We start from the raw sequence: 72,089 nt of genomic DNA, 5'->3' as shown, positions 1-72,089 counted from the left end.
AGGAGAACTCCAGTAATCTCTGTGGTGTGTCATATAACAGCATCATGCTGTAGTGTGATATAGAACTCTGGTAGTGGTTCTATCCCCGCACATGGCACTGGTGGATGTTTTGTGTGTGTTTCTATGTTTGTGTAGGGAGCAATGCATTTTAGGCTAGTCACACTCACTAAAATTCAAATGCCCTACTTAGGCAATCATGCTGATGTCATTCACTGTGAAATACACATTTTGGGAAGGACAGCCCAAGTAATCTCCGTGGCATGTCCTATAATGTCGTAGTGCTATAGTGTAATATACTAGTTAGATAGGAGTTCTAATCCCAGACATGATAGGTGTGTGTGTGTGTGTGTGTGTGTGTGTGTGTGTGTGTGTGTGTGTGTGTGTGTGTGTGTGTGTGTGTGTGTGTGTGTCTGTGTTTGTCATTCGTATCCTGTGTGGTGGTGGTTGTGAGTGTGTAACAACTGGATTCAATGTGGAGGGGTTTTTTCAAACTTCTTATATGGTGGGCCAAGTACATATCACAATGTCCACCATACAGGGATAACATATGTGAATTAGCCAAGAGGCTGGGGTGCAAATCCATATCCCTAAATGTGACATCAGTGCCAGCTGAACAATGTTAGCAAGCCTTGTATTACCCAGGGTACATTTTCAACCCATGTCTCTCACACACACACACACACACACACACACACACACACACACACACACACACACACACACACACACACACACACACACACACACACTTGCCTAGGCAACAGCAGCTATGTTGGTAATACCCTGCATATTGCCTTCTGATAGTAACCATGGTATGATTGCAGTGGGCTACAGAGGGCATGGCACCCTGCCCATCAGTCCAATAGGCATGTACATGCCAGCAGTGCCCCTCCCTCATGTTCCCCACTGGACACCTGCAACACCTGTGGTGCCATCAAATGTGACCCACAAAGGACATAACATGCCTGAAACACAAGCCCTGTATGGACAGATGCCACTGACACCAGAGAATACTGATATCATGCTATCAATGTAGGTGCAGGGCCAACCCATTGTCCATGAACAGTTCCTGCCACATGAAGCCAGGACTGGCACATCTGATGATAACGATCAGTGTACACATCATTGGCCAATCACCCTAGGTACAGTTCCACATCTCACTGTACATGCATGTGGAAGGTGTGCCCATCCAGACACAGTCCATATCATGGACTAATGAACACATACATGGCAAGCAATGCACAGCATTGGTCACATGCAATAATCACCCAGATGACTGGATGGTGTATACAATACCCACCTGTGTGGGCAACTCCAGACACTACAGCGCTGAGCCACAATGCAGACCATTGTCATGTGGCCTGATGCCAAGGTATACCCATCACCTAGTCTTTTATAGCCATCTGGCACCATCACCACAACACACCTGTGAAGCAGTGCACACATGCATGTCAGTACTGGCACCCATATCTGTGTGGGTGGTGTATGATGCGTATGATCACATTCACAGTCACTACAACCCCCATTGGCATACTGAAGCATGCTGTCTGATGTCAGACACCTCTACATACCCTTTGCACATATAACCTCCGTATGACCCCCGTGGTGCATGTGATACCTGCACAGTACTGTGTTGTGGCAATCCCACTAGTGATGAGTTGTATTCCTGGCCCTGCCAAGTGTGGCAATGTGTCTGCGTACTTGTCAGAGTGTGGCTGTGTTGATGTTGACACCTGTTAATGCAGGTAGGCACGGGTACTACATCTACCACATAGCTACCATATCCCTGTTGCAGATGTCACTCACCATCACATATACGTTCTGAAGGCTCCCCAACATGTTACCTATGTGGTGCATCCAATAACTGCATGGACATGTGATAGCATTGCATAGTCATCGGGGGTTTGATACCCTGTACTGATAGGTATGTGACACAAACATGTGTAAGTTTTACTGTCCCACCCCTCCCTGGCTTTTCTGTGCCTCTGTCTGCCTCTCTTACTCCCTCTCTGGTGGATGTGGAGACATACACCTGCTTTGCTTAGGCAGCAGCATGTGTATTTTAAGTGATGGTCAGGATCAGCTGATGGTCTCTGCATGAATTGCAGCCCTCCTCTAGCTGATTGCATGTGACATTCCCATAGCCAATTGCATGGAAACACAATCAAAATCAATATCTAGGAACATCATGTTGCTGTTGGGCCTTTCATTCACTGTGAGCAGGAACTTGATCTGTTGTTTGGCAAACAGCATCTCAGATGGATTGGGGTGTACCTCTAATAACATACACTGTGGAGACAGGCTAAACCACAGGAGGGGGATGTGCCTGACCTGACTACAGACTGTAAGTGCTGCTATACTGCATTTTGGAGTAATGTTGGTTTAATAGGGTGTGTTTGGATATGGCTGTCCTACATGTTTACATACCTGCCATGTCAGTGCTATGTTAATGAGGGAATACCCATCTGCAGGGCCATCTGCAGACTGGCCAGTGTATGTGGTGCCTTGTGTTTCAGGTGTTACCCACTGAGCACCTATCTGTGAACTACAGAAGATAGTGTGAGGATTGCAGTCTGTATATGGTGACAGCCGTGAGAGTTACTGACTTCAAATCCCTCATAGGGCATATGGTGCAACAAACCCTGTTACAACATTAAATGTATGAGGTTATCACAGCAACATGTCAATATTGGCCCTGTGTATGTGCCTCCAGCCACAACCCTGACAACCTTTGTACATATGTCATGCAGTAAGGGCTGCATATGTACTTGTTCTTCTTTCGGCTTTTCCCGGTTAGGGGTCACCACAGCAGAACTCTAGTCCGCTAATGATTGGCAGTAGATTTTTACAGTGCCAAGGTGCCAGCACGATGCCCAACCTTCAACGAAGGCACGCCCATTCTACGCATGTCTTTTGAATGCCACTCGACCACGGGGAGGACATGCAGACACCACACAGAAGGCGCTCCAGCCGAGAATCGAACGGGAGAACCTCTTGCTGTGAGGCGACAATGCTACCTCTGCACCACCGCGGCTTTTGTACTGTACACCATAATTAGTGACATCATATCTGGTAACAACCCAGTGAGATATCAGACTGCTGCACATGTAATGTATAGTAGGGGTTACATTTGATGACATAACCTGGAAAGTCTGTGGTTGTGTGTACAGTACTGAGGTCTGTGTACTTTATGGTGATTGTTGGCAGTGTGTGTATTGTTAATATGTACCTTGGCCTGTGTACAGACTGTGGTAGATGTTATTGTTCTTGGTCCTGTTCTATCTGATGTTACATGCTGCTCCATGTATGTTACCCTATTGGCTTACATGTTTGTAGGGCCATACACGCACATGTCCCATACCACAGACAGGCAGCAAACCACACTGTGTAGCAGCCCAGTATATGTAGGGTTAGTGTGTGGGTGGCACATATGAGGTTGGTGTTGAGCAGATAGTCCATATACTGTAAAAATATGCTAACATGCCATATGTAGCTGTGGCTGTGTTTACATTGGTTGTGGTGATACAATTACACACAGGTGTATGTTACTCTGTGCTGTGGCATGCCTGTAGAGCCTGCTATGCCATACAGACTGTTCTGTTTGTCAGTGTGCTTGTGATGGTGTCAGGTGTGCCTTGTTATGCAACAGTTACATCCCAGTGTGTCAGCTGAGTACTTTACCCCCTAGGGAATTGTCTACAGAGTGTAGTTTGAGGCTGCTGATATATACACCTGCATTACTTGCCATTGATTGTTTGATATCCTTTGGCCTAGTCTGTCTTTACCATTGTACTACTTGATGGTCTTGGCCTGGACAGCAACATTTGTTAACATTTCCGGACTACTGTATTACTATACCTATTTCACAGTTGCATTACTCAGTTTATATGGATGTCCATGTCTAAACAGCTATATGACATGGCATATTCAACTGTAATCATACACAAATAAAGCTTTCTCATTTATGCACACCTGTGTGTGGTGTTATAACCTTTGATATCTCTGTGGGTATGTTGCAGGCAATGAATGTCATTTGTATGGGTGACTCATACAGTCTCCAGTTGGTAAGGTGGTAACTGTAGGAATAGTGGCTGTTCCATATTGTGTGCACATACTGCATATGTAACTTAATGTACATAGCAATGTAAGTAGTTACATATATATCCATATATATGTATACATATATATGTATATCTGTATCTGCATATATATGTGTCTGTGTATATGTATCCTAGGGATGCCCATGCCGTGCCTGGTCCTCGTTATGGGATCTGCAACACTTGGTAGTGTATTGCAGGGGGGACGTATACCTATTTGTACAAGACGTATATTGTTTGGGCCCTTTCAACCCCATTAACGTTGCATGTGGACATATATGTTTTTGTTATTTCCCCATTGTTATCTACGGATGTATGTCTGTATATACCTATAAATATATATATATATATATATATATATATATATATATATATATATATATATATAGATGCTGACATATATATATAACCTGCCATATACATTTAGACATATAGATGTAGACATACATATCTATAATGTAGGCATTTGCATGTATATATGTTCATATGTATTTATATATATATATATATATATATATATATATATTTATATATATATATATATATATATATATATATATATATATATATCTACATATATAGATATGTTGTATCTGTTTAGATATTAATATATTTACACACACATACATCTAAATGTTGGAATACATTCTCTGTACTGTGGAATGACTGGGCTGGATGAAATGTATTTGAAAACATGAGGGTGATGTATATCTGACATGGCTTAGTGGTAAATCACTTTGGCTATGGTGTGCAGGGTCCTGGTTTCAAGCCTTGCCGAGGCTGTTTATTTTGTTGCTGAGCAGAACACGGGCCATTGGATACAGAGTGATTAAGGCACTTTAAAGCAGTTGTAAGCGGTTTTGCGCAGGTTTGCATTGAGGTAAGCACTGATAACTTCCAGTTACAGTTTCTTATACTCTGTTAGCTTCTGAATTGCTTAACCTGTTTAGGCATTGCTTACCCCCACACAAACAGGCTTAAACCTGCTTACTGCTGCTTAAAAGTGCTTATTCCCGCTTATCTCTGTGCTAATTTCTTTAAAAGAAAAGAAAAAGATGTTGATAGGAAAGTGGTGAAATAAGGGACACAAAGAGGGAAAGACAGTAGGGAAAATAGCCAGGGATGTGCAGGAAGGGTGTAGGGAAGGTCCATAGCTGCCCATTTCTTCTACAGCAACAACTGTGCATATACACTGAATTTGGAGGTAGACTTGGAAACTCAAACCCCTGGGAGTGGGTGAGGACAACAATAATACATTGTGATGCCAATTAGACTGGATTACATGTGTCCAGTGGACACGTGTGCAAAATGGACAGCTATGTATGGGGCGAGATTTTTTTGTGGGAACAGATTTTCTTTTTTTCTTTTTTCAGGTGAGAGTGGGATGTTGGGGAGGGATAGTATGTATTTTTTTGGGGGTAGGTTGGGTAGGTTAACAGACAAGACACAAAATGCATACAGGGGCAGTATTGACACATGTCAGGGGGTAAACACCTTGATGGGGAAGGGTGTTGGGATATTGGAAGCCCACAAGCACCCTAATGGTAACAGTGGGACTGAGGTCCCCACCCATGGGCAGTCACCACTGCACCTTCACAGCCCTGAAGGTGGCTGTGCTGTGGACTGAGTCACAGAGCAAGGCTGACTCTCTAATCATGACACGCGGCCCTAGAGCTGGCAGAGACAATCACCAAACTGCTGGTTGATCTCTCTATGCACCACAGCCCCGACCTGGTGATGGGTGACAGGTGCCTGTCCGCACCCACTCCCAGGAGGGACGAGCTCCATCCCCTGAGATGGTTCCACCCGAAGGTGGTGCAGGACCAACAGACAGGGAGGTCCCAGGTTGGGCCCAGACATGCTGGTGCCCGGTGCCACGGCCAGCTGAAGTGGAACAGGTGGGTCACTGGGACCGGCCTTCCCAAGCATGCTATAGTGTTTAGATTTCATCATCATATGTGGGTTAGTAATAGTCAACACATTCCAGGGTTAGGTATAACAGCATGCATAGATATTCCCATTAACCCAGACACCAAATATGGAGCAGTTGCATGGCAAACAGAACACATGCATATATGGGACCATGGTGGTAATAAGAACAACATGTAGGTACATTGATGGCACTATGCCACCAATGTTGGAATAATTCAATATAGCACATGCATGGGAACCATTAACATATTTATCAAACAATTGGATGTTATCAGAGTCATTACATACCATTTGGGGTGGATATGTTGATTATTGTTGGAGATATTGTGGAGGGGAGAGAAAGATGTCAATTAACAACTAGTATATTCCTGTAGTCTACATTACTTTCCTAGTCAGTGCTGTTATCTGTACCTTACAAGTCTTTCTACACTACCCTATAGCCTTAGTTTGGACAGTGCTATGGCTGTCGTCATCATTACACATTAACCGGTTTTACCTGCAGTATACACCTCTTACCTGGTATACCTGTGAAGGGACTGTTTATTAACACTAACTGTTTCTACACATACTCCTGAATTCCGGGTTGAAGTTTTGCACATAGCTATCCAACTCTTTCTGCACAGACTCTGGCCATGTGTTGACCACATGCTGGTGTGCCGGGATATATCTAGAATATTGCCCTCTTCCACCTTTATTGACCTGACACACACATATACATGCTTTCCTTCTTCTTCTTCTTCTTTTGGCTTTTTCCCGGTTAGGGGTCGCCACAGCGGATCACCTTGTCCGCACATTGAATGGCAGTGGAGTTTTACGGTGTCGAGTTGCCAGCCCGGCGCCCAACCTTCCACAGAAGGCACACTCACACGCACACCTAGGGCCAATTTAGAGTGTCCAATCCACCTGCAGCATGTCTTTGGGATGTGGGAGGAAACCGGAGCACCTGGAGGAAACCCACGCGACCACAGGGAGGACATGCAGACTCCGCACAGAAGGCACCCCAGCCGAGGATCGAACCGGAGAACCTCTTGCTGTGAGGCGGCAATGCTAACCACTGCACCACCGTGGCCGCCCTCACATATACATGCTTTCCTACACAGTTATATTATGTAGCACAGTGTGGGTGACCGTGACCAGTGATACTTTATTATTCAGAGAAACTGCAACACTCAAAATTCCCTACAATACCAGAGTGAACAGTACCAGTACAGGTTATAATGGTCTGTATTCCTCAGCACAGTGTTCATATCCAGCGTACCTGTGGGAGCAATGTTTGTTAGCACTACCTGACTGTTGCCAAGCAAAGTTACGGATTGCACATTAGTATTATGCACATACATCCCACTCTGTTTATGTACACACTCTGGTCACAGCTTGACAACATGGGAGTGTAGATAAGACATACTTGAATTATTACTCTCCTGACAGTTTCGGGGGTTGCTACAGTGACAGGTGTGTTCTCATAGATGTTTCACAATCACTTGTATTCCCTGTTTGCTGGCTAAATATCTGGGATCATCCCACAGACTTACTAGGGGGACAGGGGGACAGGCAGCAAATATGGGCACATATACTGGATATTCTGGCCTCATATGTACAGTTGTGGGGTATGATTCTGTATGCAGCTTAAGTCCACTCCCAGAATTCAGACCATGGCTGTGTCTGCTACAACTTAAACACTGTCCATCACAGTTGTTTGCTATATAGATATTGCTATATATCGCCTAACTGCTTTCTGTCTTATTAATCCCCTGTGCTTTTGCATTCTGACCTTGTATTACAACACTCTTATACAGATTTCCTAAACAGCTGTATGTTGTAGGACTGTGTGGGTGACAGTGATGTGTAATACCTCATTATACAGAGCAACTGCATATAATTCTTGTAATTCTGGGCACAGTGTTGGTATCTGACAGACCTGTGGGTGGAATGTTTATTAGCACTACCTGAATGTTCCCACACACAGTACCAGATTCCACATTACTATTATGCACATACATCTCACTGCGTTACTGTACACACTCTGACCACAGCTTGACAAGTTGGGGTGTAAATGGGACATATGTGGCTTCTTACTCACATAAGGTATTGGGGAGTTGCTAGTGTGCCAGCTTTGTTCTCACAGATGTGTGTCAATCAGTTGTATTTCCTGTTTGCTGCCTATACATCTGGGATCATCCCACTGATTTCCCAGGGGGACAGGTTGATAGGCAACAGATATGGGCCACTTTACTAGACATTCTGGACATATCTGTACAATTGTGGGGTATGATTCTGTATGCAGACTACCACCACTGGCAGGATTCGAACCGTGGCTGTGTGTGCTAAAAAAACAACAGTTCACATCTCAGTTGCATGTGCTATTCAGTTTTGTTGTCTGCATTTCCCCTGTTTACTATCTTTATGTCTCTCAGTTGTACTAAATGGCCTATGGGGATTACACCTGTCATATACAGGCATTCCTACACATTCAATTTGTGGTGCATGGTATGGGTATCAGAGTGCTTACTACGACTGTACTATTACATGATTACAAATCTACATTACCATATGATACCAGAATATACACATGCAGTCCAGCAGTTAGACCTGTTTTATCAGGCTATTACAATTGTATTGACATACAAACAATATGAGACTCTTCCTGCCATATTCTCTAGTGTATGCAGTACTTGCCTTGAACAATACAGGTTTTATATAGGCAATTAATTTACTACTACTTTTAGTTTTATTTCCTATGACAGTAAATGTGTGAGTATTACTGACCTGCCTCACGTTGCAACCTCGCCAGGTGACTGATGTGGGCCTCCTGGGTCACAGCCTGCTCCATTGCAGCTGTGGGGGACATAAGATGAATATTTAGCCATACATATCCATGATATACCTGAGCTGGCAATTATTACACACATACTGGGGTGATACTTAAACATGACTGGAACATCCCTTGCTGTTCTAGCCTCTTGGAGCCACTCCTCCAAGATGTCCCCCTTATGCCGCTTCAGGGTGGCATAGCGGTGCCTGACCTGCTCACTGCTTTGGGGTATGCCAGTGGCACTGGTGAGTTCACCGGTGAGATGGTCCCAGGCCTCTGCCTTATATTGGAAGCCCTGGTACTGGCCCTGCAGCAGTCTCTGATCATGGCCTTTGACAAGGAGTCCTGCCATGACCTTGGACTCCTGGATGCACCAGCGCTGCACCCAAAAGCTTCTCCCCTTATTGCCATAGTGCCTGCAAGGGGAAGCTAAAACCAGTTATGAGATGTATTCCTGCCTCTTGGGTTTAAGTAGGGCTGATTTCCCACACTTTTCCATGATTTGCCAGTTTTGAAAAGGCTAAGCTATGGGCAAACCTGCTTACCTACGGTTGGCATTGTTTAAAGGGGTATACCACTGGGCACAATGAGTTAGCTGCCCTACACATTGCTTACACCTCCTAAACTGCCCTGTGCAATGCTTAGCATTGCTTACATTAGACTTTGCATTATAATTCATTTTTGGCATTGAGTTATTATTTATTTCACCTTATATGTATGCCTGCTATCCATGATTAATGTGTACATACACTCAGTGGGGTCCTTGTATTTTACTGGAGATTTCAACACTCTGTTATAGTTATACCTCACTTCTGGGCTTACTGCTGTACTCCAGTTAACATATTTATGTTATGTAGTGGGTTATGGAACATATGACTGTATACTGATTCCTTTCACAGGTTCAGTTTGGTTTTAATATGGTGAGGACTTGTTTGCTGATACCTCATTCTGCTGTACTTCTGTGATGGCTTGATGGTTAACTACTGTGACTATGGTGTATAGGGTCCTGGGTTTGAGACCTGATTGGCTGTTTATTTTGCTGATGGGCAGAGCAAGGGCCATTGGATACAGAGTGATTAAGGGACTTTTGAGCATTTGTAAGCGGGCTTGCATGGCGGTAAGCACTGCTAACCTGCCGTTAAATCTGCTTACAGAGAATTAGCTTTACAATTGCTTAACCAGTGTAGGCATTGCTTACCGCTGCGCGAACGAGCTTAAGCCCGCTTACTAGTGCTTAAATATGCTTACTACTGCTTATTTGTGCTTAAACCTTCCTACTAGTGCCTTATTCATTATGACACGGACATATCACATGCGCATTTACTGCAGTACTCCATTTCATGAAAATATGTTATTTAGTGGGTTATGCAACATAAATAATACTCATAACGTGCTTTGACATGGGAAATGGAATGTGCTGCAGTGGGACTCAAACTGGGAATGCCTGCTCGTAAAGTGATTGCTATGCTGTTTTGCTTGCATATATCTTCCTTGTTATCCTCTTCAGCCATTTAAGCTGCATTAACCATAGCTAAGCGATGGGCACACCCACGCACCTATGGTTAGCTTTAATCGGATATTTAAAAAAAAAAAATAAAGGGTTTCTTCATTTTATTGATATATACCGTTGCTGTTGTATACAAGGGGGACTGTGGATGGGGATATGCAGTCACCTATGAGCGGTCTCGCTCATTTCATAACTCTTTCTGCTGTTCTTCATTGCAAGATCGTGTATATTCTGAGAGCTCTGCTCTCAGATATGCCCCCTGCACTCTTACATGCTCCGTGTAAGCCTAGGAGCCTCATTACTATGCATGGCACGCTGCCATCCTGCTCCTAAATGGCTGCCTCCGGGCAGGACTAAGCTAGTCCTGCACAGAGGAATAGTACATCCGGGGGCATATTTAAACCACCAGTATCCAAATTAATTAAAGGCACAGAATATCACATTCTATTTCCTAAAAATATATCACATTTTTAAGCAATTTAATTCACAATTTTACCATATTAAACTTTTACATATTTTAACCTTACAACATCTTTCTATTATTCCACTAAAGTTCATTTTAGTGTTTTTTAAAGTGTCAAAGTACTTTCAATATTCATGCCCCTTGGTTGAAGTGCTCTGAAATTAATTATTATTTTACCTTCTAGTTTATTAAGTTCAGTCTTAAAATTTCCTTCATTGTCCATGTAGGGACATGCCAGTACACTGAAAAATAAATCTTTACTACATCCCCCATGTACTGCCATAATATACTCTGCTACTGGACTCGGAGTATTTCTTTTCCTGATGTCTCTCATTTCTTTTATTGCTGTTGTTGTTTAATTGTGAATTAAATTGCTTGAAAATGTGATATATCTTTAGTAAATAGAATGTGATATTCTGTGCCTTTAATTAATTTGGATACTGGTGGTTTAAATATGATCTTAATAATGGTGTTAATAACACTAATTAAGTTTTGGATGATTGTATAAAATGGGGGTCTGTTTATGCACTTGTATTCCTTGAAGGCAAAAGGCCGAGGTACTAGGAATAAACCATTTGAGAATTTTTTCACCCTGGTGTGTCTGTCTTGAAGCTGCTTAATTCATGTTTTTGCTGTTTTTGTAAGTGATACTCACTCAAGCAACTGGTCAGAAACATTTTCAAATATGTCCACCTTTTTCAACTTTTTAACTTTCTCTTCTACTTCTTACTTCTTCTTACTGTGGTGATTTTTTTTTTTTTTATGTTGGCCTAAAGGTATCACAATGGTCTATACAGACCTGAAATTTCTTTAACTTCCTAAAGTCTACAGATAAGTTACTACATCTGATGCACATGTTGTTAAGTCTTTTTCAGTTGTTATTGTTGCTGCAGGGTATATATTACCTTAGGACAGCTTGGGATTTCACTCACAGCCTTCAAGTACATTAAAAGTGTCATTTGGCATTTTCTGTTACACTTTTTTCTACCTCAAGCCGCCATTCCTTGTGAGAGATATTTATGAGATAGTTCTGTAGTGGGATGTAGTCTTAGTCTGGTGTAAATGGCACTTAATATATTTACAGGTGCTTAGTTCATCAGCATTTATATCTCCTGGCTCACTGTCTTTAGTATTATCTCTTGCCTTGCATGATTGTCATCCTTACTGAAAGTGTATAGAAAAAAACATACTTTTTCATATTGTCCCTGCTTTCTGGGTCATTTTGTCTTTGTGTGACAATTACTGTACTCATAACCTTCAGTTCTACCTATTTCCATCTCTTTGTTTGTCATATTTCTTTTCTCTGTACTGGGCATTGTCGTTTCTATAGTTACTTTTGCATACCCCGACAAAGTGATTTTGCTTGTGTACTTTGTGCATACTTTTCACTGCTGGGAAGGACAATCTCTCTGGGTATTATCCTACGTACTACCTACATGCTATTTTATTGCTTTTTCTATTATCTGCAACATTTTCACACCGGCACACAGACAAGTTTTTTGTTTTACCCTGTTACTCTTTTCATTGTAAGTCAATTTAGAACTAGCATACCATCCACTAACACTGTACTCTTATAGCATTCATCAGTTCCTGCTTCAGTTTCCATCAGAGAACATTAACCACCCTTCTTGACTTACTGTCACACTCCTACTGCCTTAAACTTATTTATATTCAAAATGTACTCATTCTCTTATCTCCTCATTCCTTCTTATCTCCTTGTAAATATGCTTAACACTGTTATAATCTACTATGTTACATTTTATTACTGTCAATACATTCCTACCATATTAGCCTATCATTAAATATAAATGTTTCTTGTTACTCCTGTTTTTTGTGAATGTTATCAATGTCATTTGTATTTGTATTTTATATACTTGTCTAATATGCTAGCTCACTATCAAGAGTTTCTCACTGTCAGGAGGGAGCCTCTGACAGCCACAAGCTTGGCCAAATCTGCTGACCAGAAGAAGTCACTGTAAGTTACTCTGGAGAGTATTTAAGGAGTTATTTGGCGATTCAGGTAGGAATCAAGTGATGAAGAATATTAGGAAATTAAACACTGGTAATGCTTCACACTCCTATTGCCTTAGAGTTACTTACATTTCAGCTGTATGATGATTGGTCTCATCTCACTTCTAAGCATCATATTTTAAAGAATGATGCCCTTATACCTCATTACTTAAGTGTCGCAGCTTCTACTGTATCCTTTTGACATCAGTGACATGATTGCTATGCTTAGGTTTTGCATTACAAAATTTTTGTAAGATTAGTAAGAAACCGTTGAATACATTCAAACCTAAATGCAATCTCCATCAGAAGTGTAGCACTCACCTTTTCTGAGGTCTATAATGGAAACAGCACCTTTAGCACACAGATATATAATCAGTCACTTGTTAAAACATCTGCCCACCTGCACTCAAACCCACAGCTAGTTATCCTCATTGTAAAATCACATTTCCAAAACCTGTTCAAGATTACAGACCTACAATGAACCTGTGGCAAGTAGCTTAACTGCTAGAAAAGATTGTATGAAAAAAGTAATTGATTATGCAGATAAAAAAATGTGACCCTGTTCCAGAAAAGAACATTTTTTTAAAGTAGGGTTCAGTAAATTATAGATGTCTGATGTGTCAATGACTAACTATACAAATATAGAAAAAGGTTCACTAATAGAACATATTTCCACGGCCCTGTGTATGTTTTTTTAATCAGTCAGCCATGGGAAGCTTTCAGGGAAGCTTTTGATGCTGGGTTTTGGGAAGGGGTCAGCTATAAGGTTTTGCTGTTTCCCCTTAAGTTGGATTTCAAGCTTTAGCATCTTAGATGTTGGCATGTCTAATGCTGAAGTTTTCTAAGGCTTCAAACTAGGATTATTTTACTCTGCTTTTTAAGGACTTAGTCCTGGCCTACCAGATTTGAATAAAATCAGGAAACCAGGTGACCTGATCATAGGATCATAGGAGGTTACTAGGTTAATGGCCCTGGGGCCCTTCCAAGCCTAGCCAAGAGTTTATCCCCAAAAAGAAACTTCAGTCATAGATTGATCAATGTCAACAAAATCAATTACATATTGCAAACATATACACACTCACACAGAAAAAAAATACTACAGTATGATAGTTAAATGTTGGCACTTTTTTACAGTAAGATAATGGTTCATGCTAAAAAGTGACTTCCGTTATCTTTGTTCCTTCCAGAGATTGAATGATATTGATGTACATAGCATATTTTTTTCTACAGACCACTCTAATAATCATGGTTATACAATATAAACGTCTGGGGGACTAGATTGATTCCCAAACTGTTTTTAAGTACCGTGTTGAATCCTGTGTGGAAGGAATACTGAAACAGCTGTACTGAATTACATTCTCTAGTCAGCTGACTCATATTGCAATAAAATTGCCTTTAAATTATTTTTAATAAAATGTGTAGATTTTTCTTTTGATCTTAACCTGATGAGCACCATTGTCTATCCTTACAGAAATCTAAGTGGCTCCATCAGAGCTGGAAAAAGTGTGATTAGAAGATGCAGAGAGAAAAAGATATTTCTATCACTGAGGGAGGACAGGGTAAAAGACAGGAGGGACTTCCCCAAAGATATACAGATGGCAGGTTGAGGTCTCGACAGCCTATTTCATCATGCTATTCAATAGATCCCTAAATGAGAGCGGGAAGTGGCAAACTAGTGGAGGTGTGTCATAATGATACACCTACACAAAAACAAACCCAGAAGCATCCTTAGAACTATACAGTGATTAGTCCCATCTTGTGGATGGAAAAGTCACAAAAATGATCTTCATAACAGAAACAAATATGCATTCACAGCAAAAAAGTTATAACTTTATCCAATTCTATAACTATGAACAGAGAGATAGATAAAGAATATCTGGAGAAGGGAGCCTGCACGACTTTCAGTAAAGTTTCTGACATTATTCTTTACAGGAGCTACCGGGGAAGTTAACAGGCTTAGGAAGTGACAGAAAAGTCAGCTGCATAGATGGAGAGATGGCTGAACGACAGCACATAGAGATTAACAGTAAGAGAGTGACATTTTAAGAAAGGGAGATAAAAAGCGGTGTATAAAAAAACTGATTCGAAGATACTGCATTATTCAGTGTGTTTGTGCCAAATGTCATTTTTGAAATTGGAGAACTTAATAAACCTGTTTTGCATGACCCTCAGATAGAGGGAACAGTGGATTATATAGCAGCCAAAATGAAAAGAGACATGGAATCTAGCAACTTGGGCAGACAATAGTTAAGGTTTAATTTATTTATTTAACATTTGTTGACTGGGATAGTCTGACTAGGACAGAGCCTATTTTTAGCAGACGCCCAGGGAGAAATACTCCAGATATATGTCTTTGGAAACCAGATTACCGGGAGGAAACCCATGCAAATGCAAGGAGGACATGCAGACCCCTCACAGGAAGCACACTAGCCAAGAATCAAACCAGGAAACCACTTGCTGTGAGGTGACAACATTAACCTCTGCACCACTGCTGAAAATGTGTAAGATACTTTACTTTACAAGTAATAGAGTATGAAATTGTTGGTGGAGGGTGGTCAAGCTCAAGGCAACAATTCTTTAAAAAGTTAAGGGTAACTGCCACACTGGCAGTGAATTTCCACAAATATGATGAGAAAGCTGTAGCACAAAGGAAAATAACTTTAGGTTGCATTGCAAAGAACTTCACCTCAGAATTAAAGAGCGGAATCTCTCACTCTGCACAGTACTAGGGAGACTGCAGCTGAAGTGCTGTGTTCAGCTCTGGGAACCTTAATGCATTTGAGAAAAGTAATTTAGAGGGTTCAGTAGAAACTTTCACAAAGAGTTAGAAGTCTAGACAGAGCATTATATAAGAATAAATGCAATAGGTTGGAATTTAGAAACTTGAAAGCAAAGAGGGGATGTAATATGCAATCATATGATCATTATGAGGAGCTGTGGAAGATTAGAAATGAGGAAGAACAGAGCAGGGCACATGGTACAGTTAGAAGGATTAAAGTTTAGTCAGTATGGCTCTAAGATCATAGGATCATAGGATCATAGGAGGGTACTAGGCTAACAGCACCAGGGCTCTTATAGGCCTAACCAAGTTCAACCCATGTTCCCAAGGGTGTCTGGTTCAAGCAGTCACTAAAATCAGCACCTTTTTCCCCTGTCCAAGAGTGACACAGTGAACCCCTGAGGTGAATTTCCAGTTACAATCTTCCAAATTGCCCTTAAATAGGGCCAGTGAAAGGATTTGTTTAACATGAACAGGAAGCTTATTCCAAAGGTAGGGCAACTGTGAGAGAAATCTGTCTATCCAGCAAGGACTGTTCATGTCACATACCAGGTTAAGGTCCTCTGAGTGAGTGACCCATGTGCCACTTGACTTGTGAATGTGCAGCATTTCCATTAAAGCTGGGTTAGAGATTGCTCTATATGCAAGGCACAGGTCACCTCTGACCAGTCTGTATGACACAGAGTAAAGTGACAATGATTTCAGTCTGCCCCATAAGACAGATCTTGAAGACCCTGAATTTTATTTGTAATGAACTTTTGTGGTCTCCCCAATTGCTGCAGCTGTTTGGAAAGGAACATACTAAAGGGAGCATTGTACTCTATTACTGACCTGATGAGCTAAGAGTACAGGGAGGTTATAGCCTCTTTTTTCTGGAGGAAATGCCCTTACTTATAAGATGAGCAATATAAAATGCTCTTCTTATCACTGTGGAGACATGGTGATTGAAGTTAAGATTGCTGTCAACCTGTGTGCCCAGATCTCTTACCACTGACTGTGTGCTTAGGGTATTGCTATTGATGTGGTAATTTGCAGGAATTCACACTTGCTGAAGAGGATGATAATGCATTTTTTTGCATTAAGTTTAAGACCATGACTTTGGCAGGATGTTGACATTGCTAAGGGTTTCAGTGATCGCTCTCAGTTTGCAGTCATCGGGAAATGTTGTCAGCCACAGTCCTTTAACTTTAGCCTGTACTTTGGAAAAGTAGATTCTGAACAGTAGGGGTCTCAGAACCGATCCCTGTCGAACACCACTGGCTACGGGTCAGCTGGAGGAGGTGGAGTCCCCTATTTTTACTGTATGAGTTCTGTCAGTGAGCTAGTGACAGTATGTGGGTTGATACCCAGCTGGGTGAGTTTATCAATGATGCCTGAGTGGGGAATTGTGTCAGAGTCCTTGGCTAAGTCTAGGTAGGCCGCATGCACAGATTTGTCCGCATCTAGGGTGTTGGTGACTGTCTCAAAGAAGTTCACCAAGTTTAACAGGCATGATCTCCCCTTGACAAAGCCAAACTGGGTGGGGTCGAGCATTTGGAGATTTCCTATATCTTTGTTAATAAGGTCCATGAAGATTTGTTCCATGGCCTTGCAGATAAGGCTGGTCAGGCTAATGGGTCTATAGTTCCCAGGGTCCATGGATACACTCCCTTTGTGCAAAGGGATGACGGTAGCTATATTCTATTCCACTGGGATGAAGCCAGTGCTTAAGCTGTGATTGAAAAGAGTGCCCAATGGTGATGCTAATTCCTGTTTTAACCCATATAGAACACAGCTTGGGATGTTGTCTGGTTCCATAGAGGCTGTGTTTTTGGCCTTGGAGAGGGCGTTTAAGACCTGCTCCTCAGAAATACCAGGTGGGGGACAGGTGTTAGGGATGCTTTTGGGTATATGTGGCAGGAACAGGGGAGTGAAGTTTTCACTGAACCTGTCAGCCAGCAGGTTTGCTATATCCATAGGTTCTGCATATGTAGTATTTTTAACTATGAGTTCAATGCAAATCTGGTCCTTACTTTTGAGATTACGGATGCAACTAAAGAACACCTTGTAGTTATCCTTAGTAGAGAAGCTAATTTGGATTTGTAGTTAGCTTTGGAGGACTTCACTGGGAGTCTTATTTGCTTGTTTAAGTTGAGAAGGGAGTGCTTCCGGTTTTCAGACCACTTCTTCCTACTCTTAGACAGCAATTTTTTTCTCCTATTGTATAGCCTATTAATGGCAGCTGTCCACCAGGCAGGTTTGTTTTTCCTTGAAGATCTTGCTTTGGTTCTATCAGGTACAGCAGACTTAATACAACTGTATAGGTGCTCATATAAATCACTGGTGTATAACTCAGAATAGGTGTTTGTTCCATCAGTGGGGGGAGGGGCTATGAAGCTATTTATGCTGTCACATAAGAGGTTGCAGTTGGCCTTAGTGAAGTTTGGCCTTGGAGAAGAATTGTATTACTTTACTAAAAGAGTTGTGGGCAGAAGAAGTGTGTTACTGGAATGGGCAGTTTAGATCAAAACAATTCAAGACAGCTTGGGATGGAAGGAGGACAGCAATGAAGTGCTATTAACAGCAACTAGGCAGAGAAGACAGACAACAAATCTCTTATGTTAGAAAAATGAATGCATGATGTTGGAAATTGAGGAAGGAACATCTATGCATTACTGATGGTACTCAAGGAAGGAAGGAAAATTAAGACACTCTTGGTATAGCCAATAGGATAGTAATCACTGTTTGATTCAGATATTTTGAATTCTTCTAAGTCAGAACTGACCATACTGGAAGTTTGATGTGTGTTGAACAGAGGCAGCCAAGGGCAATGTTTATGGGCAGGAATTTAGTCAGCTATGAATATAGACATCTCTAGAAGACAGAACTGAGATTTATACTGCTCTTCTATTATGAGCGTACAAAAATGAAAAAAATGCCAGCACCAGAAGGGACTGATACTAATAGCTTTATTAAGCTGAATACTAGACCGGTTTCAGCACATGGCTTTCATCAATAGATTAATACACTTTGAAGAAAAAGCCCCACATTAAATAGCTCAGCAATTATGACATCATTTCCTGTCATAAGAAAAATATAAGGTTAATACAAAAATACACATATATATATATATATATGAAAAAGAAATAAATATTTTTTGGAATGATTAAATAAATAAAACAAATCAGGCATAAACATATAACCTGAGAAAAACAATATTTATAGTTTATCATTGAGTCCAGGGGAAAACAAACCTCCTAGTTTCACTATCCATTTTCTTTCTTTATTGTTAAGAATTTTGTGCCATCCAGTTTTGAAAGCACGATTACCTGTAATGTTGTCTGTGATAGTAAAAGTAAATTTGGCAGTGGGATGATTCAATGAGTGTCTATATAGGGCATTGGTGATCCTGGCATTCCTAATATCCCCCAAGTGTTCAGATATTCTAATTCTGAATTGTCTAGATGTCTGCCCAACATAGAAAGCTTGACAGGTGCATGTTGCAAGATAGACAATCCAATCTGAGCTACAATTACCAAAACAGCCAATATTATATAGATGTCCCGTATTCTTACTAGTAAATGTTTTGGTTTTGAATATGTAGCTGCAAAAACTGCAGTGTCCACAGGGGTAAGTTCCAACCAGTTTTTCACCCGTTAGTGTCCTCTGGAATAGAGTGTCATCCCTAAAAGTTGTTTTCTTGTAATGGGAGAAATGCGATGCTAATGTTTTCCCCTTTCTATAAGAGAATAAACATCTGTCCCCCAAATAATCCTCTAAAACAGAGTGAGGCTTTAGTGCATTCCAATGTTTGTCTATGATGTCCAGAAGGTGCTTTGTATTTCTGCCATAGGTTGTGACAAATCTACAGGTATCATAGTTAGTCTGTCTATGATGTTCTTTGTATTCCAATAGTGTATCCCTGGTATGGTTTTTACTCCATTGCATGGCAGAATGAATAGTATGTCCGGAATAGCCTCTAATAAGAAACCTGTTGGCTAGATCCTCATGATGTTGTTTCAGATCCTGTTCAGAGGAACATATCCTTTTTATCCGCACAAACTGGGATTTGGGGATGTTATTAATAGTATGCTTGGGATGTAGACTGTTGGCATGGAGCAAGGTATTGTATTCTGGAAATTTGCGAAATACAGAAGTTTTGAGGGTGTTATCAGGTAGGCGCTGTAAAAAAACATCCAAAAAGTGTATTTCATTGAAATGGTAATCAACCGTAAATTCCACACCCCATATATTTCCGTTAAGATGTTCCACAAATTCCTGCAAATAATCTGTACCACCTTTCCAAACCAGCCAACAGTCATCCAAGTATCTTCTCCAAATATCAATTTCAGGTATATATATGTTGTGTAACTCATCATAGATGATATGTTCCTCTACATATCCCATGTATAGGTCAGCATAAATAGGTGCAAATGAAGCACCCATAGCCGTGCCCTGTATTTGCCAATAACAATCTTGTTTGAAATAGAAAACATTCTTGGTGAGGACATGTTCTGCCATACAAATCAATAATGCATTGAATCCGGGGGAATAAATGTTTGCTTTGTTTAACCAAAAATCCAATGCTGCTAATCCAGCCCAGTGTGGAATACTGGTATAAAGAGACTTAACGTCAAGAGTACACATTAGCCAATGTGGCTCTAATTGTGAATCAGAAACAATTTGCAAAAATTCTGTGGTGTCTTGGAGTCTAGCTCTGACAAGAGCCAAAAGGGGTTTGAGTTTTTCAGTTAGAAAAGCAGAAAGGGGTTCAGTAAGTGAACCAATCCCAGATACAATGGGTCTACCTGGCGGATGATGGAGAGATATATGGATTTTGGGTAGCAAATATAGATACTGTTTTGCAGGGTCTTTAACCATCAGGTGTAATTTAATCTTGTCAGAAATGATGCCAGCCTCCACAGCCTCCTGTAAAAAGTCATCTATTTCCCTTTTGAAATTGGGTGTGGTGTCGGTAGTCATGTTCATGTAGTGATGAGGGTTAGACAACTGTCTATTTCCCTCCTCCCAATAATAATCGGAATCCATGACTACAACCGCACCACCCTTATCAGCAGAAAGAATGACTATATTAGTGTTATTTCTAAGGTGTGTTAAGGCTAGTTGTTCGGCTCTCGATAAGTTATGTTTGATGGTGTTCTCTGATCCCAAATGAAAATGTAAGTCTTTGATGACTGCCTGTTGAAAAATGGCTACATGTTTGTCCATAGGTGGATTAAAAGTTGACCGATGAAATCGGAATTCAGAAGATCTTTGAGAAGGATCTGATTGATCCTGTTGTCTGAAAAACAAGTTAAGATTAATTTTTCTACAAAATGCCATAATATCTGATACTAAAGAACTCTCATCAACAAAGAAGCCAGGGATGAATCCAAGACCTTTATTAAGCAATGCATATTCATCTGGTGTTAAAACATATTTGGAAATGTTGAGAACATTATTACTGTGTAAATCTATTTCACTACTGACAAGAATAGATCTTCTAAACTTTTGACACTTGTGTTTTCTGCCTCCCCTGTGTTTTCTATCCCTAAATGGTCATCTGATGTACGTCCCCTCTTGGAGTTTGGTGAATCCCCAGTACCAATGGATTCCGTGTCTGTAATAGAGGACTCCTCACCTGAAGTTGTGTTAATGAAAACAGCCTTTTTTAATATAGACCTAGGTCTCTTTTTACGAACATATGTAGGATTCTTGGTACCCTGGGAAAACCTTACCCCCTTATGCGACTCAAACTGTCTTCCTCTATCATAGTCCTCCCTGTCTCTTGAGAATTTGTGAATTTTTTTAGCTTGCCGTGCACCAGCCGTACTTGCTAGCTTTTCTCTCTGCTTACTCTCTTCTATTATGAGAAAATAAAATTCCTGTCAAAAACTAGTCTGCTGAGGAAGAACCTATGGGAATTCATGGAATAAAGATTATGTTAGTCATTCAAACACATTACAGTTTTTTAGCTAAATAACATCAGAAGTAAATAGAGGGAGGCCATCAGATGTTAGATTCTTCAGTTTAGTCAAGTCTTTAAGGCAATTCCATATAGAAAACTAATAGCAGAATTCAGAAGAACAAGAGGAAACCTACAAGCTGTAAGGTGGATCAAAACAGGTTATCATGGAGGAAAATAGATTGCTGATTGGGGGATGAAATCAGATGAGCATGAGATGACTGCTGAGGTACCTCTAGTGCAGTTCTGGTGTTGGACCAATTTAATATTGCAGCAGCTATCATCAGTGGTCTTCTTAAAATGATTAATATATCTACCGCTGACAAAAAAAAATTGTGGAGGATAGGGGAAACAGCTTGAAGAAGGATCAGATAAGGCTGATGGGGTGATGACAGAGAGAGAGAGAATTATACTAATCTTAAAGAATGTGACTTATAGATATTGGGTGGTATTAGCAATCACAAAGGATGAAAAGTCCTAAACATTATTGCAGCAGCTAAAGTTAATTACAAAAACAAAAAAGAGAAAATGATGGAAAGAAGAAATGCTAAGGTTCTCAATAAGCATATCCAAAAGTCCCACAGTGGGACACTGAGGTTTTTTAAGCATTTTCTGCTTGCTATAAATGTCTGCATGGCTTTATGTTCATTTGCTTTGAGCTGTTACATGCTGAACAGAAAGTTCCTGGTTTTAACCTAATCTTCTGGATTTTTGACAAGCTCTGCAAGACCTGGGATAAGTGACTTTTCTCTTTTACTGATTATACTGCGATAGCCATACATTTTTATGCTTTTAAGTAATTTTGCAGAGAAATTATTTATTGGCTTCACTGCAGTGAGATGAAAAGGAACCAGGGCATTTCTAGGCTTTTGACTGCTTAAGGATCTTTAAGAGTGATGTAGTTATTGACCAGTGTGCTCTTTTGAGCTTTTTCAGACATTTTCTGTCTTGCTATAAATTACCCATGTTTGTGCAGCACTGTGCCATGCACAGCATGACTGTAAAATATATTGTATTGATGCAAGTGATTTGGATTGTTTTGTTTCCAGTATATTTGGTTACTGACAGAAACAACCTCAACATACTGCATGTGATACTTTAGAAATCATTGGTGTGTGCCTCATTCTTTTAGTACAAATGTGTTTTAGAGTTCTTTTTTATTTCTTTCTTTTTCTTTTTTTTTCTACAGTTATTTCTTTGTCTGCCTCTTCATAACATCCTATATTCTTCTGCTACCACTTTTCTTTCCCATGTTATCTTCCCTATTCCACTGATTATTGATTTCTTCCATGTCCATGCAATTATTCCCATTACCCTCATTCTGTTAATACCATACTTACTTATTCTGTCTCTCTTTTTAGGCCCTGGCCTTTACTAGTGGCCTCCCTTTGCCTTCCTCTGCTATCTCCTTCTTTACTGTTGACCACATCTCACTTTTACTATCTTTTTCTGTCTTTGGTGAATAGCCTTCTCCTTTCTTCAACCCCTTCCATCTTAGTTTAAAATGCAAAAAATTACTAAATAACTCTTCTAGCCCTACTTTAGTAATGCAATTTCCTTGGCACAAATATGGAGGCCATTCCCATTGAAAAGCCCTTCATCACAATAACCCAGTATCCTTATATCCTGCTTCTCAATGTCTTTGCCAGCTTAGCTTAGCAGCTGAAATGTCTAATCCTCTCCTTCTTCAAACTGATTGCCCCCCTGTCAATTGCAACCACCTACTTGGTCCTCTCCAGTCCCTTTTCTATAGTCTCTTTCAACAGTTCACTGTTTCACACATCATTCAGCTTGGTCACTTTAACACCCATCAGAATTTTGGTTAGGCTTAGGACCAAGTCCACTCTTAGAAAGTGTATCCTTCTACTTGCTTCCCAACTTAATGACCACATAGATGGAGCTAGCAACCATCAGAGCCCAAGGTGATCTTGCTTGTGTGGGCCAAATGCTGATGTCTGCCTATGTGTATCTACCTGTCCCTTCATCATCTATGCTATTCCTACTACTTACCGGTTCCATCAGACTCTTTTTGCCAGCTGTACCTCCTTCCCCTGCTGATAATTTTCTCCTTACTTTCAGTGCTGCCTCCTGCCTGTACATGTCTACTCTGCCTTTCTTCCATCTTTTGCCACCTCTGGCAGTCCCTGTCTTTCTTTCCTGGCTTCTGGTTCTTCAGCAGTTTTGACTTGGCCCCTCTTCTGCATTTCCTGCCTCCTTGCTTTTCTTCCTTGCACCATCTTCCTGTTTGCAACTTCCTTTGTCCCATCTATTCTGACTACTTCTGCACATGGCCTAGTGTTCTTTATCTTCTGTTTTCCTATACATTCCCACTGAGTCCCTTCCTTCTGTCCTTCAAGTTATGTGTATATTGATATCATGTCATCCTAGATGACTCTATCCTCCCTCCACCCTTCATCCTTTTCTAGCCTCTAGCCTCTCCTCTTTCTCCCCAGTTAGACCCTTCATCCTGCCTTGCTCTATCTCAACTAACTGCCTTTTTTTCTGGCTGTCTCATCTTTACATTTTAGAATTTAAGAGTATGTTAAATTTTATTTATGCTTACATGACTGTACTAAAAAAAAAAAAAAAATATATATATATATATATATATATATATATATATATATATATATATATATATATATATATATATATATATATATATATATATATACATTCTGTAAATATGTTCATTACTCTACTGTAAGCAGTCTTATGATTTTTGTACCTTTGTTCTATTGCATATATTCCATGTGTTAATTTCTAATAGTCAATTGTCATATTGTAATGTCTGGAGCTTTTCTCCTCGGGTCTCTGCTGAAAAAGGGTATCTACCCAGTCAGACTAACCCAGTTAACAAATGTCAAATAAATAAAATAAAATAAAAAAATAAATAAATAAATGTCTCTTTTCAGCATATGATCTCTAAAGCAGTCCCTGTTCATCTTCGTTCCAGTCTATAAACTATTTTTTTCTGTCTTCCACTCAATTACTTGGATCAGATGTGTTTGTAATTCAGTTGTTCAAGCCTGACCACCTGATTGTTTTGTTGGGCATGCTTATATTGCTTGAGACCCATGTATGCATTAAGATTTTGTCCATGTGAGTTTGCTGGTGTGGTCTCACAGATTCACAGAGAGAGTGAGGCAGGCTTTAAATTTTATGTTAAATTTTCACCCCTTTTTTGAGATGAAATTGTCTTGGAGAAATAATAATTAAGTCTGGAAGTAGAAGGTTTGCCCCTAACATAGGGAATACAGAGAACATTTGCCACATAAAAATGTATTTGTAAATGCAGCATTTGAAATATGAGCTTGGGTACTTGTTAAACAAGTATCTAAGTACTTAAGGGAATGTAATACATACAAGTGTACTAGGGTAATTGTAATATAAATTGGGATTACATAAGGAACTTGAGCGGGAATTGCCTTTTCCATTATAAAGAGCTGCACACCAAACTAACTATTAGCCCACTATTTCTTTATCCAGTGAAATTATGAAAACAATTTCTTATATTAATGCCATGCAATCCCGTGTCCTATTTGCTTTGCCTGTTTTTCTGCCCTCCCTAGAGCGTATCACAGAAAAACATGTGACCATTTTCATACATACATACATAGTACATGTTAATTCCTCAGCTCTGAATTAAAAAATTTACTTTTTTACACCATATGCATTAGCTTGCACTTTACACTGAATTTCAGCTGCCAATGCATCAGGCTATGTCTGTCTTTTACCTTATACCTTCTATTTTTTCAGCTGTATTACGGAATGTAGTGCTATAAGCAAATGGGTGTATTTTGCATCAAGCTGAATATACAAGGGTCAATGGTGATGACTTTGATATCCCTCCTTTGAGCCACTAATTTATGAGCCTCAGTCCTCACTACTGACACCAGTTGGGAACTTTCACTTGAAACAAAGAAAGATGCATACCGTATTTTCAGATGCAGCTCTCTGCACCAAGCACAATTTCCTTCAAGATCATATAGGGAGCGCACTCCAGACCTGAGGCTGGGTCTTCCTCTCCAGGTCCCAAATAAGACTCCACCTTTCTCTCTCATGCTCTGTGTCTCTGTAGCTGACACACACACTTTTTAAGATTTGATTTTCACACACACACACACACACACACACACACACACACACACACACACACACACACACACACACACACACACAAAACTGGCATAGATTTACCAGCTCTGTTACCCCCACCCAGATTATAAGGTAGATTCACTGCCATGATCCAGCCACTTTAAGGCTCTTACCAGAGTACCCAATTACTTTTAGTAAAATTAATGCTTATACAAATGGTAATGTTTGACCAAGCAGTAAGACTTTCAGGAGCATGAAGCCTACAGTGCCACCAAATAAATGCAATTACTCCCAAGGATTAAAATATTTTCTAAAAGACCAGCCACAATGAAATGTATACATATATTTAATAATAAATAAAGTAGAAAAATATGAAAATACTGAATATCTATTTACAATAAACATCAGAGATTCAATTCACAGGAAATATAAAAAACAACACAGCTGGAAAGATTCAGGCAGATACAGAAAAACAATATTTAACTAATCTCACTGTATTTTCTAACTTAACTGAAGAATTACTGTTCCCTAGTTGAGTTACTTACAAAAGCAAGGCAAGATGAAGTGGATGAGTGTCTTTGTTGTCAGGTTCAAGACAGAGTACTGAGTGTCACTATCTCATCTCTCACTAATATCTAAACACAATTTCAGAGCTGGCTAGATTCAGACAGATACAGAAAAACAATATTTAACTAAGCTCACTGTATTTTCTAACTAACTGAAAAAGTACTGTTGCCTAGTTTATTTACTTACAAAAGCAAGGCAAGATGAAGTGGATGAGTGTCTTTGTTGTCAGGTCCAAGACAGAGTGCTGAGTGTCACTATCACATCTCTCACTAATATCTAAATACAATTTCACTGCTGGCTATAGAATGACACCATATCTCGTCACCTGTCACTGTGGTTCCCACACTACTCCCCTGACTAGAAGCTGAACCAGGATCTAGCACAGATGTGTCACAATACATACCTAGGACTTTGCTCAGGCATCTGGAGACTGTAAAATGATTTGAATACTTTCATCCTTCTGCAGAGACTAAACAGACATTCTCTGGCACCCCAGAGTAACAATTAGACTCCACTAAGGACAATAAGAACCCTGGCCTTTCCCAGACATTGCGTCTCTGGCTGCATTCAGGCCTGTATGATAAAATCTTTATGGCCTGAAGAAAGTCATTTAATTTCTGGCTATTTTTCTAAAGGCAAGCTGAGCTAAGCTGAGCTTAACCACTTCCTGTCCAGCATCCTCTGTTAACATATATACATTTCCTCAGTTACAAAAGTACAGTGTGATGCAAATGTATATTTCTTTTCTGTCCAGCAGGACTCACTGTTGATACATTTTTAACACAAACAGCTTTACAAATACATTTTAAGATAAGAATCTGTACAAATCAGTTTGATATATAAATGACATAAAATTCTTTACAAAACTCCAGCTAGCTATACTGGCATATGTTACACATGTACTGCCCTACTCTCTCTGGCATAGCTGGTACTACTCATTATCACATCTCTGCTGATTTTGAAGACTCAAGCTAGTTTCTCAAATGACTCTGGAGAACTGTTGCTTGAGAGAAATGAACCTGTCTGGGAACACATTAACTCATACCCTGTCTTGACAGCCTATCTGCAATGGCATTGCTGACTCCCTTCTACTGAGGTGTCAGTCAGAGCCTCACTAAAAAGATCAGTCACCAAATCCTGCTCAGACTCTTTCTGCCACCCCCTGCAAATACTTAGCACAAGGGGCTTCCTATCATGTTAAGACTTCATTGTGTTAAGATGGTACAGTTTGTGCCCTGCCTTTTGCCTAGCAGTTCCACCATGTAGTTGATATCACTGACCTTCCTTAGCTCTTTAAAGGGTCCTCCCCAGGCTGCCTGCAGCTTATTGTGTCTGACAGAAATGAGCACTATAACCTGCAGTCCCACAGCATACTCTCAGGCTTGAGCATTCATGTTATATCAGACCTTTTTCCTGCTGTTGGGCTCCTGGCTGGTTCTCCTGGGACAACCCCATGAGCTCCATAAGCCTTGTCCTGAGGTTTAGGACATACACCACAACAGATTCCTTGTGGGATTCACACTCACCCTCCCACTCATCACAAATCAAATCCAAGGGCTCCCTCACCCTATGCCCATACAGCAAGTCAAATGGTGAAAAGCCTGTGGATTCCTGGGGTGCCTCTGTATGCAAACAGCAGAAGGGACAAATAGTTGTCCCACTCTCACTTAAACTGGTCTTCAAATGCCCTTAGCATGGTCTTTGGTGTACAGTCTAACCTCTCCACAAGACCATTAGTCTGGGGTGGTAGGAGGTGGTCTTTAGGTGCTTCACCCCACAGTGCTCCCACAGACAAGCCAGAAGGTCTGACAAGAAATTGGCACCTCTGTAAGTCAGTATTTCTCTCACGAAACCTACCCTGCTGAAAATATCCAACAGTGCATTTGCCACATTCTCTGCCTTGATGGAGGACATAACCACCTCCTCAGGGCATCTAGTAGCATAATCTACTACCACTAGGATGTATTTCTTCCCTGTGGAACTTGGGGTATTCAGAGGCCCCACAATATCCATAGCTACCCTATGAAATACCTCTTCAGTCTCAGGCAAAGGCATCAAAGCAGCTTTGATCTTTTCTCTTGCCTTGTCTACTTTTGGCACTGCTCACAGGTCCTGCAGTACCCTGTTACATCCCTTGCAATCTAAGGCCAATAAAACTTCTGCATAGTGCATCTCTTGGTATGCTTTATGTTGCTATAACCTGCAAAGGAATGTCACGTGCTATGGCTAGAAGTGCCAGATGATAGGCTGTAGACACTACCAACTGCTGTAGTACTTCACCCTCTAGCCCTTCCTCAGGGGTCCACTGTCTATACAGTAACCCTTTGCTCCAGTATACAGACTCCTGTTTTTATTCAGAATCAGGCGCCTCCCTATCTACCTTTCTCAATCCTCATAATATAGGGTCCAAGAGCTGAGCCTGTCTCAACTCTGCCTTTGTGACCCTTCCCAACTTCCCTTCAACAAGAAGCGTGTTATCTTCTGACAGTGGTGCCTCACTGTCAGTCTGGGTACTGCCACTCACCTCTGCCCTTGCAGTCACTCTGTCCAAGGGAACATCAGTACCTATCAGCAGCTGTGGCTCATCTTCAGGCTCACTGCTAGAGCATGGCTCCCTCATTGAAATAGCCACAACATCAGCCCTGGCTTCAGCTGTGGGGTCTGTCTGGGTCTCTCCCAGGCTACCAGACCCACATGCCTGTCTACAAGCCTGACTGCATGTAACTGCATGCACACAAGGTACTGCATTATCAAAATCATTCCCTACCAAGACATCTGCATGGATATTCTCAAAACCACCTACTTACTTGCTTCCTTTTCCACCCTCCCAGTCAAGGTGAACCCTTAACAAAGATCTTTGAAATTTAGTTCCTCCTAAAGCTTTGGCTGGAGTGGACTGCCCAAGCAAGTACTATTCATCTTTAACCACTGCAGACTTCACAAAGGTTATGTCAGAGGCTGTGCCTCTCTTAGCAGTGGCCTGTTTTCCATTTGCTAAGATAGGATACAAACTCTAGTGATAGTTTGGTACCCCTGTTGTCTCCAGACAACTGACCACTGGAATACTGTTATTCCCACTTGCTGACTACCCTATCTTTTGTTCCCCACCTTGCTTCACTGGACATTTGTATGCTACATGGCACCTCTGGTTACATTTAAAACATCTAAACCTTGGTCCTGATTGTGTATCTCAACTAGTGGCTTCCATTGCTACTGGTGAACTCTGTTGAGGTGGTTTAGGCTGACCACCATGGGTTCCCTTGTATCCGTGTGCAGCACTGGGTATCTCTTTTTGTGCAGTGGTGCCCTGCTTGCTAAATAGAGATCCCCCTTTCTCCTCAGCTCATCTGCAGAGTTACACTCCTGGTCTGCCAACCAGATTCTCATGTCCTCATGCAAAGTGCTAAGGGTTTGTTCCCTCACCAAAAGGTCTGCCACTCTTTCAAAAGTGGTGACCTGACACCCACTCACCCACCTATGAAAATAAATGCTTAGCTCAGCAATATAATCATACACACTTTAATCTGCCTTACACCCATGCTCACAAAACTTTTTTTCTGTAAGCTTCGGGTGTTAACTTAAAACATTCCAATAAACATTGTTTAACCTTGTCATAATTAAAATAATCAGTATCAGACAATTTAGAAACAGCAGTTACAGCTTTACCATGGAGTAAGGGGGCCAGGAACCATACCCAGAGGTCTTGGTCAGCATCATATTTTCTACATACTCTTTTAAATATATGAATAAAACTATCAAAAAAATCACATTTTTGTACTGTGGAAGAAAGTTACTGACCTTTGCTGCTTCTGGGATTTGGTTATTCCCTTCTCCATTACCTCCATGTTCCTGTTGAGGAGTCAGCATGCCCCTCTCATGTTCACTCTGCTTCTCATTTGCTTCAGCCTTCAAATGCACAGCCTCTCATTTTCTTCAACCTCCAAATCCCGCAGTCTTTCTGCCAATTCTAATTCTATGCATTTTACCTCCAATTCAAGTCTCTTTAACTCCAAACAGGATTTTAAATCCTCTGAGGAAAAGGTGAACTGTCCTGTTTCTGAGGGCTATACCATCACCAGACTGGTTTTCTTCCTGGTTGCTGGTCTGTGGTCCATTTATGATTAAGGTGAAACTCATTTCCTCTTTAGTCAGGCTGGCATGCACCAGTCCTTTGGATTTGCACACCTTAGCCAATTGGTTCACTGCCAGCTTGCCATAATTCTCTGCTGACATCTTTGCCTGCTTTTCTTGACTAAACTAAACTAACAAAAAGAAATAAAACTGTTGTGAAAAATAAAATTCTGTATGTTTACCTTGTGGCTGCTGAGAGTACACACACCTTTAGTGACAACTGCTTACAGGCTATAGAAGTTCAAATGGTATCCACCCCACTGCTCACCAATATGTGATGTCCCTCCTCTGGGTCAGTAATCAAGGAGCTTCAATCCTCATCACTGACATCAGTGGAGAACATTCACTTGGAACAAAGATAGACACACACTGGATTTTCAGATGCAGTTTTCTGCACCAAGCACAATTTCCCTTAACAGTACACAGAAAGCACACTCCAGACCAGGGGCTGGGTCTTCCTCTCCAGGCACGAAATAAAACAATACATTTTTCTCTGCATAAACCAATGCTCTGTGTCCCTGTTCCAATTAGCTGACACACACACTTTTTGAGATTTGATTTTCACACACACACACACACACACACACACACACACACACACACACACACACACACAAAAGGTAGCACAGATTTACCAACTCTATCACCTCAACTCAAACTATAACATAGATTAACTGCCACCAGCCAGCTTCTTTAAGACTCTACCCAGGATACCTAATTATTCTTAGTAAAATTAATACTTATACAAATGGTAATGTATGGCCAAGTGGCAAGACTTTCAGGAGCATGAAGCCACAATGTTACCAAATAAATGCAATTACTCTTAAGGGTTAAAATATTTTTTAAAGACCAGCCACAATGAAAGGAATAGATATATTTAATAATAAATAAAATAGAAAACATGAAAATACCAAATATCTATTTACAATAAACACCAGAGTTTCAATTCACAGGAAATATAAAAACAACACAGCTGGAAAGATTCAGATGGATACAGAAAAACAATATTTAACTAATCTCACTGTATTTTCTCACTAACTGAAGAATTACTGTTCCCTAGTTAAGTTACTTACAAAGACAAGGCAAGATGAAGTAGATGAGTGTCTTTGTTGTCAGGTCCAAGACATAGTGCTGTGTGTCACTATCACATCTCTCACTAATATCTAAATACAATTTCAGTGCTGGCTATAGAATAATATTGCATCTGGTCACCTGACTCTCTGGTTCCCATGCTAAATCCCTGACTAGAAGTTGAACCAGGATCTAGCATAGATGTGTCATAATACACATCTAGGACTTTGTTAAGGCATCTGGAGACTGTAAAACAGTTCTAACATTTCATTGTTCTGCAGAGACTAATCAGCCATTCTCTGGCACCCCAGGGTAACAGTTAGCTCACCACTAAGGGCAAAAAGAGCCAATGCCTTTCCCAGACATTGCGTCTCTGGCTGCACTCAGGTCTGTACAATAAAATCTTTATGACCTAAACCAGTTCATTTAATTTCTGCCTATTTTTCTTAAGGTAAGCTGAGCTGAGCTTAACCCCTTTCCTTCAAGCATCCTCTGTTAACATAAATACATTTCCTCAGTTTCAACAATACAGTCTGATATAAATGTTTATTTCTTTTCTGTCCAGCAGGACCCACTGTTGATACATTTTAACACAAGCAGCTTTACAAATACATTTTAACACAAGCATCTGTACAAATCAGTTTGATATAGAAATGACATACAATTCTTTACAAAATCCAGCTAGCTATGCTGGCATATGTTACACATACACTGCCCTCTCTGGCATAGCTGGCTCTACGTTACATCATCACATCAGCTATCAATAAAAACAATAAGCCATTTCAAAAGCATAAAAGTAGGAGGAGCCAGTTGGTGGTCAGAAGATTGTTAGGCTCTGATTTTGAAAAAGTGGTGCCATACATTTTCTGAACTAAATCATTTTTGGCAGTTGACAACTCAGGAAACAGCTGCAGTCAGCTGTGAATGATGCTGCCTTCATACTGTGCAAAAAGAGGAACAGTATAGAACAGCAAAGCACAAGGATGACTATTGCACTCTGCTATCATGCAGTGCAAAGAAGGGATGATCAGCTGACTTTAACCACTCTGAATTGTCTCTGTGGCAGCTCAAAATATCACAAGCCTAATGGTTTAATGGAAAGAGAAACAACATTTGATGGAAGGAATCTTGATTATTAGAAATTCTGTCTGTCTTTGGATCTCATTCTACTGCTCTTATACTTTTTTCAGCCTATCTTCTCTCCATCCTTCCCTTTTACTTTTTTTCTTGTCCTCTTTTTAAAATTCTTTTATGGCTACATATGACTCCAGTGTTTATCACTTTTCCCAGTTATTCTGGCACCAGTGTTCTTAGTTCTTCTATTTGGTTTCTGTCTTACTAATTCCTTTTTGTCTTATTTACTTCACTGTTTTTTCTCAGATGATTTCATATCTCTCAACTTCATAATATAAGAAATCTGGAAAAAAGCGTTAAATGATGGTGGGACAAAGACTGAAAAGTTAGCACAGATTTTAAATATTGCACTTATAAACAGAATGTTGTTAGAATAACAGGTTTTGTGTTAGCTTGCATTTTCTGAAGGATGTGAAGTCTGAAACTCTAATGTAAGTCAACATTAAGTGACTTCAATCATTTGTAGTTTGCCAGAAAAACACAGCTTTTAAGGGGAGCAGACCAAAAATATGAGACAAAACCTGGAATTCTGTGGTAATCTGTACAGTTGAGAGATGGATGGCTTCATCTTCTTTAATTTACTTTCTTATCTTCATAATACTAAGCCTCTTAAAGATCTCTACATTTTCAGATGCAGTCACTTTGGACAGTATAGCATAGCTTATTTCCTTTGTTCACAAAACATTTGCCTTGTTCCTTTCATAAAAAACAGTATGTTAGTTTTTTAATTATATTTCATTAAAATACAGTCTATCACACTATTTTCTTTTGATGGGGCAGTGTACTGATGCAGCCGTTACCATTGTTGCTTTATAATTCCTTGTTTTTCAGTTTGGTTTCTTGTTGTTGTGCCTTCTGTACAAAATCAGAATATCCTCCCTGCATCTACTTGAGTTTTCTCCAGGTGATTCGGTTTCTGACTACATCATGAAGACATGCCAGTAGGTGAGCTTAGACCTGTATCAACAGTGGGATGGAGGGAGGTGGCTTCCTTGGGCACCAACCAAATTTTAGGAGATGCAAGTCACCAGGTGAATCCATCATTTATGAAATACTTGCAGTGGAAAACACATTCTTCTTTTCCAAGAGTGGAAGAAGCCATTATGTTCTATGTGGAAACAATGGGGAGTGACAAAAAATCAGTGGTAATAAACAAACTCTGGAGGCAAGGAAGAAGAAGGGGTGCACCAAAAGAAATGGGAAGGAGAGAAAGCAAAGGTAAGTAGTAGTACATGGTGCCTCAGTAGCAAATGACATTACAGAATCTGCAGTTGGAGCAAGCTAAGAAACTTTCATTGGAAAGAGGAGCTGACAATACAAAAACTTAGAATCGGAAGTGGGGGAAGATAGTGCTGACTCAGCATATTATACACTGATAGAAATAAGAAAAGTGTCAAATAACACCCCTACTAGAGAGGAGAAAAGGATGGAGTAGAGAAAGGAATGCAGCAACAGGCTACCCATAAAGACCTCTGTAAGAAAAAGGAGAACATTTTATGGACTAATTGGTGTTACTTAAGGGAGGAAGTGATGATGGAAGAATGAATGGAATGGAACAGAGGAGGAAGGAGACTGAGATGCACCCTGCATTCCAGAGGGGCAAAGAAGTCCAGACAGAGATCCAGATCCAGGCAGATGGCAGAGTCAGTATTAATGACCAACTGACTAGAAAAAGGTACACCCAGGTTAAAATCCTACAAGGTGAGCTTGGCCTGGAAGTGGAGCCCAGTAAGTGTGGGACCTATGCAATGGGAGTGGGCTTAGGAACATGGTGTTTCATTATGTGCATGTATATACTGTAGTAGTGAATGTTGCACAATGACAGAGAGAGTGATTTGGAAAAGGATATGGTTAGATGGAATGCTTGGAGGTTAATGACAGGAGAGGGAGAAGAAATATTTTTTAGAAAAATACAGAAAGCAACAGAAACAAGAATAATGAAGTTTATGAAAGGGGGACTGAGAGAGCCAAAAGAGACTAGACTGAGAAGTTCATTAAGTAAGACAGCAGCAGGTATTTATTCAAAAGTTCATTGAGAGAATGAGATGAAAAAAAGGGCGGTGATACATAGAATAGATGTAAAAACAAGGGGAAGAGACACAATCTGTGTTCTTTGAGCAGGTGTCAAGGACTAAGGGGCTCAGAGCAGAAGATTAGTTAGTATGAACGGAAGTCATCAGAAAGGGAAAAAAGGAGGTACTAGTAGAACAGGGAGTGACTGGGGAGTATAAAAAAGTGACAATTTGCCAGCTATATAAATGTGTAGCACATACCTTACAAGCCCAGGGCTTCACTCGACATACTATTCTTCTTTGCACATTTGCCTTACATTCTGAGTCCTCTTTCTTTACCTAAATTCTATAATTTCAAATCTACCATAAAATAACACCTTGCTGAAAATACTAATTACAAAAGCATCTTACAAAGAGCATCAAACCTAATTGTCTACATATTGTTATTTTGAGCCTTTGCCCCTTGTTTATTTTATGCTTATCCAGATATGATGAGGTAGGAGTTTGAGAGGTATGCAGACCTCTTAACTGCTGCTGCTGCCAGGGATCGTTCTCACTCTTCACGTTCTCTCTCACACACACACACACACACACACACACACACACACACACACACACACACACACACACACACACTTTTATTTTAAGTTTCTTTTCTTTTTTACTTTACACTCACTAAACAGCTGCTTAGCAAGTGCAAAATAATGGCTTGATCAGTCTCACTGTTCACTCTCTCATAAAAACATACACAGTCTTTTCTGCTTTCATGCACGCATTCACTCACACATGCAGACAGAAACATAAACACACCCATACACATGCACACATGCACACACATACACTTTTTTTCTGTTTCTTTATTTTATTTTACACTCACTAAACAGCAAACGCGCTACTTAGCGAGTGTAAAATAATGGTTCGATCAATCTCCCTTTCACTCACATGTACGCATGGATCCCCTTCTGCTTGAATTCCCATATGATCGAAAATAATTTTTGAGAGACGAAAATCACGAAACCTTGAATACCCGAATGGTGATTTTTCACAGGGTAAGTAAACAGTTGCCCAACATGCCTTTTTCTCCACTGTAGTGTGATCCTAGAGTTGGTATATATATATATATATATATATATATATATATATATATATATATATATATATATATATATATATATATACCAACTCTATATATATATATATAATGTGTATAGTTGGGGGGTGGGGTGCATACTCCCCCACCTTGGTTGGTTTTATTTACTATGGTATGTGTTTTGTTTAAGTTTGGGCAAGTGTTTACTTACCCTGGGAAAAATTTGCCGTTTGGGTTTTCAAGGTTTCACGATTTTCTTCTCATGAAACTGAGTTTAGATTATATGGCATCTCGAGGTTTAGAAGTAGATCTGCACGCATATGCTTACATACACACAGATATAAGCACACGCACATTTTTTTTTTTTATGTTTTACACTTGCTAAACAGCAGAAGTGCTGCTTAGTGAGTGTAAAATGATGACGGTCATTAGGCTTTTCCAGTCCGATCTGCATGGCATCTTGATATGCTTCTGTTAATCTGCGGACTCATTTTTCAGCATTACTTCTATATTAATACCCTGCTGGAGAACATTTGTTCTCAAATCAGGGTACTGATGTAAAGTTTACCCATTCTCTAAACACAACTAATTGTCAATGACATATTCAGACTTCAGTCTGTGGAAAGGTACAACAAAAGATCTCTGCCTGAACAGTACTTTGCCTAACTGAAGGGCAAAATAAAATCTCAAACATGGAAGATACAAAATAAGAATTATTAGTAAGTGGGAAGCAGCATTCCTGGAAATTGCAACAAGACATGTTTATGCATTAAGTCTTGACAGCTTGTGTATGTTATTTTGTAATAATAATCATCACAGTGTGGGTTAAAGCATAAGACAAAAGTGAGTATCTTCCTCTTCCAGAAATGATAATATTATTTAGTAAAACACAAACCAGATTACTGCATTGGGTATTACAGAATCATTCATTTTTATTAGTAATTCTTATAAGCAGAAATGTGGTGATGTTACTGTGAAATATCATTATCATGTCTGTGGCTCATTATCTTGGCTTTCTACACCCATTTTATAGTTAAGCACAGTGGTATGTTTTCTCGGGTCTACTTCTCAGTATTCAAATTAGACTGCTTGACACTTCATCTTCAGACCATACATCCAACTAATCCTATCTGACTTCCGCCATCTACAGTTATAAAAATAATGAGTTTTAAAAGAGTTTTGTAGTGGGACACTGCCCACCTTCCACTGAACTCTGTATATAATACCTCCAAGGTTGCACCAGGTTATAGACTCATAGGTAAATACTAGGCTACCTGCCCTTCTGGGACATTTTAAGCCTTACCAGTTTTCCTCAAAGATGAGAATTAAATCCTGTGCCTTGTGTCTGTGAGGTAAACACTGTAACCATTATGCCAACTCTCCCCTTTATATTAGGCTAACTGCCCTGAAGGGCCATTTTAAGCCTAGCCAGTAACCTGAGGTTACAATCAAACCTAGAATCTTGTGTCTATGTGATGAAGACATTAACCATTATGCCATATGTTTAAAAGAAAGCAAAATAAATTAATTCCCTTTTCTCTAAAGTATTGCAGCCTTCAAGATACCATGTTAAAGACTATGTGTGTGTGTGTGTGTGTGTGTGTGTGTGTGTGTGTGTGTGTGTGCATTTGTGCATACAGACCCTACACTGGGAATACAAGGTAGACAGATAATCCACAAAAGAACATATACTACAATATTGCATTTTATTTCATATTTCATTATTGTGCAGTGGAGAACTATAACCTCATCTGGATATATCAGCATCACACATGTTGAACTGGGAACATCAAGACCTGTTTTCTTTTAGCATATTACCATGCTTTGAAATGCATTGTGAGGAATGCGGTGACGCTGAGTGCCTTTTACACCTGACTTGTGATGACACCTTATCATAAAACACAACCCTGCATACTGTTCTACATCTTATGCACTGGACTCAGTGAAAAAAAACAAAACAGAAGGCATATTTTTAGTTATGGTAAAATCAGGAAATATTAGTTAAATTAATTGATGTAAATTGGCCAACAACTTTTGATGTTCTTGATCTTTGGTGTTTAATAAACTTTTTTTTGTTAACCAGAAACAGAAACTCCCATTTTGTTGTTAGTTTTCTTTTTCTTTCTGTTTAAACTATACTGCAAAAGATTACAACCTCTCTAATCCTTAAAATGCAAAACTCAAGTGATCTGATGACTTCTTTACACACAGATGCACATACTTCCCAAATACATACTTTGCTCCAGCCCCTCTCTCTTTATATTATTGGATATTAATGCAAATCACTAATGTTCTTTTGAACTTTCTTCATCAGAAAGCTTGTAGTCTTTTGGAATTCAGTCCAGCTTAAAGTTTACTTTTTTCGTGTAATGGTTGCTTGTGTACATGAGTATTTGGACAATTTGGAAACTAAATTCATTTTCAGGTATTTTTCCCTCATGTTCACAAAAATTGTAGGTGCCTTGTTGAATCTGTTTTGCCAGAGGAATAACACAGATGACAATTCAAGGCAGCCATGTATATTACTTTAAAGTTAAACGACACGGGGTAATACAAAAATACAAATCAGAGCAGAAGAGAACGACAGTGAATGATCAGTGACTGAAACATAGGATATCAGTATTTGCCATCATGTTAGGAGGCAAAACAAAAATTATTTGACTAGAAATGGCAATGAAATGGTCTTTCAGAGCTTCAGAAACACCACTGAATATTTACTTAAATTGTCAATACATATGATTTTGGCAGTCAATAGCTCCTTTTTGAGAAACATCATGATACTCTTTAAACTAGTATTTTTACTGTTTTTTCACTAAATTCTGCTGTTTTTGTTTCACATTTTTCTACATTCATTTGTCAAAGATATGAATGCAGAAGGCATGTGCAGTTCCATACAACTTCATCAGGATGTAGAAAAAATTGTTAATTTTTCTCTGCAAGTTATAAACTGATTTTCTGAAATATACTGTATATATGTACAACATTCTTTCATGTTATCTTCTGGCATTTATAGAATAGTGCAGGTGCAACTTTCTGAGCTTCAGATCTTCAGATACTATGCGCTTGTTTTGGAAAAAAAAACATCGCTAAGCTTTGGAACATTTAGTTTCTACACCAACGTCTTTCTATTAAGTGTTCTTTTTTCATTGCATTTTATCAATACCTAGGTATCATCACATCTTGAAAAAGGGACATAGACTTGTAGTTTTATTGCCACTAATATTGCTATTAAGAGACCTTGCCCAATAAAGTGAAATAACAAAGGTCATTTCTGAGCTTATTGTTTATCGTCCTTTAAGGGATTGGCACTACATTGACATGAAAAGCAGTAGAAGTTGAGTATTTATTACATGAGTCTTCAAGTGTGTCTGTTTGATTTTGTTATAATTAGATTACCTTGTAGTTGACCTCAAATCATTATGTTTTATAATTCCAATTGTGTAGCAGCTCTGTTCAGTGGCAGTGTTATTGCTTTTTTTTTGTTTGTCAAGTCAGACATTGTGAAAAGGAAACTAATGCAACTTTGTCCCCCTGAAAGTATATCTGTTATAACAAAAAATGATCTTTAATATATTTGAAATGTGGAAGTAATCTGAATGCAATATGCCATCAAAGATGCAATGCTGACCTGACATGCCCTAAATAAAAGAAAAGTTATTATTTTGTGAGAGTTATAGTGTCAGGATATTTTAGAATTTTGATTGAAGAGTTCAAAAGGGCATTTGTAAACATTAATGGAGATAGCGTGGGACAACTATTTGGAAATAGTCTGCTTTGTCACAACTTGTCCTTTTTTTCTTATCTTCATAAGAAATCATTTATTTATTTTATTTAACATTTGTTGACCAGGAAAGTCCAACTAGGACAGAGGCTATTTTCAGAGGAGGCCCTGGGAGAAATGCTCCAGACACATGTGTTTGGAAAGTGGGAGGAAACCAGAGTATCCGGAGGTGACCTACTCGGACACAGGGTGGACATGCAGACTCTGCACAGAAGGCACCCCAGTTGAGAATTGAACTGGAGAACCTCTTGCTGTGAGGTGACAAAGCAGAGTTTCTGAAGGCTCTAGTTCTGTCAAGATGATATGTGAACTGTCTCTGGACATCAAGCATATGAAGAATCCATTCTTCCTTATTTTTAGGTTTTGGAAAGAATATGGGAAGGTGAATAGCTTGGCTGAGAGTAAACTTGGATAGCACTTTAGGCATAAATGAAGAATTAGTTCTCAAGGAAACCCTGTCTTTGTGGAAATGAGATAAGGCTTACCCACCATGAGAGCTTGCAACTCAAGACACTCTGCATGCTTAAGTCAGAGCACTCTACAAAACTGATTTCTATGCTGTGAACCTCAAATCAGCTGGTTCAAATGGAGCAAGAGTTAACTTTTCCAAAACAAAGTCAAGATCCCAAGAAAGAGGCATCTGTTTTCTAGGTGGATAGGTATGCAGAACTCCTATCAAAAACATTTTAACATAGCAATTCCTTGAAAGGAAAGATTTATGGGAATCATGTCAATAAATTGAGACCACTTTCTCTGAAAACAAAAACTCAGAAAATGTTTTACTGTAAGCACTTTCAGTAAAACTCAGAGAAAATCTTTTAATTTACATATACTTACTCTAAGGACACACAACAGTGGAAAAAATGGAGTTCTCCACTATAGGCTCAAGTGCTTTTGGTGAAACATTTTCACTGAAATGGCAGTCATATAAACTGACATCAAGTGATTGAACCACTCCTGATCCATGAGCAGACATGCTGGAATGGCCAACAAATGAACCTTGAGAGACATGTAAAGAAGGGCAGATGATAATAAATCACACAAACATTGCAGAACCAGTGAAGTACTAGCCTTAAAACGTCCTGATTCTTATCATGGCACCACACAGAAAATCTTTTCCATCCAGTAATATATGATTTCCTAGTTGCATGTTTCTTTTCCTCCATTAATACCTACTGCAAATCCTCAGAAGACAGATGCCAAAAAGGAATTAAAACTCAATCATCTGGGCAGTTAGTTGAAGTTATTTCAAGTTGGGGTATAGTTATTTCAAGCTGGGGTATATCAAACAATCTTTGTCTTGTGTGAGTAGGTCCAGTCTGCGAGGAAGCTTGTGGTAAGTGCTCTTGACTATTTTTCAAAGAAGAGAGAACCACTGTTGCCTGGACTAGAATGGAGTCACTACAGTGATCTTTGGAAAGTCCTTCTGAATCTTCAGAATGACCCTGGATATCACTGGAAATGGCGTAAAGGCATACAGGCACATTCACTTCCAGGGGAATGAAAATGCAATTGTTTCACAGGCTTGCTTACAAGGAATCCTGGAGCAGAATTTTAACAGTTGATTGTTTTAAAAGGAGGTGAAAAGATCTTTCTGTGGTGTTCTTTGCAGCTGGATCAAATCATGGAAGACCCCCCTGCTTCAATTTCCATTCATAAAGGTCTGTCCTGGTTACGCTCAGTTTGTCTGCCACAATGTTTTTTTTCACTGATGAGATATAAGATGCCTGTAGAGTAAGATTGTGCTGATTTGCTATATCCAAGGCACAGAGGGTATGATCTGGAGCCCACCTATTTTTTTATGTCCTGCATCAATATGATATTGTCTGTAATCACTTGTAACAGTCCTGGGGTCCAAAGAATGGTAATGTCTCTTTTATGTTTATGCGTTTTGGTCTGTCTTTTTTGTTCCAAAGACCCTGCACTTTTATTCCCAGGAACACTGCTCTCAAGCAAAACCTGAGGTAGCCATAGTTACAGACTGTGATGGAGCTGGAAGGGAAAATGGGAGACCTGGAGTCAGATGACAATGGTCTCTCCACCAAAGCAGTTCCCTTTTTACAAATCCAAAACTAGAATCTGTAACTTCAGAGAATGTTGATGTTGGTAACATACTGATTTTAGGTACTCTTGAATCCTTCTCATGTGGTGTCTGGCTAAAGAAACAAGAATTATGGATACCATAAATCCTGGTATTCCCTTGCTAAAGTCTTAGACTGAGTGCAAAACCCAGATATAGACTGAAATATAGATCCGCTTCTCCTCTGGAAGAAAAGATCTTTGAACTGAGGTATCTTAGGAGACACCTCAGGAAAAGAATCCTGCGAGAAGAAGTCCAACAAGATTTTTGAATGTCCTCCTGAAAACAAAGTGTATAAAAGAGATCTCTTACCCAAGTGAGAGATTTCTGACACTTTAAAAGACTCTGCCAAGATGAGCAAATTGTCCAAATGAATAAAAATGTGAATATCTTGCAGACTGCAGTAGGCTATCACTGGTGCTAGACACTTAATGAACACGCATGGAGCAGTAGATAACCCAAGGGGTAATGTTAGCAACTGAAAGTGCAAGCCAGATACAGAAAATCCTAAGGTTGAAATCTAATGCTTTATAATATGATTATAAGCATCCTTTAAATCAAGAGTTACCAAAAATCCAAAAGGAAAAATTAGAGTAACAGGTTGTGAAGGGAAAGCATTTTGAATTTTGGGACTCTCATAAATGGATTGAGAAAGGAAATATCTAGGATTGTTTTCCATGAGAAAAAGTAAAAGGAAAGTAAAACAGATTCAGTTACCCTATGAGTCAGCAGATGCTGAATGGGAAAAACAGAAGTCTGATCTGGTGGGTGAAGGAGAATCCCGTGGAAGGGAGGAGGAGACTCCGATTGCCATCTCTAACCTGATGGATCACTTTCAGAAGCCATTTGTCTGATATTATCTGTTACCAAAGAGAGAAACTGAAAAACAGATGTTGGGGGATGTAAGGGTTTGCCTCAGTGGGAAGCGGGGGGGGGGGGGTTACCATTTGCAGACAGTCATTAAGACTTGTTGGACTTTCCTGGAATGTTCTGGTTTCTGAGAGTCTCTCCTTCTTTTTGTGTCTCATCGCCATTGTTTTTTGAATGCATACTTGCCAGATGTTTAGTAAGTCTGTTTATTTTCCTTCTTATTAAACAGTGCAGAGAAAGTTGAGAAACCTTTAACAACGCTGGAAAAGGAAGGCTGAAAGATCTAAGTTATCCCTTGAATCAGCTTTCCTCTCTCATCAAACTATTTCAGGACCTCAGCAGTAGGTCCAAAAACAACTTTCCTATCCAAAGAGAATTCAACATTTCATCTTTAGCATCCTCAGGTAAAACTGAGAACATAACCATGCAAATCTTCTATTCTAATATGAGCTCCAGTAGCAGCTGTTCTGGAAGAAGCATCAGGTGAATCATAACCATACTTTAAAGAAGTAATACGTGTATTCATAGAAGATTTTTGTCAGATGAGGGAAAGTGATTATAACGTTCCTCATATTCCCAAATGATTCACGCAAAAACTTTAATATGTGAGCTTGACAATTAAGAATTGTAAAAATAAGTGTGGCAGAAGTATTCACCCCCCTCAAAAAAAAATATTAAGGGCTTTCCAATTCTTACCAGAAGGGATGGATTAGCATTTCACCAAATGTTTAGTAGCAGCAGCAGGATTTGCCAAAGAAATCACTGCACTGTCAGATCTGGGATTAGAAAATAAAAAAAAAAATTGTTAAGACTGAAGTACTTGCCTTCTTATCTGCTGCAGTCTGGCTGTAAGGCATGATACAGGTTGTAATAAAAACATCCTCCAAAGCTGGAAGTGCATGAGAGATTGGAGTGGGTTGAGAAAATTCCAGTTGTAATAAATCATATTTTTCAAAGACACACTGGACTGTAATATCATTGTGTTCCCACTCATACAAATGGTTCATCTTAGATATGGTTTCAGAAATAAAATTCTTACAATGGACCATCATAACAAGCACTCATCAGAATCAGTCACCGAAGGAAAAATAAAACAAGTTTTTCTCTCAAAGTCATCTCCCTGTTCACTTACTAGGAATATTCAGAAAATGAAGAATTATTTTTTTCTTTTACCAGTGAAACCTGAATAAGAGGGGCTGAGAACCTGATCAAGAAGTCAATAATTTAGACAACATTTTTTCATTTGTAAACCCTTAAGACATTTTACTTGCTATAAAACAGTTATAAAAAAGTAAGAATCTTTTTGTTTACTCACATGACTTATGCTTGTTAAAATTTAATTTCACTTACTATATGTTTTAAACAAACTACAACTATGTACATCTAAGTTTATTTCTAAAGCTTAAATGTATTCTTTGTCTTTTTTCCTGGATTAAACAAAATATGAAGTTGCTGGTATCTATTTTAACATGATACTCTGCAGAATGTATGTTGTATTTATTCCTTTGTAGAAGCATATCAGATATTTTATTCAATTGCTTTGATCTATTCTGTGAGGAACATTTTTTCTTTTAACTCATAAGACATTACATTACAAGAAGCAGTAATATTTAAATGGCTGAAGAGGAAATGAGTATTTGAGGGCATCCACCCTCATGTTTGCACATATGCTTACCTGTGTTGGAAGTAAGTGCACCATAGTGCTTTTTGGTACCAAATGACATGGCATTTAGTGACAGACTTGTGACGTGGACTACTATATCTGTATCTGCTGTGCTGCATCTTGATAATCTGTATACCACGGCAGCATTTCCTTCTTAGTCCAGCTGTAAGCATTGACAGCATTTCTTGTCTTAGTGCTGGTGACTCATGCTTGGATACAAACTCTGTGAGCAGGCATGAGTTCTATAATGAGAAAATAGCTGTGAAAAAAAATCTCTTTTCCTATAGCTAATACAAACAATTTTCCAAAGACCTTTAGGTGAAATGGACTGAAAAGTGGAGGAGTGACTGGAATGACATCTGTAAGGTAGGCAAGTCAATCAATCAAACATCATATTACTGTAAGACTGCACCCTTCGATGACAGGGTAGGTCAACCATGTTAAATAAAGCCTAAGCTTCTACTGGATCTATCCACTTAAGAAGGATAATGCCAAAACATAGACGATAGAAGGGAACTCCAGATATTAGGTTCCTAACAGCAGCAGAAACATACAGAGAGGTTAGATCTCACACATACACTCAAACACACACACACACACACACACACACACACACACACACACACACACACACACACACACACACACACACATACATAAAGAGATGTAACTTGATGCCTCTGTCAGGCTTGTTGAACCATAAAAGAGTATACAGTCCAAAAGAAATATAAATATCAATTTTGCCTACTTATGAATCTTAAATGCTATTTCCCATAAATAAATCTAGTGATTTCTGAATCTCAAATCTTATCTCCCCTAAATAAATCTAATAATTTCTGAAATAGGTCTGCACTTGGTACACCTCTAATAGTTTAGTTTCACTCTTTCACTCCATAACCAAGTTTTGACAGCATCATATTCTGCACCTGTCTGTATTTGGTTTATTTGAAATGTGGAGCACATTCCCCTTAAGGTTAAATAATACTGCAGTTTCTGTAATCATGATTCTGTGAACAAACAAGTGACTTATAAAGAGCTAAAAGCAGCACTTAAATATCCTTTCAGCATTCTATATGTAAGAGAGCACATGCCTATATATTTTATCCAGTCATGATATAATCATGCACTCCATTCATTCTTTTTGAAGCCTTCTTTGAATATTACCAGTTTTAGTAATATATGACAGTTTAAATGGATTGCAAATATCAGTAGCATAATTCAACATTATTTGTTATTTTTTTATTTAACACTTTACTGAGGTAATTGCACTGATCACATATCAGTTTCATTGTTATGTGAATAAAAGAATCATGATACTTGGAATCTGATTAGAAACCTAATGCAAAAGAAAGACTACATGTTTGCATCGGTTTACTATCATAATTCTGACGTGCATCTTGTCGACACCACTACAACGAATGTCAGGGGGTCGAATGGTGACAATGTTGAACCCGACATTGTCGAAGTACAAATCTCGGCCCTATCTTGACCCATGTTAAAGCCCGTTTGGAGGTCAAATTTGAGATGCACTTTCGGCAGTGTCGGAATTTGACATTGTCACTTTCGTGCTTGGGAGTCGGAGATACTGGCATTCGACCAAATGCACTTCAGAATTATGATAGTAAACTGTTTGCATCATATGCACACAACACAGCAATATGATTATCAGAGTAGAGACTGTTATTCTCTACAAAGCCTGAGTCCACATACTCTACCATCTTAAAGTTGTGTCACTCTCTCAAGGATATAGACTTAAATTGCTCTGGGAACTGTGAAAAACCTAAAAGGATATGAACTTAAAGCAACCACTAAAGCAAAGCATAACTGCAAATCTTTCTTTAGCTAAGTTAGCAAGCTAAGAACTAACATCCAAGAATGTATGGAGTTAGCACTCAATAATACTGCCCATTATGACTCTACTGCAATCGTTCATACCCTAAATGACGAATTTAGTGCACATTTTACACCATCTACACTTACAGTTATTCTGTGGATTCCACAGTCCCAGCCCCCCCCCCATTTAATTACTGTAGAACACCTCCTATCAGCTCCTCATCTATGAATCTCAATAACATGCCATGTTGCTTGATTCATAAGTACCATCCATGTCCTATCTGAAACCCTACTTAATTCCTTTAATATTCTCTGCTTATTACATTCCTGAAGCCTAGAAAACAACCACTGCAAGGCCATTATGCAAGGAGAGCTCAACCACAGACATTGGCAATTAAAGACCCATTAATCTCACTAACCTCACTGTTAACATGTTAACTCAGATCTCATTAATCTGAACACTGGAACTCTCTCAACCATGGACCCTCATCACTTCAGCTTTTTCAAAGAAAGATCCTGCCAGTACTAACTTATTAACTTCCTTGCAAAAGTCACCAAAACAGAAGATAGTGGCTATTCAGGACTTGAAGCATATATAAAACTGGCCAAGGCTTTTAACACTACTCCCCATGCAGGCATTATTCACAGACTTGTAAATCTGAGTATAAATTCTTATGCTGAGCAGTGGATTGTTAACTGGTTGTCTGACATAATCCATGTGGTGAATGCAAAAAAGTTACCAGTGGTCACCTCTCCTATTTGTCATCTATTTCACAGACCTTCAGACCAATACTCCTGGCTTATGGTTATCTAAGATTGCACATGACTACAAATTAAGTATTGTTATTCAATCTTCCAGTGAATCACAATTGCTCCAGCATAGGTCATGTTAACAACTGGTGCAAGGGCAATTATCTTAAATTAAATGTGAAAAAAAATGTAGTGCAGTTGTTAATTATGGCAAAAAAACCCCCATGCCATCTAGATGACACACCCATTCAGTCAGTCACTATCATAAGGGATCTAGGTACTCTTGTTAATAATTCCGGGTCTATATTAGGTGATCAAAGATTTAGTTAATCGAATAACTAAATGTCGATCACTACTAATCGAACACACAAAACCGCGAAAGGCAGTTTCCACTCAGGGAAACAAGTTGTTTGGCCGTTGCACGGAGTTTGCCCTTTCTTCAATGTGCAGCAATATCAGAGTTGGCATATTTAGTTGGAGGGTGTGGGGGGCACATCCCCCACATCAGGGGTGTGGGAGGTGAAGCCCCCCCACTTCGTTTGTGTTTATTTATTTATTTTTTCGTTGGGCAACTTCATTGTTTCCCTGAGTGGAAATTGCCATTCAATGTTTTGTGTGTGTGATCATTAGTGATCAACATTTAGTTATTTGCTTAACTAAACTTTAGATCTTCTGATAAAAAAAAAAAAACTGCCCTTTGGCTTTTCCTGGTTAGAGGTCACCACAGCGGAGCTTCGGTCCACTAATGATTGGCAGTGAATTTTTATAGTGTTGAGTTGCCAGCCCAACTCGCGTAATTCCTTATCTTTTGATCATCATGTCTTTGCAGTAGTTTGAAAAGCCTTCAATCTTGCTCATGCAATTTCCAAAGGAATATTTTCTATATCCAAAGATGTCTTCATTCCTCTTTATTCATATCTCATGAGGCAAAATATTGAATACAATTCCCCTTTGGGTATGTATTTCTCTAAATATATCACTCAACTTGAGATATAGTACAGTTGTATAAGTTGCACTTGCCATAACAGCAAATGTTTTAATTCCTCGCTGCTGCAGTAGCCTTTGTCTCACTGAGCTGCATCCTACCCAAGATGCAATGACTGGCCACAATTCACAAAGCTGTGTTTTTTTCTTCAGACTGATGGTCTGGCTGCAGATGCATGAGCTCTGAGAGGCAAATCAGCAGCCAGAGAACAGGCAATGTCAGGATTTTCTTGTCCCACATAAGACAAAGCTTACACATCATGAAAATCCAAAAAGATGTAAACATATAACTATATACAGAAAAAAGGGGGTGGAAGAAAGGATCAGCTAATGTAGCAGTGAGGAATTCCAAACATCTGGTATATTGGTAAGTGCAACTTATACAACTGTAATATGCTCATCATTTACACTGATGCAGTAGCTGTTGGCTAGCTGGGTTGATTACCAAAGCCTATCCATCCTTGACGGAGGATAAGATTCCAGGAGCCCTTGGACAATGGTCCTAGTGAATTTAGTTCTGGACCTGGAAAAGGCATCTAGTTTGTAATACTTAGTAAATGTATGTACAGAAGATCACATAACTGCCTCTAGAATGCTTCTAAAAATCCATATCTTTTCTATATGATATTGAAGAAGATAAGAACATGACCCTAGTAGAATATGCCTTGATACTACATGGAATAGATTTACTATGGTGAGAAAATCAAAAGGCAATAGCCTGGAACAGCCATTTAGATACAGTCTATTTAAATACTGGAAGATACATTTCATACCCTGTTGGGAAATAAACAGCTGATCAGCTTTTCTGAAGGACTTAGTTCTGTCATGATAATACTTGAGATGTCTGTACATATCCAGAGTATGTAGAATCTTTTCTTCCTGTTTTTTTTTTTTGTTTGTTTTAGGATGAAAATCAGGATGGATGACTTAATTCAAAGTAAGCTCTGAAACTACTTTTGGAATAAATAAGGGATTTGTACACAGAGAAACTTTCTGTGGAACACCAAACATGGTTATTCCACCATGACAGCTCGCAACTCAGATACTGTTTTAGCAGATGTCACATCATTGAGTAACACAGTCTTCCACGTTATAAACCATTCTGGGTCTTTGTAAGCAGGTTCAAAGAGAGACAAGGTTACCTTTTCCAGTAAAAAGTTAAGATTCCAAGAAGGTGAAACCCCTTTAAAAAAACGCTTGCCTGACGTTTGAGATGAAAGAGGAAGATCCATGTGCAGACATCCTGAAATTGCCAAAAAAAATATCTTTGATTGAGGAGTAAGATAGGTTAGAGGGTAGTAACTCACACCAATATTTTAGGACCAGTGGTATAAAATCCTGACAGGGCCCTGGTTATTGGATAGGTAGCAGCTAGAAAATCTCTTCCACTTGTTAAGATAGGATTTTCCAGTAACAGGAGTTCCTGTCTCCTTTAACACCTGCTGTATGTCCTCTGAGAAAAGGTATCTAAAAGGTATTAAAACTAAAGCTTTGAGATAGTGAGTTGTAGAAGCTTCAGACATCAAACATTTGTGTGAGTAGATCTAACTGGTAAGGAAGCTTGCCCTGGCCAATTCCATAAGAAGTGAGAACCATTGTTGCCTGGACCACAAAGGAGTTACAACAATGATCTTTGGAGAGTCCTTCTGAATCTTCAGAATTGCTCTGGATTTTAGTGGAAATTGTGGAAATGCACAGAGGAATATCCCTGTCCAAGTGAATGAAAAGGCATCTGTTTTCCACACCTGGCTACAAGGAGTCCTTGAACAGAATTTGATTGTCTTTTTTTTTAAATGAATTGAACAAATTTAATTTTGTATGAGGCCTGGAGTGTAAACTAATGCTTTAGAGCAGCATCCCAAGCCACCATAGTCAGCCTGCAAACAGGGAAGGATCTTGGGCCCCCTTGTTTGTTTATGTACTAAATTACTGTGGTATTGTCTGCTACCTCATGTAAGAGTCCCGGTGTCCACATACCTTTCAATCTGATGTGATTTGGCCTTTCTACAATATTCCAAAGGCCTTGCACTGTTACCCCAATTGAAACAGCACCTCTTGCATAATCTAATGCATCTGTTGAGTGGGGGTTGGGATAGAGAAGCAAATGCCCAGATTTGCATAAAATCTGTTCCCTCTGCTATACCAGTTCTCTCTTTGCAAAGCCCAGAATTGAAATTTGAAACTCCAGAGGGTGAGAATGCTGGGTCCATGTGTATTTTTTTTCTGAAACCATTGTATTTTTCCCATGTGCAGTCTGGCTAGAGGAATCATGAGAATCATAGAAGCCATGAACCCTAAGAGCTGAGAAATTACCTGGCTTGAGTTTGTATGGGAAGTTCAGAAAAATAATCTAGATACAAATCTCCTTTCTCCTGGGTTAGGAATGATCTGCAGGGAGAAATCTAGGTGGCATCCTAAAAATATTATCACTTTAGAAAAAAGAAGGAAAGATAGAAAAGAAGGAGGATTTTTGACTGTTGATCTCAAAGCTCAATGTGAGGACGAGATTTACAACCTGTGAAAGGGACTCCTGCATTTGGAAAAAAAAATTCTGCAAAGATAAAGAAGCCATCTAAATGCAGAAAATGTGAATGTCATACAATCTTTAGCAGACAATCACTGGAGCTAGACACTTTCTTATGGCCTTTGGAGCTGTGGATAATCCCAAGGGTAATGCAAAGAACTGATATGTAACCCAGACACAAAGAATATCTTTGGAAGCTTCTGAACATCGTGACTTTGGAAATCTGATGATAAGCATCTTTTAGGTCTAGTCTAATGTTACCATATAACTGAGATGATGGATGAGAAGTAACCGACATTGAGAAGTTAGCATTCTTGAACTTTGGCACTTTCAAATAGATTGAGAAAGGCAGGTTCAGTACCAGTCTCTAACATGAATCCTCTTTTGATAGCAGAAACATTCTTGAATACAATCCTTTTCCCAACTAATTGTAGGGCACTGGTTCTATAACCCCAATAGCAAGCATGTTCTGTAAAACCAGTGGAAACAGATCTGTCTGGTTCTGAGGATGAAGAAGAGATCATTTTCCAATGCCATCTATATCCCTCCTGAACCAGTCTTAAAACCCACTTGCCTGATACAATCTTTTGTCACACAGGTAAGTTTAGAGGCAACGTGAGTGGAATGCCTAAGGAAGGGTAGCAGGCAGAAAGGGAGGGGGGGATTGCATAGTCATTTTGAGGTATGGGTTTGTCCTTTCTTTTGAAAAGACTGCTTGCTTCTTGTCAGAAACTTCCTGCCCTTTCTTTTTGGAAAACCTCTTGGGGAAGACTGATGGGATTGCTTGTTCTGTTTTTTAAGGAGTAAACCTAGGGATTTAGAAAGGGGAGATTGAAAATGTTAGTGACCCCCTTGAATTAATTTACTGCCTTTATCAAACTGTTTGAGCACATGGATAACAGCTGGAGCAATTTTTTTTCCTTTTCTATGGCAGAATTAAAAATTTCTGACTTACCTCCTCAGAAAACTTCTGGTTATGTGCTCAGACAAAGCATTTCATGACAGTAGCAGACGCTATAGAAACTGAACCAGTCATACATCTTCTTCAGAGAATGCTTAGAAACTTGAGAGAAGATAGAAACAAAAATATTCAGAAAAACTCTATTTTCTGAAGGTAGAGTAGCAGAGAAATTCCTCAAACTGTCAGCACAGGCCAGTATGCTGGTTAACATATGAGCCTGGTAGTTCAAAATTCTAAAAGCCAAAGTGGAAGAAGAAAAACAATCTCTTACCAAATCTGTCAAATGCTTTACTATATTTATCAGAGGGCACTGATTGCATTTTTATTAGCAGCAAGGGGATAAACAGAAATATCTGATGGATCTGATCTTAGATGAGAATATAAATATGTGTTAGACTGAGGAACTCTGTAAAGTCTTTGCATTTTTAAGAACTGGAGACTGACAGAGTTATTGCGGGCAAAATCAAAAACATCCTGTAAGGCTTGCACAGTAGGAGGAGTAGAGGATGCATGTTTAATACCACATATCATAGTATCCTTTGTCAGATGAGGGAACATCTATCTGTTCCCACTGAAAAAAATAGACTCATTATGGATGCAGTTTTTTTAATGGAAATTTATCATAAGGAGAAATTGAAGAATCACTGTCATCAAAATCAGAGTCAGGGACAGGAGAAGAAAATGTAGGAGAAGCCCTGTATCTGTCAAAATCAGAATTGTCTAAAGCCTCATCTCTCCAAACCACAGGATCAGCACTGGAAGACAAATTTGTCTACCGTGCCATAGGGTACACAACTTGTAATAGACCCTTAGCCAAGGTAAGCAACTCATTCTTTGTTTTTTTTTTAACTGAAATAGTATCATCAGAAGAATCATGTTTAATTTTTTGTCTTTTTTTTCTAGGAACATCTCTGGAAAGTTACTGACTAGGAGGATGTGTTTTAGACTGGGAAAAAGGTCTCTTATCCAAGGTATTCCCTGAACAAAACTCTCTGACTCAAAGAAAATAGTTTTCCCAAGCCTGGGAATATTACCGGACCAGTGGAAAAGGACAGGGCTATCCCGTGTTCCATAGTGGCGGTAAGTGCAACAACAGAGGTCCCAAAGAAACCAGTAGGTGGTTTGAAGAAGCAGTTGCAGCCACTGCAGATTCATCCAGTACTGGCAGAGGCACAGGGTGAGCCCACAGAGAAGGCAAGGGCCCCTTGTAAGTTTTTTTTTTCTTTTTAGGTGCAGCAGGATAAGGAGCAACTGGACCGGTATCAGTATTCTTGTCCTGGGTGAGGAAGACAGCCTGAAGTATACATTGTGAACACAACCACTTATTCACTTACCTCACCAAACAATCTCTAACACACAGCAAGTTGAAAAGCAGAACACTACATTAAAGTCCCTGTGATGGCCCCTCTTTACCCTGTGGCCAATAATCAAGGAGCCCCAATCCTCACCACTAACACTGGTGAGAGGTGGTCACTAAGAACAGGAATGGATTTACACAGTATTTTCAAATGGAGCTTTCTGCATCAAACACAATTTCCCCCAAGAGCACACAGGGAACATGCTTCACTGGGACTGGGCTCTCTGTCTTTCCAGATCCCAAACAAGACCCACCTTGAAGCACTGTGTCCCAGTTCCAGATATCTGGCACACTCACTTGAATATCTGAATTTTCACACACACACACACACACACACACACACACACACACACACACACACACACACACACACACACACACACACACACACCTGGGAAAGGCTGACACAGATTTATTAGCTGTGTCCCCTCTTTCCAGTTTACAGGGTAACTGTCACCAGCCAAATACTCTAAGGCTCTTACAAGGGGTAACCGATTATACTGTGTCAAATTAATACTGATATGAATGTTAGAGTGTAACCAAAGCAGTAAGGCTTTTCAGAGTGGCCACAGTGACACTGAAATAAGCATAGTTACTCTCAAGATATTAAAAGCATTCACTAAAAGACCAGCCACAATGACAAGGTAGAAAAATATTTAACAATGGATAATAAAAATAGAAAACAGAAGAATAATTAATATTTAGTTACAATACACATCAGAGTTTTTTAGTCATAGGATATAACATAACACAGATGGATAGAATCTCACATGCAGAAAAAGAAATAATACTAAACTAATCTCATGGTACTTTTCCTAACTAAACTAAAGATAAACTTCCCCTAGTTATCTCACTTAATTTCGCAAGGCAAGATGTACTGCTGAGATACTCACTTCCACAATACAAGATAAGATACTCCACACACTGAACTGTACAACCAACTACTGAACAACTACTGAACTGTGATAACTGACATATATCTTTTATATCAGGTTCCAAAGGAAAAAAAAAAAAAACAACAAACTGATGCTACCAGAGTTCCGTCCTTCAGGTGGTTATAGAATGACATCACATCTAGTCACCTGACTCTGGCACAATTCACCTTCAGATCTCTGTTAAGATTCTGTTGCAACATTTTTAACACAAGCAACTTTTACAAATACATTTTAATACAAACATCTATACAAATCAATGTGACAATCAAATGACATAAGATTATTTACGGAACGTTAGCCAGCCATGCTGGCATATGTCACATATGCACTGTCTTACTTCTTCTGGTACAGTTGGCAATACCTTGCAACATCACATCCCCTATGATAAAATGGCAAAGTGTAACTGCAGGAAACAAAATGAAAGAGGTTGCCACACAGCCAGAGAGCAGGTTTGGAGGGAACTTAGAGCTATATGAAGACTGGTCAGTCATTGTTTCATGGGCAGGATGCAAGCCAAATATCCAAAGGCTACTCCAGTAGTAAGGATGATGATGATGTTGGCCTTCTTTCTGTACTCAGTTTCTTAGACTCCCCCCATGAGGATCTCTGTCTAGAATTTTGAACTATAAATAATGTGATGTCCCACTCTGGGCTAGTAATCAAGGAGCTTGAATCCTCAACACTGACACTGGGGAGGGATATTCACTTGGAATAAAAAAAAATGGATACACTCAGTATTTCCAAATGCAGATCTCTCTGCATCAAGCACAATTTCCCTTAAGAGCACACAGGGAACACAGTCAGCCCAGTGTCTGGATTTCCTTATATCTTGTCTCCCTCCAGGGTCCCACTGAGGCTCCCCACTAGCACAGCTATAGGTTAAGTCCTCAGCTGAGTGTTCAAGCCAAGTCCTCCAGCCCCCTCTACACACACACACACACCCTTGGGAAAGGCTGGCACAGATTTACCTACTCTGCCCCCTTCTGTCCTGACTATAAGGTAGTTATCACTGCCACCAGACACAGCCAGCTACCTAAGGCTCTTGCAAGGGTACCCAGTTACACTGAGTGAAATTAGTATTAATACAAATGGTAATGTTGTCCAAACAGTGAGGCTTCAGAAGTGGCCACAGTGTCACCAATAGATATAAGTGCTCTTGAAGGTTAAAATATTCTCTAAATGACCAGCCACAATGAATAGTTTAAATATATTTAATAATAAATAATAAATGGATATGAAAATATGAAATATCTATTTATAGTAACCATCAGAGTTAAAATCAAAGGAAATAATAAAAATAATACAGATGGAAAGATGCACACCTTTACTGAAAACAATACTATTCTCACTATATTTTCCTGACTAATCTAGAGAATTACTGTTCCTACTTACTTAATAGAGCAAGACAAGATGAAGTAAGTGAGAGATCCTTCTATGTCAGGTTCCAAGAAACAGAGTGCCTGAGACTTCTGTCTCACCTAATATTAAAACATTATTTCTGTACAGAATGACATCACACACATCTGGTCATCTGACTTTTGGTTCCAATGTAACCCCCTATTTCTAGAAACTGCTAGGATTTAGCACCTACATGAAAATAATACACACACAAGAACATTGCTCAGAGATGGTGCAGCTTCTGGAAGTCATAATACAATTAAAAACTTCTATTCCTCCTACAGAGGCTATGCTTCTGACAGTCATTGCATCGCTGGCTTCACTCAAAACTGTGAGATAATATCTTTATGGCCTAGGCCAAGTAATTTAATTTCTTACTATTTTCTAAAGTTAGCTGGAGCTGAGCCTAACTTCTTCTCTTCCAGTATCCCCTGTTAGCATATATATATATATATATATATATATATATATATATATATATATATATATATATATATATATACTTACTTCAGTTATAATACAGTCAGGACCACATTTCTAACTCAAGCAACTTTACAAATCAATTTCCAACACAAGCAATCAAACATCTGTACAAATCAGTTTGATATTCAAATAACATATAATTCTTTACTAAATTCCAGCTAGCTGTGCTGGCATATGTTACACATCCACTGCCCTACTTCTCCTGTCATAGCTGGCAATAGCTCACATTGTCACAAAAAAGTCAACCTTTTTTTTGACCTCCTGATCATTTTGTAAAACAAATGATTTCTCAAATACCCAGTTATAGGAATTAAACCTTCATCAACAAACAAATAAGGTATTGATGTGATAGATTCATATCTCAAAGTATCCCCCATCTCTGGAGCAAATTTCCATTACATGTCAAGCAGAATGGCACCCTTGTCACCTTTAAAGTACACCTACATAATTGGTTGGCAGCCTGCAGCCTATCTTTTATGGCCCTCCTTGAGGCTATATGGAGCATTTGAACTTGGGTTATTGACTATGCATGTAATGGTCTGAAGACTGATTATGTGGTACTATGAATAGATTTAGGGGAGGTTGTGCTATGTGGTTTTGATACTTGAAAGCAGACAGCCTAGAATATTTTTGAGTTTCACTGAGGTAGTACTTTTAGTTTTGAAAAGAGTATTAACCCCTTAATCAAGGCTAATAACAGATGATACAATTGGAAATAAATTCTGGGGATAATGGCATATGTGAAATGTTTGAAGCTAGGGTGAAATTGCTCTTGGCTGGAACTGGATACACTATTAATGAAGAGTTCAGAGCAGAACTTGGTGTTACTTAAGAGTTTCCATATTTTGTCACAGAAGGCCTTGTGGCTGTCCTTAGTACCTGTAACAAATTTTAAGTTAATGACTGTTTTTCTCTGTGTAATTGAATATATGTGGGTCTTGCTTAATGCTTTTAAATTATTTTCTTAATGTGGGAGGGGGAATGTTTTAAATAGTTTTAAACTTTAGCTTTTTTTCTTATAAAGTTGATTATTTTACCATACTAGTTTAATTTTGAATTTGCTACTATTCTTATGGTAGAGTGAATGGCCTCTTCCATCTATCTCTCTGCATAAAGTAGCAAGACTCTGAGGCGTATGCTGAAGCAAGGAAGACATCATGAATGTGTCTGTTTGGCATCATTATGCCAGATGTGTTTGTCAAGAATATCTGCAAGTAGTATTAAGCTAGCTTTAGAAAACTTCTGAAATACTCTGGGGTTTTCAATGGGTCATGAGGCTTTTATTGAGCATGAAAGTGTCATCTAGGTGATCAGATTTTACCAAGGGATAGTGACAGCTGGAGTGAGAGATGCACATATTTACCTGCTCTGGAAACATGGCAGAAGATCAAGGAGGTAAACTCCCCTTGTGGGGGCAGGGACAATTTACACTAAGTTGTTATTCACAGAGCCAAGAAATTTCTAGGTGTATTTATTGGAGATTATATCTGCGGTGGTGGTGTTGTGGTAGCGTTGTCGCCGCACAGTAAGATGTTGTCCTGTTCGATTCTCAGTAAGAGCATCTTCTGTGTGGAGACATGCGTGAATTGGTCGTACCTTCTTTAAAGGTTGTGCATCAGGGCCAGCAACTCGGCATGTAAAAATGTACTGCCAATCATTAGCAGACTGGAGTTCCACTGTGGTGACCCCTAACCGGGAAAACGCCGAAAGACACAACAATTTATTGGAGATTATAGATGTTTGTAGGTTGTTAGAGAGGTAATTAAAGTTTCCCATTAAAATAGTTTTAGGCTTGATGGGTAGCTTATCAAGTTGACTTAGCTGGTCATTATGCAATGTAGGGCTATTGAAAGGGACATAGAGTTAGTAAAATGAGGTAGGTAGTTTTGTTTAGATATGCTAGGACCAATAAAAATTTTAAGTTGGTACCATGCAGTATCTGCCTTGAGACATTGGGATGCCTAATAAATATGGATATACCCCTTCAGTTTCCAGTAGTCCTGTATATGGTAGGCACAATATCCTGGTGAATAGGGTATGCTATCATTGTTGTAAAACTAAATCTCTGCATTATGCAAATATGCCAGTTACTAGTGTTGACCACAGAAAATGAAAAATGTGTTTCACATTGCCGGACCACATAAATAAAATAAACAAAAAAAAAAAATACTAGAAACACATTTTTGACATTTATAGATAAAAGTTTTGAAACTTTGAAACCGTAATAAAAAAAAATAAAAACAAAAAAAAAATTTTTTTTTTTTACATTTTTGCAGGTGGACAACCTCCCTTGCACCCCCATACTCCCTGCTAAATAAATGCACCAGCTCCGAGATCACACTACAGGGAGGAAAATGGTAAATTTCCCATTCCATGCTGTATGCTGATCACCATTCAAAAAGTTCGAGGTTTCAAAACTTTGATATTATGGTCTTGATCATTTGCAGTTCGAAGTTTTCAAACTTTAACCTTGTGAAAAGAATTCATATATATATATATATATATATATATATATATATATACAATTTCATTCATTTTTTTCATTTTTGTTGAGCTCTATTATGTTAATACACTATAATGAATCCTGATACTTTCCACACTAGGAAATGAATGAGTCCTTATGGGGGTCCACGTTGAATCTCTATTCTTTATATTTGCTGGTTCATTTTTTAATGCATTTGGATCAATATATATATCTTCAATCAGTTTAGTGCAGTGCCAATGAAAGAATATATACTTATGGGTGTGTGTGTGTGTGTGTGTGTGTGTGTGTGTGTGTGTGTGTGTGTGTGTGTATCTATATATATATATATATATATATATATATATATATATATATATATATATATGGATTCACTTCAGAATCCCAAATTTCCGAAACATCGAATTTCATATGATTGAGACCATATGATCGATGTTTCGGAATATCGAGATTCCGAAACAAATCCAAAATAATAACAAAAAAAGTCTTTTTAAATGTTTCTGCAAGCCCCCTTGCACTCCCATACCCCCACTACTTGAATATGCCAACTCTGAGATTGCACTACAGTAAGGAAAAGGGAACTCTCCCATTCCGCTCTGGATGCAGATCTCCATTCAGAATTTCAAAGTTCTAAAACTTCGATCATATGGTCTCGACCATATGAATTTCGAAGTTTTAGGATTTTGAGATTCTGAAGGGAACCCATACACACACACACACACACACACACACACACACACACACACACACACACACACACACACGTGCTTGCAAGACCAAAACCGCAGTTCTCAAGACATCCTAATAATTCAATTTTTTTGCTATAAAGTACCAACAGTTCACATTATCAGGTTACTGCAAAAAAGTCATGTTATTAGTTAGTGCTTTCATCCTTTTATTCTCAAAGGACTTCATCAAACTAGTCAAGTTTTGTCAAATCTGCCTACAAATTATAAAAAATGCAGTGCAGAAGGCAACCTCTTTTGATGCTAGCATTTGGATGCTGTCAATATATTTTTTGCTTTTGTTTAAGGAATGTATTATGTGGATTTTAACATTGAAATAATTCCAGAAATAAGCGGATCTGTAGTTCACATTAATCAGGTAAGCAAGCTTAAAAAATGTAATTTTAAGACAGGGTGGTGTGTTTTGCATGTCAAAGTAATTGCAGGCATTAAATACAAGTATACAATTTATATTTGCTTACATTTTTTTCATAATATCAGAAATGGGAAGTGAATTAACTGTTAGCTAACTTTAGACCTGCAGTACAAATGCCTGGGGACACACATCTACAGTAAAAGTAATGTAGCGATTAGATTTGGTTGTTTAGACTTAAAGCTATTCAGATTTGAGAAAGTGATGTAATTTTTATGATTACAGAGGAGAGGAGTTTTGTATTGATAAGAAATGTAAACAGCTCCACACTCATGTATATAGTGGATATGAAACATCATACTGTAACTTTAAGAAGCCATGTTTCCCTTAATCTATAAAGTCTGTTTAGCCAGTTGGTATTGAGTTAGTGATGAGAGATAAATCACTAACACTATCCTTGCTCTGCAACCATTTGGTGTAGCATTAAAGGTGCTGTTTTACCTGAAATGCTGGTGTTACCTGACATTTTTCAAGATTAATTCACATAAAAAGCAAAGTCTGGACTGCTTGTGGTACAGATGTACAGTGCAAGTATATTTTTTATTGAGTGGGGCTTGTCAATTTACTTTAAATGTCATTCACCTTTGAGCAACAAGCACAATCAATCAGATGTGACATTAAACCAAGACTCGGTTTGCCTGAGTTGGTGGTATCTCAGGTGGATGTAAAGAATCCCACGGTATTTATCACAAATAGTGGGAGAAGTTCCCTGATGCCCTGGCCAAATTTCCCTAGAAGTATAAATGCTACTTGGGTCTCCCTGAAAAGAGGCCATTGGCATTGTGGGATTAATCTGGTCAACGAAGTGTAATTAAATAAAAAAAAACAAATAAAAACAAATTCCTTAATCAAAACTGATCAGCAACACAATTTAGCTAGCAACTGCCAGCAACAAGTGAAAAAATTGTGTTTGTCGGGAGACAAGCCCCCTATGAACTCATACTTCTTTAATTGTATGTACTGACCCCGTGATTACGTAATGGTGGGGAAAGGATAAACTTCTAAATACAGCATACAGTTGTCTCACGTAAAGCACAGGTATGCAGAACCCTATCTTACAGTAGTAATATCTACAACTGGCTCTAAACTAAATTTGAACAGATACATGATGTAATCAGGCAGTTTAAATTAGATGAAATGGCTTATGATCTCTAGCAGGTTAGCCTAAAATTTCTCTTTATTTGCTTTTAAATGTACAGTGACAAGACATTTAATAAGTATGTTTTGAATTGCTTTGAGACATGTTTTGTGTAGAATATAATAATAAGGCCCAGGCTGCTTATGATGCTGTTCAATAGCAGCAGAATGTGGATATTACTGTTGCCTCAAAGCAAGAGGTTTCCTGGTTCCATTCTCAACTGGGGTACCTGCTGTACAGAGTCTGCATGTCTTCCCTGTGTTTGTGCGGTTTTCCTCTGGATGCTTTCATTTCCTCATACATTCTAAAGACATGCAGTAGGTGGACTGGATACTCTAAATTGGCCATAAATGTTAGTGTGTGTGTGTGTGTGTTTGTGTGGTGTGGAAGAACTATAGCAGCAGGGCTAGCCACCCAGCAGTGTAAACCTTGGCTGTGTATGATTGTCATTGTTGAAGTGACGTTCTGAGCCCATGTCCAAAAATGGGGAAAAGGGGTGATGGATGGATGGATGATTATCTGAATATTGAATAATTTTACATCTGTAATATTATTTAAAGATGGTTTTAGAATTAGTGGGTCTAGAAGTATTTAAAGTATTTTTGGCTCTCTGTGCCTGTCAGTCATCTGTATGGCTGCTGTGACTTTGCTCATTTGTTTTTACCTGACAGGAGCTAACTGTAGTGCACCTGTGATCCAGGCAGCCATCAGGGGATTTTTTTTTTTGTTATATACTGATGCTCCTGCATGCTGTGTATTATTTGGAGGATAGGTATGCATTGTATACAGCATAGGATATTACTGTCTTCTGCAAGTCACATAGCCTCTCAAGCAGTCCTCAAGCCACATTGACCTACCTCTTTGAGCAGACAGCTCCTGCTAAGTCCCTGGTCTTGCCCAGAGATTTATCAGTGGGAAAGGCATCTCACAAAAAGCTCCTCAACCTGTTTCCAATGTGGGGGATCACATACTTTGCTTTTTCTGTCTTGCCTGCCACCCCCCCCTCAAAGATGGCTCAATATCCAGGCCTATGCCAGAATCTGAGTTAGCTGAGTCGTAGTCAGGACTCCATCTTTCTCTGTCATGGAGCTAGCCTCCTACTTCAGATATGTTGCTGATAAATTTAAATTACTTTCAGTTTAATCCTTATGCAGATTAATCGTTGGACTACCTGCAGGTCATTTAAAAATTAAGCACATGCTATGCGATGAGCATTTTTATTCATTTGTCAACTGGTTGTACAGAACAGGCACAAGCCTCTTTTCAGGGGTGATCCAGGAGCACTGTTGGATTATATGATTTGCTCAGGGTCTTACAGTAGACTAATGGAGGTTAAGGGAATCAAACTGTGAACTAAGTGATGTATCTCATTAACATCTCATAGCCTTAATCTTCTCCATTAAACTGACAGACTTGCTTGAACTCAGAACATTTCTTTATTCATTCAAAGTTGTTTTTAGGAACAATATGTCAGCAAGTTTTGGTGAGTGTAACAACAGTTTTGTTCTTGATTATTCAGAGAAAAATGCCTGGGCTGTCTGTGATGGAGTTAGAATAGCACAAACATGGCTTGTGTTATGGGACTTCTTGTCTCAAAAAAATTATAATTATGTATGCAGTGGTCAAAGTTATTTTGAACGTAGTGACGCAACAAATATTTAAAAGTGCATTTTGATAAAGTTTTTTTTCAATTATACCATTAAACAATGTTTTTTCTTTTTTTCAGATCACCTGTAATACATTTAAAGAGAATGGAAAGTCCCTGTGTGCAACTGTTCTGCTTGATTTGCCTGATATGATTTAATTTCTGCAGTATATAATTCAGTTTTAGGATTAGAAAAGTAAAAGTTAGCTTTAAAGATATTTTGATATGTCTGCTGGATTTTAGCCAGGAGCATTTTGAGGTAAAGACAGTGACTGTGTATTCTGCAGTTACAAAGGGAGTACCCTCTGGAGAGAGACTGGTTTTGATCATGTCTTGTAGCAGATTAACTTTTAAAAAACAGAATGGCAGCAATTTGTTTGGGAGGGCTGGAAGAATTTTAGACTAGATCACATGAAGAAAGCCCATCTGTGATATAAACGTAATGGAATATAGCTAGCCAGTATTGGAGGCCAGTCACATAATTCAGAAAGATTTCATTGCCTTATGCGATTTGTTAGCTAATCTGAGGGCAACAAAACAGCAAGAATTTTGGGGGCTTTTAACATAATGGTGTCTCTTAGCTCAAGCCATTTGCATATCTACTAGGTCTGTACTCTCTGTGGAGACAACAATTTGTTTTATGGATCTTATACCATCTGCAGAAAAGATTTTTGCTTCTTGTAAGGTGTGCTCTATTTGTGATGGGAGATTTGTTCTTTAAAAGAATGCTTGTGTCAGAGAAAAGGGGTTGATTTTATAAAAAAAAGTGTAGGTGGTTTCATGTTGATGAACCTAGAAAAACAAAACTGAACTATTGAACTCTGTGTAAAATAGAAACATATGAGGCCTTAGTGAATTTATTTATTTATTTATTCTATTTATTCTTTGTTGACCAGTTTAGTATCACTAGGCTAGTAACCTTTTTCAGGAGAGTCCAGAGGTGGCATTTAAACTTCTTCTTCTTTCGGCTTTTTCCTGGTTAGAGGTTGCCACAGCAGATCAGCTGTCCGCTCATGATTGGCAATGGTGTTTTACGGTGTCGAGTTGACAGCCCACTGCCCAACCTTCCACAGAAGGCACACACATGCACACACTCACACCTAGGGCCAATTTAGAGTGCCCAATCCACCTACAGCATGTCTTTGGAATATCGGAGGAAACCGGAGCACCTGGAGGAAACCCACGTGACTACAGGGAGGATATGCAGACTCCGCACAGAAGGCACCCCAGCCGAGGATCAAACCAGAGAACCTCTTGCTGTGAGGTGGCAGTGCTAACCGCTGCACCACCGTGGCTGTCCTAGAGGTGGCATTTAAACTACTAGGTGAAATTTGGCCAGGGCATTGGGTAACTTCCCCTAGTCAAAGCCTATACAGCTTGTGAGTACATGTGCATGCCCTTTTCCTTCCACAGTGGCAGCTGGGAAGATGGTGCATGAGTGAGAACATGGCAGAAACGAGATAGGAATCATGTAGTGGGTGGAGATGAAGCAGTGGAGTTGCTAAAGATTTGGAAAGTGTTTTTCAGCATGATTTGTTTGCAGATAAGGTGTCAGAGAAATAAAAGGATGACTGTTTTGTTACAGCCCACAAGTCAGGAGCGTTGCAAAATGAGTAATTAAAGAAAATGATAAACTAAAGTGAGCTGGAAAATGGTGGAGATGTGTTGTGGGTGGAAATAATGGAAATAATTCATAAAGACAACGTAGACGTGATTTAGGGGAGAGTGTCAGTGCAGGATAGAATAATGATATGAAACTGTATGCTATGTTTGCTCCAGAAGGAGTGGAGTAAAAGGGGAACAATGAGAAAAGTGCACAAAAACAGATATACAATTAGAATCCAGGGGAAAGGCATAAAGAACTAAATAGGTAAGATTTGGGGTAAGATTATTGCTCCGCTCAGCAATGAAGCCCATGAGATAATGGCTTTCATTTTGATAGAGTCATTTTGTAACACTAATTTTGAGAAATGACCTGGACTGGAAACATTTTTATGTGAACATGAGAAATACAAAGATGATAGCCCATGAAATTTATATGTAATTAAGGCATTAAACTGAGAGACGAAAAGAAAAATACATATGCATGTTCACATTGACAATGAAAAAATTATGTTAAAAAGACATTTTAGGAGGAATGTGTAGTAATAATATAGATATTGCGAAAAGCCTATGGATGGCTGATTGGGAATATATTGTAATATAAAAAGTGGCAAATGAGAAGATCACGCATCTAGCAAGCATTATAAATGTTGAGGGGAAGAGGTGTTTTATGAAACATTGGTGACAACCAAAGACTTGTTTTATTATGGGAAAGAAGGGTACATCATTGATAAATGTGATAAAAAATCTTTTTTTTGGGGGGGGGATTGGATATGATACAAAAACATGTGAATTGAAATGTTATAGATCTAATCAAATGGAGCACTTATAGATGGACTGTGGGAAAGGGAAAGAAATAAGTAAGCAAGATAAAGAACAAAGAGGGGAGCAGGAGGGTAATATAGCAAATGAATCAGAAGATGAAGTAATATCAAGAGAATGGGAAAAGATAGATATAGAAGTAAAAGAAAAAAGAAAAAGAAAGTATAGGTAATGAAGGTTCTGAAGAAAGTGAAGAAGGAGAGAGTTAAGAGTAAAGAACGTTTATTGGGGAAAAAAACACAAAAGCCCTTATGTTTTTTATTCCTTGGATATTAAAGAAGTTGAGCCTTTTGCCTGTGGTGTTACCTCTCTTGTTTTATACATTTAGAAAAAAAGTAAAAGATACTAAAAGGAATTTTAAAGGAATAAGTTTGAGAGAAAGAAAAAAGATGCGTGACTGCAAAGTGGTTGCCTTAAATGTGAATAGTATTATACATGATGGAGAACGTTGATGGTGTAGCAATGGTGTGAAAAAATTAGAGCAGATATAATTGTATTGATTAGTATGAGATTTATAAGTAGTCAAAAGAGGTAGCAGTTAGAATTGTTATGAAGAGGAGAAATAGAATGGGATTTTGGTATAGAGAGGTGTGTGGAAATTGCAATGATGTTTAAAAATGAAAATACTTTAATTTTAGATCATATTTTTTTTTAGGCAGTGAATATATTGTTGACTGATATTCGATAAGAAGAGAAGAAAATTTATTTAGGCTGATTGCTATATGCATGTACAGATAATAAAGAAAATGATTGCTTGATTTGTTAAAACTATATGCGATAATCAATATGAAAATGATTTTAAAGGGAGTTTAATTGTAATATAAGAAAATATGTAGGTCAAATTGGAAAGGATGTTAAGAAAATAAAGGAAACCATGAGACTGGATGGCTTAAAATAGGCAAATAAGAGATTTTACATATAAAAGAGATTAATTAAAATGAGACAGATTGTTATTTTCTCAGAAGATTTACTGGAATGGGAAGGATGAATAGTGGAAATGTGTTTTTCAGACCATAATGCAGTATATGTTAAACATGATAAAGGTATGAAAAAGTTAAATAATGAAGAAGTTAAAAAGAGTGTAAAGAAAGAATGGAAGAATTATAGAAAGATCACTGAGTTACACATGAAAGTAAAGTTAAAAGGGAGTAGGAAAGAGTGGGAAAAGAGATGTTAGATAAAAAAGAAGGAATATAGTATGATTAAAGAACAAATATGGCAGTTAATGGAAAATAATTGTGAGGAGTTTATAGCTAAAGAGTAGGGGATACATGAAGAAAATAAAAAAGAATAGAAAGTTTGTTAAGAAGGCAGACATTTCTAGTACAAGGTAGAAATGAGGAAGTTAATATTTTTCTTGGAAAAAAATTTAAAAAGGAATATGTGATATTGGAAAATATTACAAATGAAAAAGAAGTGATTGTAGAACAAAAGAAAATAGAATAAGAGGTCATTAATTATACTGAAGAAAGATATCAAACTAATAATAAGAGGGGATAAAAAAGAAACGGGGTTGTGAAAAGTTTTCAAAAAACAGAAACTAAATATTTAGTAAGGGATATTAGAGTGGAAGAGATGGAAAATATATTAAGTAAGGTCAATGAGAGATTCTCACCAGTTATAGATGGTCTAGATTATGAATTTTATAAATGCATTAGTTAAATTCAGAAAATGTTATTTGTAAAGGATATGAATGAAAGGAAAAGGTCAAGTTTTGGCAAAAGTAAGTTAGTGAGGGGGTGATAAAATTAATTTGGAAGAAAGGAAACAAATGTTCAAATTATTGGATGGAGACCAATAACTTTGATGAATGTAGATTATAAATTGTAATGAACATAATGCAAGTAAGATTAGAAAAGTTAATGGAAAATAAATGATGAAATGGAATATATAGGATGAAAGGTAAGAAGGTAAGTATAATGTCAATGTTGGCTTAAGAAGTAATATATTGTACAAAAGAAAAAGGGAATGACATAAGATTGGTGAGTATGGATTTGGGAAAATATAACCTAAATAAAAGGCAGGTTTAGAGAATTTAAAGACAGTTACAATATAAATAAAGCAGTTTTAAGACTAGTGAAAGAGACATATGATAAAAGTACAAATAGAGTTTTGATTAATGGAAAGATAAGTAGAGATTTAATAATAAAAGGGACTTAGATAAGGTTGTCCAATGAGTAGTCTAATTTTTTAATACGTGTGTGAATGTTATTAGAAATGAAGTGCAAAAAGACATGAGGGATGCTGAATTTTTGTATTGAAATTAAATTGAAATACCAATAATTATGGTATGTGCAAATAATGTCGCAATTACAAAAATATAATGTGGATGATGTAGCTTATTAAATTAGTCAAAAATATTAGTGTAGGTTTGAAAATTAATAAAAGAAAAACTGAGGATTTGGTGAAATGGTGAATAAAAGGAGGAATTTGTTTTAATAATACAAATATATTGATTTTAGGCATTTCTTCTGGAAATTATGAAACTATGAAATTTCATTGGTTAGAGATGCTGAAAGAAATAAACAAGACATTATTTTATGGAAATCTTTTAGTTTAAGTTTTAAAAAGAATGCATTTATCAAATGGGTGTGTTTAAGGGAAATTGAGGTATTTACATTCTGTAATGCTACATCCAGAAGAAATAGATAAGAGGTAACAAAGTTGTTTTTGCTTTTGTGTGGGATTTGGGTTTGAATCCAATAAAGACATGAGTTGTTGTTTGCCTTTTGGCTTTTTCCCGGTAAGGGGTCGCCACAGCGGAACTCCGGTCTGCTAATGATTGGCAGTAGATTTTTTACAAAACACCAAGGTGCCAGCACGACACCCAACCTTCAACGAAGGCATGCCCATTTATGTACGCATATCTTTCTAACACTATAATAATGTAGTAAATGTAAGGCAGGGATTAAAAAAATCCTATTTTGCTTTTGGCTTCATTGGCATTATATCACATGCTGTAAGAAACAATAAAAAAGGTATTGTAGGGAGACTGGTATATGAAAAGTTTAAAAGTTTGACTTTCCATATGCACCTTATTTCCATACATGTCTCAGCCACATATCTGTTCTAAAATCCTCACACATGCTGTTTTGAAGTGCTGGTATTTTTCTTCAACCCCACCTACAGTATTTCCTCTTCTTCCTGAGGTGCTAGTGCCCCGAGTATTTCCTTGACCTCTGGTTCTTTCTTTCCAGTCAGCTTCCAGGTCTTCAGCCTAGTCTTTGTTGACCTTAGAGCATTATCTGACTACTTCTTGTACCTGATTGTGTCCACCAGTGTTTTTTTGCAGTGGGTTGAGTACTTCTCTGGGGCTGACTTTGCCATAGTTGATTCTACCCCAGTGCCATTTCCTTACTAATGGGAAGTCTACCTGAGTTGCATGATGGTCACTTTTGTATGTAATCTTGTGGCTATCTCTCTCTTGCTGAACCATGTGATGGCCACCATCAAGCCATTAGTCAGAAGTCCAGAATGGCTTCCCCTTTTTTATTCTTATTGCCCTTTCCATGTAGACCAAGGCAATCCTCATATCCTTTTCTGTCTGTCTGTCTGTCCTAATATTCATCTTCAGGTTCCCAGTTATCAGCACCAACTGATGTTGTCTTCCATTATGTAGTAGGTCCTGCAACTGTTGCCTGCTTGCACTCTTTTCCTCACTATCAAAGCCCTGCTGTGGAGTATAGGCTGAGATTATGAATAGTGCCTTATTCTTACACGTGATTCAGATACACTAATTCTAACAACATCTCTCACTGTCTTCTGAAGCCTCATACTTACCACAGCCCCTACACCATTTTGAATCTCCCTGAGTAGTAGAAGGCTTTGCTGCACTGCTCTTCTTTCATGTCTCCTGGATACAGAGGGTGTCCAGCCTTATACCATCATGTTTTGCACTTCCAAGTTGTGCCATATCAATGAACCTATGTTGAGTGTAGCAATCCTCAGTTCACGTTTGGCAGGTTGATTGGTTTTACATCCAGCTTTCATTCAACAGAGATATCCCATGTAATCCAAGCTGGGCAAGTAGACACTGGGTGGCCAGTATTTTATTGCCCCTGGGCTGCAGGGCTTTACAATGGGCACACAATGGCCAATAGGGGTACCTAAACCCCTCCCACTATTAGCATGTTTCCCTGGTGTAGGTCATAGTAGGCTGGGTCCCCAACCCACTTATCACCAGCAAATACCATTGCTCATTTTGGTAACATTAGTCAACATGACCAAATCACCTAGAGCAAGCATTTAAACCATCAAGTAGCTAGCCCTGACACTGCGCACAGTCGGTGATTTGAGTTCTCCTATCTAGATAATATTGCTCACCACAGCTGATGCCCAAAGCTATTGGCCTATACAATTCCTCCTTCAATAGACAGCATCTAGAGTCTGTGCTGAAGCCCACAACTCCATTCCTGGGTGAGTTTGAAGTGGAACCACCCAGCATGTTTTGGGTAGGTGGGAAGAATCCTATAGTGACACAGAGTGAACATGCAAACTGCACACAGGCATTGGCTGAAGGTTAGCATGGAACCTTGTCTTATGCATGGAAGACAAACACCTTAATGATTATTCCACTAATTTTCCCTTCACACTATGTACATTGGTATAAAAGGTAAACAGGTCCCCACACAGTGCATTCAGAATTTTTTTATGATGAGGCTTGGCTAAGATCCTAAAAAAACAGTGGCAAATTGACTGTACTTTATCAAGCTACATCATTAATGTACTAGAGGGAGTCAAATGTATCCCATTTCTAGCAAATTGTATTTATTTATTAATCATGCACTAGATGGAGTTAAGTGTTTTTCCACCTCTGAAAAATCTTATTTATTTATTTATTTTTTTATTTTATTCATTTGTTGGCCGAGTAAGCCCATTGGACACAGTATCCTTCTTCAGGGGCAACCCTGGAGCAATATCTGGTTAAGTTACTTGCTCAGAGTCCCACAGTAGGTGAATGCAGGTGGATGGAATCAACCCCGGTACTCTGGACTATAGCAAACAGCCTGATACCAGCTCTCTGTGTTCTCTGACAGTAGGCAAATGGAAGAATAAGGGATCAACCTTGCTGTCTGCATTATAGGAAGTAACTCATTAATAGCTCAGAGAATTTATCCTCTATGCTAACTGCCGGACTCTCTTTTATTATTAAAATTACACCACAAAACTAGTAATTACTGGTCTGATCTGGCTCGTGACTTCTTCAGTAGTTCAATTACCCTGTCAATAATAGTGTTATATAACATTTTTTTTATATAGATTAAAAACAATTTACTAGTTCAGTTTCTAGATATGGCAATTGCTTAACTTGTAAATATCATACATTTGTTCTTGTAATATAATATTTTGAAATTTTGAAGTGCAATAGTAAGTACTCTTTTATGACATGTTATAGAAGGTTTTCTTCAGTGCTGCTTGAAATGTAAACATCATTATCTCCCTCCTACCGTAACAATTCCATACTCATCTAATGTCTCCAAAATGCATACATTTTTTGTCTCCAGTGTATTTATTTTTAAGGTTTCTGAAATTTCTATGCTTGTTGTGTATATGCCACAGGAAAATGTACAGTTTTTGTGCACATTCACTTTTTCAGAACCTCAGTCATGGCTGAAAAGGGACAGTTGTAACCAAAACAAAAAAATGCCAGAAAGAAACATTGTCATGTAAAGAATAAATGTTAATGTACGTTTAGCTTTTCTTTAAAGACTTCTTCAGAACCACAGTTAAAAACAACCCAAAACAGAAACAGCAAAACACATATTATATAACAAACTGAAGCATCACATGATGTAGTTGCACGACATTTTAAAAGAAACACAATCCTAAAAACACAATAATTTTTCAAAAATGTTCAAATTTCTTAAGACGTCTATGTAACAAAATACTGCATACTTACTTGTACAGTCATAACTTTGCATATTGTAATTGGAGTACACTGGAAAAAGGAATATAGCCTGGGAATTGTGTCATTTAAATCCATTTGTCACACCAATTCTCTGCACTCAGCTTTTGTTTCCCATGATCCTCCCCTTACATCATGGTTTACTTTTTCTGATACAAAAATAAAAACTTTTTAAAATCCTTCACACTGCCCAGCATGTTTGTGTAAAGCATTATTCATATCCTTTTTTCTAGTCTCATAAATATCTTCAGAAATTCTTCAGTGCAAAAGCTGCTCAGTTTTCCCTAAGTAAAACACCTCAAAAAAGAGACATTTCATTTGACAAATCACCCCTCTTGTATTACAAACATACCTGTCATTACACTTGATTTTTCTGTTGCAATCGACATTTATATTTCGACTGTCATAGACAATGGATTTAATTCAAATGATTTTTCGGATCTTCCTTCCCTCTATAGTTCACAACATCTGGCCAATCTGAGAAGGGAAACAATACCTCTCATAGGCAGTGAGGACAGACAGCTTGTAAATTAAATAAAACTTACTGTATATCTCAATGGAAAATAAACAAGAAAGTGAAAAGTTACCAAGTGAGGTACAGACAGTGTCAAGCAGAATGTAGTCAATGTAGTAATGAAAGCAAAGATATGTCTTTGAATTAGCACAGCTTGCATTCACCCCCATGCTAATGGCTGTTCAAAGATGTGACTTGTGCATTTATATATATATATATATATATATATATATATATATATATATATATATATATATATATATATATTGATGCCTGACATTTGGTTAAACGTACATTTCACCATAGTTCTCAACCAATCAGGAACAGAATCAGGGACAAATCCAGAAAAAAATCAGGGACACTTTTAAAATATTAGTACTATTAACTTGAGACATTAACATAATAAGAGAAAGTGAATTAATATACATTTTTTGAAGTAAAAAAGTCTACAGCTCTTAATTATTGTCATTATTTATAATTCACCACCTTTCCTCTTAAAGCCACTAGTTTTAGGAGGGATTAAGAGGGGCAGAACTAAAATATGAGTCAGAATCAGGGACGTCCGTAAAAGTCAGGGAGAGTTGAGAGGTATGCATTTCAATGAATGAGAGATCATTTTGTACGAAGTAATTGAAAGCCCCATTTATTTGAGTGGGCATATGGATGAAAGCTCATTTCATTGAATGTGCTATAGTTACACCTAGTTCTGTAATACTGAAGTAGAATGCCTAGAAGTGGGGGAAAAGCACTTTACCTGTTGATTAGTGATTGGTATTTTCACTTTTTTTTCACAGTTGTGTGACTATAGAGTTAGTATATTTAAGTAACAAGTTGTGGGTACCTTCACAGAGGTGTACAGGGAGGCGTCACCCCTACAAAAAACTCTTTGAAATTTACTTCCTTGAGTGATTTTAACTGTATGACGTTTCAGTTATATGGAATTCTATTAATATGTATTTCATTGAAATGGGCCATCAACTGTTTTGACTGAATAAGTTGAATTTTAATTAAATGTTTACCAAGTGTGTAGTCAAATATACAGTTTATATATATATATATATATATATATATATATATATATATATATATATATAATGTGTGTGTGTGTGTGTGTGTGTGCATGTATGTACACACACTCTCTTTCTCTCTCTCACACACACTCACACACACACACACACACACACACACACACACACACACACACACACACACACATGCAAACACACAGTCCATAAAGTAAGGATCTTGATTAAGAAACCAAGCTCAATATTCATTTTGGAAGAAAATGAAAACCACAGCTACTCTTAACTATCAGATCAAAACTGAAAGTATATGTTCCTCTTTATGCAGGACAGCCCCTGTTTGGCAGTTGTGCCCTGCCAAAAAAACATACAATATAGTGAGAATTCTGGGCAAAACAAAATCCTGTATTTTTCCTGTAATAGTTAAACAAAGCAGTTATGAAAGCAAGTGGTTATACTGATTGCTGGTCTCCACTAAAGATTCTAAGCAGAGTCCACAACTGAAACAAGTCTCCACCAACCTTTTTTCCCAGAG

The sequence above is a fragment of the Protopterus annectens genome, chromosome 10.part0 (genome assembly GCF_019279795.1).
Source record: "Protopterus annectens isolate FY-2018-M chromosome 10.part0, PAN1.0, whole genome shotgun sequence".
NCBI lineage: Eukaryota > Metazoa > Chordata > Ceratodontiformes > Protopteridae > Protopterus > Protopterus annectens.
Note: the sequence above shows the minus strand (reverse complement) of the source record.